The sequence below is a fragment of the Silene latifolia genome, chromosome 7, assembly GCF_048544455.1.
Source record: "Silene latifolia isolate original U9 population chromosome 7, ASM4854445v1, whole genome shotgun sequence".
NCBI classification, from domain to species: domain Eukaryota; kingdom Viridiplantae; phylum Streptophyta; class Magnoliopsida; order Caryophyllales; family Caryophyllaceae; genus Silene; species Silene latifolia.
In genome coordinates, this window is record NC_133532.1 from 97,319,869 (window position 1) to 97,391,957 (window position 72,089).

Genomic DNA, 72,089 nt, shown 5'->3' on the forward strand with positions numbered 1-72,089 from the left:
TTGTATCTTTTATATCGTCAGTTGGTTTTAAATCATTTGTAATATAACATAATAGTTCTTTTATCGACATTTGATTATTACTGTCCTCGGGCAACCGAGATGGTAATGCCCTTATATGCTAAGGAAGGCCTAGTTAAGGCTCCTCTGAATATGAGGGTGTAACACCAATCCACCGCATTGTCCGACGGGTCAATATCAGAAGCATCTTCCCACACTTGGAGATCCTCATCAGTCTCAAGCTCCAAGTCTGAAACTGTGACTCGAACTGGCGCCTTCTTGGGCTCCTCATCTGGCTCCTCATCCGTGTCATAGCTAAGACATCCTAGACCTCCTCTTTGAACGATTGGCTCCTTCACAGCGGGATCAATGAACGGCTCTTCCTTCCCCAAACCATTTCCTGCAATATCCAAAATAGAAGAATTGTCCTCCAATTTGCTCCCAATCTGGGGCGGAGGTGTCACAACAGGAATAGGCACAGGTACTAAAGTAGGCATATCAGAAAGCACAAAGTAAGATTTCTTTTCAGAAATCACATTATAAGTAACTGGCCACATAGAGTCTTTCTTCCTTGGGGACTGGGCAAACATAATAGAGTGCTTCCCTACCTTAAAGGTCAAAGTTCTTTCCCCCGCATCAATTACTGCACCAGCAGTGTGCAGAAACGGTCTTCCCAAAATAATTGGGGTGTTGACATCTTCAGGAATGTCCAAAACAACGAAATCAACGGGAAAAAAAAACTTTCCAATTTGCACGGGCACATTCTCTAAAACACCTATCGGCCGCATCTCAGACCGGTCAGCCATTTGCACAGTCATGTCAGTAATAGCAAATCTAGTCAATCCCAATTTCTTAGCCAGACTCAAAGGCATAACACTGACACTAGCCCCTAAATCACATAATGCCTTCTCAATTGAGAAGGTACCAATATTACAGGGAACAGAGAAACTACCCGGTCGAGACGGTTTACAATCAGCAGTGTGAGTTAAGTATGAACTAGACTCCTCAGTTAAATGCACAGACTCGACAGCATTCAAAGACCTTTTCTTAGCTAGCAGATGTTTCATAAACTTCATATATGCAGGTATTTGATTAACTAGCTCTAAGAAAGGTATTTGCACATTAAGACTACGCACTAAATCTTTGAATTTACCGAATGTTACCTCATCTTTGGTTGGCACTAGTCTTTCTGGATAAGGGGCTGTAAGAAGCAACATAGCCCTCTCCTCTAGGTCTCTCATACCGGCATCAGTGGACTTAGGCTGAAAATCCACTACTTTGTCCTTGTTGTAGCTCGAACCTTCTTCAGACCGTCTCAGGAATCAACCATTAACCATCGTAGGGTCATACTTTGGAATCGGAACGGACCCATCAACATCTGGATCTTGCCTCGATAATTTCGGAGCCGTCGTACCCCGAAATAAGAAATCCCTCAAGTTATCTGGCATTGGAGGACGAAACGGTTCGACATCAGCAGAATCATCAGTCGATCGACCAGTGGGGTCGATCGACTGATCTCCTCTTTTCCAGAATGAGCAGAAAGATCAGAAAGTGTCGCTGAGGAATAAGGGGTGGTCGATCGTATGGGTGTGGCGGTCGATCGACCGTGATCGCCGTTGTTCGTCTTTTTCTCGCTCTTTTTCTTCTTTCCTTTCCAGCAGCTTTTTCGGGTTTATCTCCCAGAACAGCGGGCCCATCAAGAGTAGTCCCGCTCCTCAACTTAATCACATTCAAAGTTTCTTTCTTTTGGTCGGGCTGCGACGGTACTTGCCCCGGAACTCGAGTTGCACTCTTGCTAGCCAGTTGAGCGATCTGAGACTCCAACATTTTCATCCCGGCCTCTCTAGCTTGAGACTCCTTTAGCAACAAATTTTTCAACTCTGTAAAATCGGAACCTTGGAACTGCTGTTGCTGCTGAGGGACATAAGGTGGTTTTTGGTACGGTTGTTGCTGCTTATGAGGGGGCACATAATTCTGCTGCTGCGGAGGTAGAGTCGGATTTTGGACATTCTGGCTACTCCACCTCAAATTTGGATGCACATTAGAAGGCTCAAAGTAGGTTTTGGTCTGCCTATAATGTTGAAAAGCAGCACAAACCTCATTGGGACTGATACAGAAATCCGCAACGTGTCCTTCTCCTCCACATCTCTTGCATGAAAAAGGACCGTCTGACACATCATTTACCTGATAAATACCACCCTTTGAAGCTCCTCATAACTCATACTTATCAAATCTTGCCGTAAGAGCCTCTAATGCAGCTACGGAAGGAGATTCAGCGGCTCTCCTTTGATTTCCCCTGGAGTTCCTATGCTCAGCTTTATGGGTGGCCATATCTTCAATAATTTTCCACCCCTTAGTTTCTCCAACATTCTCCTGGAATCTACCATTAGCTGCAGCATCCAGGATAGCCCTCGGATTGTCATAAATCCCATTATAGAATTTATTGCACAGGCTCCATTGCTCGAACCCATGGTGTGGAATAGTTCGCACCAGCCTCTTGAAACGGACCCAAGCTTCATGAAAATCTTCATTAGGTCCTTGCTTAAAACTCGTGATTTGAGCTCTAATCGCATTGGTCTTTGATGCAGAGAAATATCTTTTATAAAATGCTAGGGCCAGCGAGTTCCAATCAGTAATCCCATTAGTAGCTCGATCCAGATCTCGGTACCACTCCCTAGCAGCATCATGGAGTGAGAATATGAACATCATCTCTTTCACCTGGTCCTGTGTCACACCTGCTGGTGGGGGTATGGAACAACAGTAGTCAATGAATATATCCATATGTTTAGCTGCATCTTCGTTCGCAGCTCCCCCAAATTGGTTTCTCTCAACCAAGTTAATGTAAGACGGTTTCGGTTCGAATTTTCTTTCCGTCCCGGCTGGCAATGCGAATCCCTTATAGAGATTCTCAGCTTTCGGCTCGGAGTGACTGGCTATACTTGCTTCTTCAGCCATCTCTAGAAAATATGGAGAAGTAACGATATCTGTGGAAGAAATTGGAGATGGTGGTGGATTTTCTTCAAATAACTCGTTCTCGTAAAAACTAGACCGAGAACTAGGCTCTTCCTCGGACTGTGCTTCTTGAAATAGCCTTCTCTTAACTCGCAGGGTCCTCTCTAGCTCGAGATCAAGGGGAAATAATTCGCCTTTTTGAGACCTACGCATAAGAATAAACTACAACAAGAAGATGAGAAAAGTTTAAGGAACAAAAAGTTCCTTAAACTAAGAAAAAGACAAAAATAAATAAACAACTAAAACTACCGCTGCCTCCCCGGCAACGGCGCCAAAATTTGATACCTGTCGAAGTGAGTACCAAAAATAATATTTATAAATTCCAAACTACAACTAGCAAGCGGTAGTAAGGGTCGATCCGCAGGGAGGTAGGGAGTCAAGTTGTTTTTATTTCAGTCTATGAATTTCTGGGGGGGTTTGATTTGAGTTTTAACTAAATCTAAATGCGAAAATAGATAAACAAATAATAAAAACAAGAGTAATCAACTGATAAAAAGGAGCTAAGATGGTCGGTTCACTATAGCTGCGATGGCACATAATCCTAGGTAAGTCCGAAATACAGTCGTGTAGGATGGGTAAAATATGTCCTCTCGGTCCAAGTTAACTAGTAGCTCCTTTCGGCCTATGCTACTAGTCCCTAGGTCTCACTAGTACTACCTCTCGCTCTGAAAAGTGATTCCTAAAGCCTAAAATACTTATCTTTCGATCTTAGCAATTTAGTCGTCTTAATTCATTAATTAATGCCCTCCCCTATCTCTCGATCTACGGGTAGGTCAAAACTAAGCATCTAACAAGTCTCCTCTTGGTCTCATTGTTAAATATTGCACTTAACGAATCAAACGATGCTAATCAGACACGGAGTCGGTCGATCGATCAGCTACCCCAGTCGACCGACCAAGCCCTAATTCGGGATCACCTATTCTAATGTCATCTATGCTATAGATCCCCTACATCTCAGCACGGGGTATTTAGCTAGACATATTTACGCAAATAGCAAGAACTAATTTGATAATAAGCATAATGGATTGCATAATTGAAATAATTGAATGAATAAATTCGCATAAAACTATAACTAGGGCTTGGGATTCTATCTAGCAAGAACTAATACTAACGAAACGAATAAAACAATAATGAAATTGAAGGACTAGAATTACCAAAGCAAAGGAACAAGCGATGAATCCGAAAGTAAGGTACGAACTTTATTGAGAATTCTATACTACGAATGGCTAATGTATTTGATTGTATGTTAACTAAAGATATGTATCATAGGAACTAGATAATGAAAACAGAGGAGTTGAATCACGTTATAAAGAAATTATCACGTAACCTAATCCTCCTAACCTAATTATAATGGGCTTTGTCACGTCTTCTAATTTGCGTCCGACTCGTTGTTCAGTCGATCGACCACTAGGACTAGTCGATCGACTAAGTTGCGCTGTACAGAAGCTTCTGATAATCGTGCTCTGGTCGATCGACCAGATGTGTCTGTCAATCGACCGCTCCTCTTTCCTGCAGACTTCTGTTCAGCATTTTGACAGTCTATAGACCATGTAGGTCAGTCTATAGACTACTGTAGCTGGTAATCCGCTTCTGAAACTCTCGCAAATATATCTTTCAGGCCTTGAAATGCGTGCAATGCTAAGTACTTAGGGACGGATTCGGCTCGATTTCCGCTAGATTCTTCACATTTCTGCAATATTATACAAAAATACGAAAGTAGACGGAAATAGGGAAAATAGTAGCATAAACTACATAATTGAGCTCTGAAATGCGTGTTAAATAGGGTGTAAAACATCATATAAATGACACGCATCACGTCTTGTGGAGAATCCGCTCGGATTCTCATTCAGTGATTCTGCTTCATCTGGTGGGGAATGAGGACGAGCATATCGAGCTTGAGACGAGCGGCTGAGGTAGGACGAGCGTCATCATCAGAATCCGCTCGGATTCTAATCCAGTGCAAAATTTTCTTCGAGATGCCTCTCAAGATGAGCGTCCTATAGATAACACGAGCGTCTTTTCCTGGACGAGCGTCTTGTCCATTTATCCGCTCGGATTTCAAGTCAGCGCCAAACAGTACCCACAAGGAGGCTGAGGACGAGCGTCCCGTGCTGCTTTTCATACTTTTCATTCTTTTCTTTCCAAGATCATACCCTTGCACCCTTTTGTTATTCCTCCTTAACTTTTTCTGAAATTTTGCTCAATAAGAATGTAAGAAAACTCTCTCTCACTACTCTCATGCAAGAAATTGTAAATAAAAGTGCGAAAATGTACAATATTATACAAGGCAAAGGTTCGAGAAATATCTTACAAATGGTGGTTTGAGATAGGACTCCACCAAACTAGTTCAAATTGTAGAAATTCTTTGTCCATAGAGCTCAAGGCTCTTAGAAGAAGATCAAAAGCTTGTGAACAAGCTCCAAATAAGCATATGTATGGGTTGCTCCACTTGAGCATGAAATTGTGGGGTAATATCCGTATAAAACCCTTTCTTTATAGGATTATAACGCAAATTTAATACGTGATTTATAGTCATAAAACGAAAAACATAATGAAACGATAAAGATCAAGGAATAACCTTCGGTCCTAGTGCAATATGGCAATGAGAGATCAAAGTAGACCTCCTCCTAAATGATGCACCCAAGATTGTCCGAGAAATGCCCTTGTGCTAGAATGAATCCTCTAATTGCCTTGCAATATTGAGAGGATTGATTTGTGAGTTTTGGTTAGATGAGAGATCTAGAATTTTGAGAGAGACAATTCCCAAAACCCTAATTATTTTTGCAAAATGAATGATTAGGTTAAGCAAGAGAGGAGACTCTCTTTTGTTCTCCTAATCTCGGCCAAACCGAGTGGATCAAGGGGAAGTGGGCTTCCACTTCCTCTTAACTTTAACTCGTAGTCCGACATGTAATTCGCTAAGTGTATATGACGCGGTTTCATTATAAACTGTCATCGGTTATCGGATATTAAAGCGTCAACTAATAATAACACGGATCAGTTGAATCATTAATACGTGTCCGACAAAGACAATATCGTATAATTAATTTGTCCAATATACATTAATCAAATATAAATCTCTTATATTTAATTTACGAATTAATCGCTTAATTCGCCTTAGCCGTTATTATTTAATCCGTATTAAATAAAATATCTCAACATCACATTTTGACTAATTACTAGTCAAATAACTCGACTAACCGTTAGTCAATATTGGCATCTACATGTCTGTATTTTCATACCGTCACATCTCTCAAACGTATCCTATAGGTGTGACTTTTAGGGACCAGTTGATCACCGCCATCCGTATGACAATAACGTCAAACTTATCTAGCAAGCCAACCGTTATTGATAAACGTGGATCAACCGATAATAATACCAAAAGTATGCCCTTTGATCCTTTTAGAGATTTATAAGTCCTTGCACTAACTGTTAAGGACACCAACCCCAACAAGCTCCCACTTGTCCGTACAAGTGTATGTGCAATGACGTTATCCGCACTAACCGGAGGACACAAGCTCCAACAAACTCCCACTTGTCCGTACAAGTGTATGTGCGATAACCGATTCTCATATTCATTTAAAATTTCTCCCACTCAATGTAAAACAATTTGCCGATCCGGATCCGCAAAGGTCGTATTTTACAATCGATCTGTATCTAGAGTGGTTTCCCCGACTAGAGAGTAACTTAACCGATAAAACGAATCCGTATCCGAGCATGGCCATGCATTTCGATTCTGACTCCTCGAGTGGCCCTGAGAAATATCGAGTACCTGATAAATGCTGAATATTTCCTTCAACTCGAACTCCGTCCGATCTAAGCACGCATGAAATGACCTGAAAAAAATCTACTTGGCCCCCTGTTACGGATGACCGTGAGAGAGAAACCAAAGTCACCCAACATCTGCCTTAGTCTCAAGAGACAATCGATAGTCAAAAGAATCGACTCTTAGGATCACCATGGAGGTCCTATCCACGACCGGCACCGAATGTTATAAAACATTTAGGACTCCACGTCGATGTCACAATTGTGTCCTACGAAATATCCGTATAAATCGCCTCTCGTGATTGGTCACAACTGGTTGACTTATGGCTCGTTGAACCCACCATCAACAACCGTCACAAAATAATTGCCGAGTTATCACTCATGTGGGCAATTAAGGACCGAAAAAAAAAATATAATGTTCGTTCGCTTCACTTTGTGGTGTTCAAAAATTGTCGTACAATTCCACATGAAAAACAAAATATATAAATATCAAAACGATGATGTCGTATAGAGTACAAAAGGGAATGAATCTAATCCATAAAAGAGTACTACAACTTAGGAACACGTTTAATTCCCATGGAATTAACATGCCCTTCATGCTTATCTTGTCGTAATGCTTTAGTGAGAGGATCTCGCTATGTTATCATCTCAGAGCAATCTTTTCTATCACTACTTCCTTTTGCTCCACGTAATCTCGGATTAGATGAGCTTTCCGTTGTACATGTCTAGACTTGTTGCTAGACTTTGGCTCCTTAGCTTGGAAGATGGCACCACTATTGTCGCAATAGATGGTGATCGGGTCATTCGAACTAGGCACTACGGATAGCCCATGTAAGAATTGACGCATCCATATCGCTTCCTTTGTAGCTTCGTACGCGGCATAGTACTCGGACTCGATCGTAGAATCTGTAATAACTTGTTTCGAACTCTTCCACCGATCTGCAGCCATTAAGAGTAAAAACGAATCCAGACGAGATTTCGAGTCATCACGATCCGTTTGGAAGCGGCATCTGCAGAATCGGTTGCGCATAGCTTTTGATCGCCTCCATAAGTCAATGCCCAATCTTTAGTCCTCCGTAGGTACTTAAGAATGTTCTTGACAGCCAGCCAATGTGATTCACCTGGATGCTGTTGGAATCGACTTGTCATACTCAATGCATATGCCACGTCGGGACGTGTGCATATCATGGCATACATGATAGATCCTATTGCCGAAGCATAAGGAATCCGTGTCATGCGCTCTTTCTCTTCCGGTGTCTCTGGTGCCTGAGACTTGCTCAAATGCACCCCTGGAGCCATAGGAAGGAACCCCTTCTTGGAGTTAGTCATGCTGAATCTCTCTAGGACTTTGTCTATGTAAGACTCCTGACTGAGAGATAGCATCCGTCGTGATCTATCTCGATAGATACGGATGCCCAGAATTCTTTGTGCCTCTCCCAGATCTTTCATCTGAAATGGTTTTTCAACCATACTTTCACCGAAGTTAAGAGAGGTATGTCATTCCCAATCAGGAGTATGTCGTCAACATACAATATTAGGAAGACAATCTTGCTCCCACTCGACTTGATATATAGACATGGTTCCTCGACCGATCGAGTGAATCCATTTTCTTTTATCACTTGGTCGAAGCGATGATTCCAACTCCTTGATGCTTGCTTAAGTCCATAAATGGAACGCTTAAGCTTGCACACTTTCTTAGGATGTTCTGGATCGATAAAACCTTCGGGTTGTACCATGTACAACTCTTCCTCCAAAAAGCCGTTTAAGAAGGCGGTTTTCACGTCCATTTGCCAAATTTCATAGTCATGAAAAGCGGCAATTGCTAAGATAATCCGAATGGAACGCAAAGATAACTACGGGTGCAAAAATCTCATCGTAGTGCAAACCTGGCACTTGGGTGAAACCTTTAGCAACTAGTCGTGCTTTGTAGATATCTTGTTGACCTTCCACAGAATGCTTTATCTTGTAAAGCCATTTGCATTGAAGGGGACGAACCTTAGAAGGTAAGTCAACAAGATCCCACACGTTGTTCTCATACATGGAGTCCATCTCGGATCGCATGGCCTCAAGCCATAGCTTTGAGTCGGAACTAGTCATGGCACCTTTATAGGTTGTGGGTTCACTACTCGTTAAGAGTAGAACGTCATCTATGTCATGTTCCTCGACCATACCAATGTATCTGTCTGGAGGAATAGAGACTCTTCCCGACCTCCTAGGTTCCTCAGAATGTTAACCGCAAATGGGGATTGAAGGAATAGGTTCCTCCAATGGTTGCTCGGTACTTGGTTCTGGAATCTCCGACAGTTCGAAGGTTCTATCACTCTTTGCATTCTCGAGAAATTCCTTCTCTAAGAATGTCGCACTAGCCGCAACAAAAACACGTTGTTCGGTTGGCGAATAAAAGTAATGACCAAGCGTTCCTTTAGGATAACCTATAAAGTATGTCTTGACCGATCGCGGGCCGAGCTTATCCTCGTGTCTCCACTTGACATAAGCCTCGCAGCCCCAAACCCGTATAAAGGACAAGTTAGGGACCGTTCCCTTCCATAGTTCATATGGAGTCTTGTCAACAGCTTTAGACGGACTTCGGTTAAGTATTAGAGCAGCTGACAGAAGAGCATAACCCCATAATGAGTCAGGCAACACGGTGTGACTCATCATGGATCGAACCATATCAAGTGAAGTTCGATTTCTCCGTTCGGACACACCATTCAATTGAGGTGTTCCAGGTGGAGTTAACTGTAGGGCAATCCCACAGTCCTTTAGGTGTTGATCAAACTCGTGAGAAAGATACTCGCCACCACGATCTGAACGTAGTGTTTTAATCTTTCTACCTAATAGGTTCTGTACCCTATTTTGGTATTCCTTGAATTTCTCAAAGGATTCACTTTTGTGCTTCATTAAGTAGACATAGCCATATCTACTTAAATCGTCCGTGAAAGTGATGAAATACCTATAGCCTTCTCGTGCGGTGATTGACATAGGACCACATACATCCGTGTGTATGAGTCCTAATAGGTCAGCAGCGCGCATTCCAACACCTTTGAATGAAATCCGAGTCATCTTACCGATGAGACATGATTCACACGTGCCAAATGATTGAAAATCAAAGGTCGAGATAGCTCCATTTTTGATGAGCTGTTTTACGCGTTTCTCATTAATGTGTCCCATACGGCAGTGCCATAGATACGTTTGATCTTTGTCACCAACCTTTAACTTTTTATTCATTACGTGTAATATTTCGGTGGTCTGATCTAAAACATAAATTCCGTTCATGGAGACTGCCTTGCCATAAATCATATCGTGTAAAGAGAAAATGCAAGTATTATTCTCTATTACAAATGAAAAACCAAGTTTGTCAAGTGCAGAAACTGAAATAATGTTTTTGGAAAGACTAGGTACATAATAGCAGTCATATAATGACAACTCAAATCCGCTAGGAAGCTGGATCACATATGTCCCCTTTGAGATGGCAGCCACTCTTGCTCCATTCCCAACACGCAGGTCCACCTCACCCTTTACGAGGGGTTCGATGTTTCGGAGCCCCTGCACATGATTACACAGATGAGAACCACAACCAGTATCAAGTACCCAAGTTCCGTAACTTGCGTGGTTAATCTCAATCATATGAATAAAAGTAGAAGAGAGAGAAGACATACCAACAGGTTTAACACGACCTGCCTTTAAGTCCTCATGATAAACAGGACATGTACGCCTCCAATGCCCAGTCTTGTGGCAATGATGGCACTCCATGTTTTCATTCTTGCTCTTTGTCGCGCCTGATGAGGTGCTCGACTCACCAGGCCCACTCTTACCTGAACCTGACTTCTTGAACTTCGGTTTACCTACTGCTAGGTTTGCCTGAGCTTTGCCCTTACCTTTCCCCTTGTTTGACACAACGAGAACATCCTGTTTCAAGCTCCCACTGAACTTCATGTCCTTCTCGGTCTGTACGAGAAGGGAGTGCAGTTCATGTGGGGTTTTCTTCAAATCATTCATATAGTAATTCGCTCTAAATTGCGAAAAACCATCGTGGAGTGAATGAAGCATGCGGTCGATAACAATGTTCTCGCTGATGTTACAATCTCGACATTCTCAATCATGCTGAGAATGTGTGGGCTAACCGGTTGGCCCTTCTGGAGTCTCGCATCAAAGAAGCGAGTGGTATGCTCATAGGTCACGATTCTCGGTGCTTTCGAGAATTCCTTAGTGAGCGTGGTGAAAATCTTGTTTGCACCATGGGCTATGAAGCGTTTCTGCAAATTGGATTCCATTGCAAAAATGAGTACGTTTTTAATCGCACCCGCTTCCATACAGAAATCATTAAACTTGGTGATTTCAGCAGCTCTAGCCGTGGGACCTGGGTTTGCCGGGAGGGGCTCTAATAGATATTTGAGCTTCCCATCAGCAGCGGTAGCATTCCGTAATGCCGCCTCCCAATCCGTGAAGTTTGATCCATCATTCTTCATCCGAGTGGACCGATTCATCCGATTCATGAAGATCCGGCCGTGACTCACGGTCCAATGTGGCACTTGGCATTGGGTTATCAGTAGAACCAGCCATTTGTTATTAGCAGTTTTAAAAGTTCGTGATCTACACTGAAAAAGAAAGAAAAACAAAAACGAAATAAGCAACTCATCGAGGTGATTTAAGTCTATTTAAAATTCATTTTAACGTGTAGACTCTTGCACTTGCATAATTGATCTCCCTCAAGAATGATACAAGTGATCCCAAGACTCAATTTCTGTAAATTGATAAGCCAACTGTTTAGCTAATTCTTCCGTAAGAACTCTTGGTCGATAGATTTCTGTAAATCCTATCTATAGTCCACCATGATCACAGGATCGTACGAGTGACCATAGTTTTGAGATAAAATAGGTCAATCGGTTCCAACTTACCCGACGTAGAAGGGGTCATATTATGCCTACCGACGAAGAAGGGACTCATTGGAGTTTGACCTATAAAGACCGTTCTCAATTTTTGTTTATACGAGGAAGATCCCATCAACTAAATTATAATTCATATTAAGTGAACGAATAACTAGCGTTTGCGTGAATGAATTAATTTGGGTGATGGCTTAAAAATCGTGTGACATGAGAATGTCAAAGAAAACTAACTCGTGACCTCTATATGTGTCAGTTTTCATGCAATAATTAGGTGGTTTGGATTTTTAGGCGGAATATGATGCATATTATCGTTGCGAAAAATAAATAAAAGAATGCAATACGTAAATAAAAATTCCTAGTGTGGCCTATCCTAATAAAAGGAACATAAAACAACTTTGGAATCCACCGTTGGACCCGAGAAGCTTGTCTTGATGTTCCATCTTGATCCATGTAGCGGGAGTGAGCATCCGGTCTCCATCTTTGGTCTTCTCAAAAATTGCAATCTAAAATTTACAAATATAAACCTATTTACATTCTAAATAAAAACTGTAATTAAAAGAAATAAAAATGGAGATACGAGATCTCAAAATACAACCAAGACCGTGTTCCATCATTACGGTAACACGTTCTACTAAGGCCACACTAAGTTACAACCGTTTGCAAAATAAATAAATACGTAATTAAAAGCATTCAAAACAATTAACAATAACGATAAATAAAATGCATCAACTAAATTAAAATTATTCGTGACATAATTCCGTAATTATGTTAAAATTTTATCCAAACCACCAAAGATAATTAAAATTACATGACAAAACCGCTTTAGTCAAGTTAATTTTAATCCGAGATAATCCTTTACAATAAATCGTTTTAAAGTAACTTAATTTTGCGTGGGTGAACCGTTTCACTAACTAGCGAGAGCATAAAAAACGTTTTATGCAACAAAGGCCGAAAAGAAAAAAAACAAAACAAATTTTTTTTTTTTTTTTTCTACTGTTGGGCGTGAACAGTACCCGTAAAAAATTTTTTTTTTAAAATTGTTGCTAAAACCGTGAGCAACAATAGAAAGGAAAAAAAACGGCTCAATCATTTCGAGATCAACAAAAGATCAAACAACAAAACGATTTGTAAAAACCCAATTGCAATTTAATCTAATCCGGATTTGAAACAAAATTACAATTGACATGATCTTCACATATTGTTGTAATTATCGTTTAAAACAACAATTCGCGAAGAACAAATCGAAAACAAAACAAAAGAACAAAACAACCGTGTAAACTAGACACGGTTCACAAAGCAAAACAGGCCGTGGCACATAAAAATATGCCGAGACCAAAAGCCACACGGTCTATCAAAATTTTTATACAAAAATTATCGATTTGACAAAAACCAATTGCGATATCACCTAATCCGTATAGAAATGAAATAGCAATTGATAGATCTTAACACTTTACAATGAATATCGATTACAAAATAATATGCAAAGATCAAATCGACAACAAAAACAAAAACACGGCACGGAATTCAAAAAGAAGCAGCCGTGCAAAAAAAAAAATATAACCGAAAAAAATTTTTCAGCCGTGTGGAATTTTTTCCAACAAAAATTAATCGATCCATTTCGTTTGATGAAAATCACATAGAAAAAATTACGTGGCCTCGCTCTGATACCACTTGTGGGGTAATATCCGTATAAAACCCTTTCTTTATAGGATTATAACGCAAATTTAATACGTGATTTATAGTCATAAAACGAAAAACATAATGAAACGATAAAGATCAAGGAATAACCTTCGGTCCTAGTGCAATATGGCAATGAGAGATCAAAGTAGACCTCCTCCTAAATGATGCACCCAAGATTGTCCGAGAAATGCCCTTGTGCTAGAATGAATCCTCTAATTGCCTTGCAATATTGAGAGGATTGATTTGTGAGTTTTGGTTAGATGAGAGATCTAGAATTTTGAGAGAGACAATTCCCAAAACCCTAATTATTTTTGCAAAATGAATGATTAGGTTAAGCAAGAGAGGAGACTCTCTTTTGTTCTCCTAATCTCGGCCAAACCGAGTGGATCAAGGGGAAGTGGGCTTCCACTTCCTCTTAACTTTAACTCGTAGTCCGACATGTAATTCGCTAAGTGTATATGACGCGTTTCATTATAAATCATTATCGGTTATCGGATATTAAAGCGTCAACTAATAATAACACGGATCAGTTGAATCATTAATACGTGTCCGACAAAGACAATATCGTATAATTAATTTGTCCAATATACATTAATCAAATATAAATCGCTTATATTTAATTTTACGAATTAACTGCTTAATTCGCCTTAGCCGTTATTATTTAATCCGTATTAAATAAAATATCTCAACATCACATTTTGACTAATTACTAGTCAAATAACTCGGACTAACTGGTTAGTCAATATTGGCATCTACATGACTGTATTTTCATACCGTCACATCTCTCAAACGTATCCTATAGGTGTGACTTTTAGGGACCAGTTGATCACCGCCATCTGTATGACAATAACGTCAAACTTATCTAGCAAGCCAACCGTTATTGATAAACGTGGATCAACTGATAATAATACCAAAAGTATGCCCTTTGATCCTTTTAGAGATTTATAAGTCCTTGCACTAACTGTTAAGGACACCAACCCCAACAAGCTCCCACTTGTCCGTACAAGTGTATGTGCAATGACGTTATCCGCACTAACTGGAGGACACAAGCTCCAACAGAAATTTGGCCAAGGAAGCTTGTCGTAAATTCTTTCTTTCATCTTGTCCTTGGCACTAGAGCTTTCCCAATGCTTCAAACCAATAAGCCCATGATTCTTGTCAACACTAGGTATGAAGTATGGTTCATAGTCGTCCGAAGACTTCCACTCACCAACTTCTCCTTCAATTTCGGTGATGATGATAGCGTTTGAATTTGTCAATCCTTCAAGAGTAGAAGGAGAATTCTCATTGCATTGATGACCGAATACCTTAGGGGTTGATGTTGTGGGTGCCAAATTTCCACAAGCAAGTTCATTTGGAAGTTTGTTCTTGAGCTTTTCCACCAAGTACCCTTTGTATGATGCTTTGACTTTTTGAAGAAGGTCCACCATATCATCTCGAATAATCATTGGCTCCACGGTGGGTGCTAAAAGGTATTCATGGTCAATAGGAAAGAGACATTCATCTTCCTCACGGAAGCATACCTCAAACTTCTCAAGGATAGGCTCCTCAAGCAAGGTGATATCACAAGTCCATTCTTCTCCCCTATTCCAAACGTCCTTGTAAGACACGTATTCTTCATAAGCCTCTTTTATGGTCTTGTCATCATTACTATATTCAGATGAATCATAAATGGGGGCTTCACTCCTCAACAATTCTTCCTCCACCATCTCAATGTTCACATCAAAAGTCACACCCTCATACTCACAAAGGCGAAGAGTATTTGGCTTACTCAACCTCTTGTCTTCTTCGTTGAATACAACGCTTTCATATTCACAAGAGCTCAAAGGAATTGGCTCTTCCCACTTCTCTTCTTCCATATCAAAGGTTACTACTTCAAATTCACATTCATGATCAATTTTTAAGGAATGGCAAGAAGTGGTTTCTTGGGATTCTTTCATTTGGGCAATTTGAATCTCCAATTCCTAACTTTGGGTAACAATGTCTTGAAGAACATTGTCCCTCTTTTGGCTCTCCTCTATCATTTGTTTGAAGAAGTTTTGTTGATCTCCCATCATTTAGAGAATCACATTTTGAATGGGTTCATTTTTTTGTTGTGGGTGGGTGTGAAAGTGATTGTATTGTGGCAATTGAAATTCATTATAAAGTGGGTATTGAGTGGGTGGTTGTTGGTGGGAAAAATTGGGGTAGTAGTTAGTATTTTCATTGTATGAGTAGTAAGGTAGGTTTGTGTTGACTTGCTTCTCAAACTCCCCATACCCATAGTCATACTCAAAAGATCCAACATATACTCCATATGTCAAGTCTTGAGTCATCATAGCTAAGACAAGGAAATAACTACACGCATGGAAACTACACAAAAACGGTAAGAACGAACCTTGAGGAACAAGTTCCTCAAGGTTAAAGCACAACTAAAATAGACAAACAAACAAGAACTTAATCACATAACACCGTCCCCGGCAATGGCGCCATTTTGGTGAGAGTGTCGTTGGGGCTCTCAATCAAACACATTTATATTCTCAACAAAACAACTAGTTAGTGGTTAAGTCGAGGTCGATCTATGGGACGATGTGCTTTGGGTTCTAAGTCTATCTATCTCAATTTATGCTTGTATCATAATTGATTTGGGTTTGTAGTTGTGATCCAGACTAATGAAAGCAATAAAGTAAATAAAGGTGTAAACAAATAATAAAGAGTACTAGGATATCATGGGGTCATAGGGGATTCATGGTGTTGATCATACAAACAAGTTTAAATAGTTGCAAGCAGTTAATGTTGTAGAGGAACCGAGTTGGTTTATGTCTCACGGTTCTTAGGAAGAGTTGGGTCCCGGAGCCGAATCGATTAGATTGTACAACACCTACAAGTCGACTTACTTTCCTCCTATTCACTTCTATGCATGGTCTAACATGACTCGAGTTGGTTTATGTCTTACAAGTATTGCTGAATAGATAAGAGATGGGTAAAAATGCAAGGATTCATAGGCTTAGCATTTCATCAAACATAACATGTGCATAGGTTGACATTACAACAAGCAAGCAAATTAATTATGAAAACATATTAGATTAAGCATGATTAATCCCCGTGTTTATTTCCACTAATTACCCACTAATCCTAGTTTAGTAACTACTCACTCATTATCATAGAGAACATGTCATTAATTATGTCAATCATTACAACAAGTGTAGACATGATAAGAGAATGAGGAAATAAACGATAAAGAGTAAAGGGTAAAAGAATTATACCAAACTTGAGATGATTCCAAATAATAAAGCAAAGAATAAAAGAAGAGAACTTGATTGATTGATGAAGAGTTGTCAATTCTCCAATAATAATCCAATAATCTTCAATTACCTAATAATAATAAACTTGAACAATAATTAAGGAAAGATTAATATGTAATTTGTGGAAAGATTAAAGGATCCTATATTCTAATCTACTCTAATCTAATCTAAGAGAATTTCCTCCTAAGAGAGCCCCCCTCCTTTGATTATCATCAAATGGGGTATATATAGTAGTGCATCATTAGGTTAAATAAGGCTAAATTAGTAATTAACAATTCTAAGTTCTAAGTAGGGAAATGCAAGTATTTCGTAGAGATGAGCATATTTGCTGAAAACGTCACGGTCCGCTCGTACAAAGGGGGAAGACGCTCGGATCGTGGGCAGGGGAGACGAGCGGCTTGGCAGTCGGGACGCTCGGATTGCTTGAGGTGGCGACGAGCGTCTTGAAACTAGGACGCTCGGATTGTTCCTCAGGGTGCTTTGCTTCTTCCTTTCGCATACTTCTTATACTTGCATTGTTGACCTTAGTTCTTGCCTCTCCTTCCATACTCGTTCAACCAATATCGTCAATAATCTTCCAAATATGTACGGGAGACGGGAATTTCCGCCTAATTGTCTTCTTTCCTACAAAACAAACATAATGCAATAGGAAAACGAAATAGGAAGGAATTGACGGGTAAAACGGTCATGAAATGTTATAATAGTACGCAAAATAGGCTCAATTAGGAGACTAAATGTGCGCAAATAATATTCACATCAGGTGGACTGAGAGGAGCTAAGTAGGTGGTTATAGTAGTCAATGAAACCAGCAGCTACATTGTCCACCCCAATTTGCTCATTACCATCTTTGTCAAAAATTCTCCCAATAATTTGCTGCTGTTTCCTATCCTGAATACGAGCAAAGAAGTACTTGGAAGATGAGTCACTATAGGATATGTGATCAATCTTAGCTTTTTTATTGATGATGGAGCTTTCAAGTTGCTTAAGACTAGTATAATTAGCAAGAAGAGTCCTTTCCTGATCATAAAGTTCAGAATTTGAAAGATTAGCTTGTATTTGCTCTTGAGAGTGATGAAGAGCCTCCTTGCTGTCCTTAATTTGCTGAGCCATATGAGTGAAGTTCTCTTTATGTAGCTTTTTAAGTTTTCCCTTAACATTTTTAAGCTTCTTAAAAAGCTTAAACATAGTGGAGCCTGCAACAGGCTCTTGCCAAGCCTCAGAGACCAAATTATGATAATCAGGATGTTCCACCCAACTATTGAGAAAGCTAAATCTGTACCCAACATGTTTATCTTCAAACACAGTGACCAACACAGGAGAGTGATCAGATATACCTGCAGGCAGAAAACAGGCAGAGGTACCAGGGAAAGTGTTCAGCCAAGAGGAGTTTGCAAGAGCCCTATCAAGCTTAGACTAGACAATGGAAGAGACATCCTGCTTATTTGTCCAGGTTATCTCACACCCAGTGCTGTAAATATCATCAACCCCACAACGAAGGATGCAAGAATTAAAATCCAAGATGTCTCCAAGATTAGGAGGAGTACTACTAACCCTTTCACTGACATCCTTAACCACATTAAAATCACCCAATATAAGCCAATGCTGCACTTGAGTACTGATCTGCTGGAGATTAACCCAGAGATCATCACGAGTCCTAGCCTTGTTGCTAGCATAAACCATAGTCAGATGAAAGACATGCCTAGTGGCATGATGAGTAGCCTCACAATGAATGAATTGGGAATGAATCTTGAGGATAGTGACAGTTACATGTGCTGGCCTCCAAATGAGCCAAATTTGACCATTGTAGTGAGCAGCATAGTTGCACACCACATTATAATTCCTATAATGTTGCTTGATAAGAGTTTTTGCAGCTTTTTCTTTAATTCTAGCTTCCAGAATTCCAAAAATGTCAACCTGAGTATTTCTAATAAAATCCAACACTTCTTGTTGTTTGAGGGGATCATTTCCCCCTCTAATGTTCCAAGAAGAGATCTTCATGGAAGTTTATCAGGAGGGTCCTTTTCCCCTATTGTATGCTCCATTCTGGTAAGTTCAGATTTAACAATCAGAATATCCAGAGTTTCCTGAGTCACTGGTGTGAGAACCATAAGTGGAACATCCACTAGGACAGATGATGTGGCTCTCTTCAAGGCTATTTGAGTCTCAGTCATCTCATCTCCATGTCTACATTCTAGATGCATTTCAGTAGCTTGAGCAATAGTAGTTTTCAACTGAGGAGAGATCTGAGCCTCCTGCAGAGAGGTAACTACTGACCCAATACTAGCTGAGGTACCACCTAGCAGAGAGGAGGCAGTCATCAAGGCTTCGGAGTTAATAGTATCTGGCAAAATTTCCTCAACTTCAGATTCTACAAGGGGAGAGATCCCAGTGTCAATGGTCTGAACTGGATGAGTCTCAACCAACTCATCATCATGCCTGCATTCTTGATGCATTTCAGTAGTTTGGGCAACAGGAGCTGTCAACTGAAAGGAGGTCTGATTCTCCGGTGGAGAAGTAGCTGCTGGCCCAATACTAGCTGAGGTACCACCTAGCAGGGGGGAGGCAGTCGGTACAGAGTTAGAAGTGTCTGGTAAAATGTCCTCAACTTCAGAATCCACTAGAGGAGAGAAATTATTATGAGTGGGTAAAGGGGAAGCATATGAGGTAGATGGCAAGGCTCTCTTCAAGGCTATTTGAGCCTTGCTCACCTCCCCCTTCCTGCTGCATTTTTTATGCATTCCAGTGGAAATGGTCTGAACTGGATGACCAAGAGGGTCATGTTGGTCAGTCCTAGCTACTGGGGTACCACCTAGAAGACAGGGTGTAGTAGCCACAGAAGAATCCTTCTGGATTGGCCTATAAACCTTTGTTGGAGCTCTTTTTGGGATAGTCTTTGGTTTTCCATTTTTTACAAGTTCGAGCTTGATGCCCCATTTTAGCACATTCTGCACAGTAATAGGGTAGCCATTCATAGTCAACTCTTTGCTTGGAGGGACCAAAAGGGGTGTTAATGGTTATCAGCTCAGGAAGAGAAGAGGAGATATCAGCTTCAACCATAACCCTAACAAAAGACAACTTTTCTTTGCAAGTGGTGGGCATATCAGCAAACATTGGCCTCCCAATTTTACCGGCCATTTTGCTAAGGACAACAGAGGACCGAAGATAGGGGTCTAAATCAGGAAATAAGACCCATATAGGGATAAGTGAGACCCTATCCATAGCAGTAGAGAAAGATGGAGACCATTGCTTTAAGATGAAAGAGTAGGATCCCATTTTCCAAGGGCCACCCTTCAGAACATTAGTCATGTCAGTCTCAGTTTGAAACCTAAAACTAAACCACCCCTTTTTGAAGTATTGGACAATTGGTTTAGCAATATGTCCCCAATTCTTATCAACATAGGTAGTAACCTGAGCCAAAGTTGGCTTTGACCCAAGAACATTTCCCATTAGGGTGAATTTACATAGCTTCAATTCCTCTTGGAAATCTTCCAAATCAATGGCAATTTCAGAAAATCCCTTGCTTTGCTCATGAAAGAATAAGCTCATGCGTATGGGGTTCTTTGGTTTTGCAACATCAGCCCAGTTCTTACTAGGTTTGTCCTGAAAAGTTGCAGGGTATATGATTGGAACATAAGATGCAGGTAAACCAAAAGAACAAATGGTGCTAGAGGGAATGATCACATCAGCAGAAACATCAGTAATCCTAGCTGCCTTAGGGTTAGAGGGTTCAACACCAGGCTTAGCAACAGTACTAGGATTAAGCACGTTACTCAAAGAATGAGGTTCAGCAGTTGTTAATTCAGTAACAATCCCTAAATTGTTTCCATCAATGGCGATTGTCGTAGCATTAGATGGAGCAATAGGACGTTTAGGAGAACTAATGCGAATTGTGGGAGTATTACGCACAAGATTATTATTATTATTATCTTTATTATTATTATTATTATTATTATTATTATTATTATTATTATTATTATTATTATTATTATTATTATTATTATTATTATTATTATTATTATTATTATTACTATTATTATTATTATTATGATTATTATTATGATGATTATTATGATTATTATGATTATTATTATTATTATTATTATTATTATTATTATTATTATTATTATTATTATTATTATTATTATTATTATTATTATTATTATTATTATTATTATTATTATTATTATTATTATTATTATTATTATTATTATTATAGAAGGATGCGCAGCTTTCATTAAAAGGAAAATAAAAGTTTACATGAAATTGGTGGGGAGCCGAGAGACAATCTGGGCTCCCACACCCTTAGCAACAGCAAAGCTAAGTCTAGTAAAAATGTAAGCGACCACCCGAGCCCCCGCATCTTGAGATACCGAGAATTTCTGGATCCGCTTGAGCAAGGCAACAGCATCCGAACCCAGCTCCCCAAGTGAAGAGAAAGAGAAAGGAAGGAAACCATAACCCGCTGCCGCGCACAAATCCCCGTACTTAGCACACTTACGCTGAGCAGCATCGGCGACAACCCGGCCAGGCACAAAATCCGTCATCCAAGTCTGAGTCAAAGGAGAAGACCCTGTCAAGTCAACGCACACATCACGCCCTCTATCCCAAGAATAAAGTAACAAATCCGCAGGACGAAGAGAGCCACCATGCCCATCAACCAAACCGATATCAACCTCCTTTCCCGCAGTAATACCAGATCTATAACAGATGTCGAAAAGAGTGTCTCGGACGAGGTTATGCCGATGTTTAACGCCCACAAAGATTTCAAAGACAAGAAACAACGTGGTCCCCAAAAACATCCTCAAAAAAAAACCCGAGAGCAAGCAGGACAGGGCCTAGATACCGTGAATAACGGAACACCCAGACGATACCCAAGCACACTACGGTAAGTCCTCCCATTCATAGTCTGACCCAACCCCGAGATAGAAACCGCACGTAACCAATCAGAGGACTGAGAACCTTGCTGAGACTGCCATAAAGCAAGCTGGCGTGGTGTCAAAGAGAAAACAGACTCTGAGGTAGCAGCAACTGTCGCGAAATAAATGTCTGCCAATTTCTTCATAAGTTTGGGGGCAGCAATTTCACTAGGGTTACCTAAGATACCTGAGCCTGTAGTCGCTGTAAACACCCGCGCGACATCATCAAAAGCAGGGCCAGCAGCTACAATACCAGAAGGGCCAAGGAGCTTAGCCTGCAAACCAGCAGACTGCAAACGGGACGCAATAAAAGCATAAAATAAAACATCTCCCGCCGCATAGCCACCAAGATGAAAAGGGAATATAGCAAGGCGCCACTGCCAATCCCCAAAACCCGGCCCAGACGCGGTGACAATACGTTCCAAGCTAGAACGATGAGCGACATCAAAAGGAAGATGGATTGACCCAAAAACACTAGGGGAGCAAGTACGGAGTGAGAAATAGAGCTTAGAAATACCAGTACAAGCTCGAAGTAGAAGCAACTCACATTGCGGGTCCTCAATCCTCGCAACCAAGTCCATTAGCTCAATGGTCTTAGTTATTCTCTTCGCCACAATCTCACTGCCAAAACTAGAACAAGTACTGACAGGTCCACCCAAAACTGTAACACCACGCAATGGCCGAGAAATACAAGGGGGGAAAACCCCAGGAAGCCGACTCCGAGGATCCTCCACAGGCCAAAAGACCTCCGTCTTGGAGACACTAAGATGCAGTCCAAAACGAGGGCCATCCACCATAACCAAATCCAAGACCTTCCCCACCTCCAAAGTATCACCCACGATGGTGGCATCATCTAAGTATCACGCCTGTATAGTAAGGTCAAAAGTGTCCCGGATCTTGCATACTAAGGGATGCAAAACCAAAGCAAAAAGCAACGGGCCCAACGGATCACCCTGCTGAACACCCTGACAAGACCACAAGCAGTGCTCCCCATAAAAAAGACGGGCAGGGCTGGAATAACAAAACTCCACCCAACGAGAAAGAACCGGGCGATGACGGCGGACCTCCTAAAGCATGGTCGCACGATGAACAAGGTTGAACGCATTCTGGAAATCAACCAACAACATAGAAAGCCCCACCTAAGCACCCCGAGCCTCAATGAGCCGGTTCAAGGCATGCAAGATAGCCTCTCCTCCACCGGACACACCCACCCCAAACTGAAGCCCATCAAAATAAGAAGATAAAGAAGGACCAACCATAACAGTACCAACCTTAGAGACAAGCCGTCTCCAGACCGTGCCAACAGCAATAGGACGAACCCCACCACCCGGTTTAACGAGTGGCGTGAGAGGGGCGCTGGCAATATACTCACCCAGAGGAAGAGGACACCGGCCCTCAAGAAAAAGATTAACCACCCTTGTAATAGAAGTGATCAAATCATCAAAGATAGCCACAACAGCGCCACTCAAACAGTCCATAAGATGCTGGGCACGAAAACCATCCCGCCCACAAGAAGTACCGCGTGGGAAGCTCTGAATCATATCTAAAACTACAGTCGAAGAGGCAACTAGAGGATGATGATCCCCAAACAAAGGAGGCAAAGAAGGAGGCAGGGCGACAGGATGCTTCTCACGCAAGGCCACAAGAGTGGCATCGGAGTAGGGGGCGACCCCAGAGGAATAAAGCACCCGGACAGCAGCAGTATAGTGGCCATCACAAATCTTCCGCTCACTCAAATCCAGATCCTCGTCCACAGTAAATGAAGAAGGACCCTCATCGAAGCACTCCTGTAACAACTGCAACCCCCCCCCCCCTTCCCCCCCAGGTACCCCCCAAGCAAGGATAGCCCTGGCAATACTCTCCTCCTGATGCTGACGCCGAATAGTAGTCCGACACTCATGATTACTCTGAGGAGCGAAAGTCTTAAGCAAACAAAGTGGCAGAACAAGCAAACGAACCCAGCGGGAGAGATCACTAGGGAAATCAGCCACATCATCCATGGCCCCTTTCAAAGCCCGAGCAAACCCAAGACGGCACTTAGGAGGAATAGATCTCACGGTACGAAGGCTTAACGACAATAAACGATCAAGGGAAGATATAGACCACTGAATCAGCTCAACACTATCACCAGAAGAAACCGAAGTAGAAGGAGCCAAAGGTCTCGAAATACCATAAATATGAAAGGTGTAGAGGCCATCTACACAATCCGGATGCATCACAATATCACCCCGACTATGCCGACATCTAGCTAGAATAGTACGGGTTTTAAAACACACCCCACACAACCAGAGCCCCATCCGTCTCAAAGAACTCTCGGCATTGGAATAAACAGTCAAACTATCAGTAAGAGTCTGACGCGTAAGGTCCAACGCACCATCATGACAATGTCGGTCCTATAAATGTTTCTGCCATGCAGCCTTAGTAAGGTCCTTACCAAAACCATCCCGACACCCACGACGGCCCGAAAAAGGACAATGGTACCGCACAAGCTCAGGCATTAAGGACAACAAAAAACCTAACACCCTACCTGCAAAAGAAAATAAAATACCGATATAGCCACCAAGCAACCACCCGAACGCAAACCACCACACAGGCAACCGTACAAGCAGCTAGAGGCTCTAAGAAGACAAGGCAGCCGGTAAAAAGGCTAAACAATGGCCTAGAAGACAGCCCCACTGACCACCAACAGACCACCCACTCCGGTGGTGGTCGACGAACAATGCAGCACACGAACCCCACGACCACAATAATCTGCAACACCCACCACAACCACAACCTACACGAATACGGGCAGGAGCAAACGGCAATGGCCAGACAGCGGTGGCAGGAGACACTAGACCACGGTTGCCAAAAAACCAGCAGCAAAAGGACGATGAAGTAAAGAAAAAGTTAACAAAAGAAAACCCTACTGCGAAAACAAAGAGAAACTCACCGTAGACACAAGAGCAGCGCCGTCAGCCACCACAACAATGACCGGCGACTGGAGGTCTGATAGCCATTGGGTGGTGGCGCTGAAGAAAACCAACCGCAGGTAGGCGGCTAGAATCCCAGAACCGACAGCCGCACTCGTAAACACCAAACTCCCTCAAACACGACAACCGTAGAAAACCACCAACACAAACCACCCCTGACCAGCGACGTGAGGTCTAAAGGTCGTTGTGAAGTGTTGGTTGGCAGTCGTCAACAACAGGGGCGACGGAAATGCTAGCGAAGTCTGATGAAAAACTGCCCTAACTCCACGATTCCAACACCGCACAAACACTTAACAACACATCACCGGCAACCCCACTACCGACGGCGTGACTAGCGTGAGGGTGGAGAGGTTGATGGCAGTAGGCGCCTAACGGTGGTGGCAGAAGTGACGGCTAGGGCAGCAGCATCGATCAGAAAAACGCACGTTTTCAAAAATCGCTTATTATCTTTATTATTATTATTATCATTATTATTATCTTTATTATTATTATTATTATTATTATTATTATCTTTATTATCATTTTTTTTTGCAAGAAGATATACCTCATTTTATTAGAAAGAGGATAAAAACTTACAAAGGCTAACCACTAATAGGCTAAGAGCCTTAAGCGAGATGAGCAACCAGACAACTAGGAAGAGAATTACAACCTAACAAACGATGTTTAACAGTAAACTGAATCTGACTGAGAAGAGCTGTAGAAGAGCTCTCATGCCCAGTGAAAATTCTTTGGTTTCTCTCCTGCCATAAGTAGTAGATAACAGCAGCAAGACAAGCTTTTCTCCACATATTCTTCCAATGTCTCTGACCATTGGTTTGAGCCATCCATCGAAGCTCAGTCCAGAGACTAACAGAACGACTGCTAAGATGCATCCACTGAAGCAAAGCATTCCAGACATCCTAAGAGAATGTACAGCTGAAAAAGAGATGTTCATGACTTTCAGCAGCAGCTTGACAAAGGACACATCTGTTAATCGGAATCAGCCCCCTACTTATAAGAAGATCAACCGTGGGCAAATGTTTAAAAGCAGCTAAGATGGCACAGGTTCTGTGCTTAGGAACAATGGCATTCCCCTGTAGAGCTTTAAACCAGTAGACAGTCTCCCCCTTTTCTCTAAACCAATGGTAAGCCGTGCTAACCTGAAATTTACCATGCCTGACCCAGCTGTTCAGTATCTGAGTAGCAACCACAATAGAGCCAGTTCTAGCAACAATCTCTTCTTTAACAGCCAGAATACTACAAAGACTCTCATAATAACGATCTTTGACACTAAGAGTCCAAATATACCCAGTGGAAAGAATATAGGCTCTATTCCATTGTGCCCAGATTCCAGAAGTGTCATTCTCCAGAAGCCAGAGCCATTTAGCAAGTAGTGCTTTATTCCAGGATAGAATTTCCTTGACACCAAGACCACCCTCCTGAGCTGGTCTACAAACAGCCGCCCAAGAGTGGAAGACTTGCTTCCTGCAGCCCTTATCAACATGCCAGAAAAAGTCTTTACAGATCTTAATAATACGTTTCAAAATGGCCTTGGGAAGTAGAGCACTAGCACACCAAAAATTAGTAATGCAAATATTACAGAATTAATGATCCGAACCCTCCCATCATAGGAAAGAAAACTATTAGACCAGTGGAGGAAGGAATTCTGAATTTTAGTGAGAAGGGTACCATAAACCTCAGCAGAATTTCTACAAGAGTTGAGGGGGATACCTAAGTATTGAAAGGGAAGCTTACTTCAGTAAACCCAATATGCTGAAGAATAAGGGCTTTGACTGCAGGAGAAACCCCACCAAAGTAAATCTCAGTTTTACTAATATTAGCTCTTAATCCTGACCATTTAGCAAAAAGGTTCAACAGATGAACAGCTCCTTGAACATAAGGTATATCACCTCTTACGAAAAGCATAAGATCATTTGCAAAAATCAGGTAAGTAAGTTTAAGTTTAGAGCATTTAGGATGCAGGGAGACCTGAGTTTAGAGAGTTAATTTCCTGAGATAACGTGATAAAATCTCCATACTTAGGACAAAAATATAGGGAAGAGTGGGTCCCCTTGCCTGACACCACTCTTCCCTTTGAAGAAGCCATGAACTGCTCCATTGACTTTGATGGAAAACCAGGAGCTTGAGATACAACCCATGATCCAGTTAATGAAGATAGGAGGGAACTTCAAAGCTTCAAGCATACTCCTAACAAAATCCCATTGAAGAGAATCAAAGGCTTTCTGAATATCAACCTTGATCAAACTCCTAGGGGTAATATATTTCCTTGTATAGTTTCTTACTAAAGATTGAGAGAGCATAATGTTTTCAAATATACTTCTACCCTGAATAAAAGTAGCCTGCTCAGGGCCAATGAGACAAGGGAGAGTATCTTTGAGTCTGTTGGCAATGACCTTACTCACAGTTTTGTATATGGTAGTACAACATGAGATAAGTCTAAAATCAAGGACAGACTGACTAACTTTCTTTTTAGGGATAAGGGTAATGAGAGTGGAGTTAGCTTGCTTACACATCTTGCCAGTCCTGAAAAATTCCTAAGCAGCAGTGCAAAAATCATTCCCAATGATCCTAAAAGTCCTTAAAGAAAGCAGAAGAGAACCCATCAGGCCCAGGACTTCTACCAGACCCAATACTAAATAAGGCATCCTTAATCTCAGAAGTAGTAACAGGCTTGGTCAGGGCAGCATAATCAGTATTAGGAACACAAGGACCTTGTTGGATAAACTCAACATCTAAGGGATTGACAGCAGTACTGGCACCCAGAAGATTAGTGTAGTAATCCACAAAGCCATCAGCAACATCAGCCAAGCCAATCCTTTCCTTACCATCTTTGTCAAGAATCCTACCAATAATCTGCTGCTGCTTCCTTTCATGAATTTTGGCAAAGAAGAATTTAGAAGAGCAATCCCCATGCTTAATGTTTTCTATCTTAACTTTTTGCTTGAGCATACGCATTTCAGCAGCTTTAAAGCTACTATACTCAGCCAAAAGCCTCCTTTCCAGATCAATCAGAGTCTGAGATAAAGGAGAAGCTTGGAGCTCCTGCTGACAGTCTATGAGAGAAGATCTTGCAAGAGAGACTCTATCAGGGAGGGAACTGAAGTGGTCCTTATGAAGCTTGAGCAGACCATGCTTAACATTCTTGAGCTTGCTAAATACTCTAAACATTACAGAGCCATTTACATAAGTCTGTCAGGCCTGAGATATAATGCCCTTGTACAAAGAATGACCAATCCAGCAGTTCAGAAAACTAAACCTGGATCTAACATGGGGATCATCAAAAACACTGACCATAACAGGAGAGTGGTCTGAGACACCAGCAGGAAGAAAGGTAACATGAGTGGTAGGAAAATTAGAGAGCCAGGAAGAATTAGCAACAGCCCTATCTAACATAGACCAAACCCTACTAGTACTATCATCCTGCTTGTTAGTCCAGGTAAATTCACAACCTGAACCATTAATATCATCCAGCTGGCCGTTCAGGATGCATTCATTGAAGTCCAACATATCAGCTAAATCAGGGGGAGATGAGCTAACCCTTTCAGAGACATCCCTTACCACATTGAAATAACCCAGAACTAGCCAGTCAGTAACAGTGTTCTTTATAGAAGAAAGAGCAGACCAAAGATCCAGTCTGATTTGGGGATCATTATTCCCATAGACTAGAGTCAAATGGAATTGGTGAGAGGTGGCATGGTGAACTATACTACAATGAATTAATTGATCATGCACAATAAAGGTAGTAACAGCAATAGTGACAGGATTCCAAATAAGCCAAATCATGCCATTATAGTGACTAGAGTAGTTACAAACCACATGGTAGTTACTGAACCTATTCTTGATAATTTTGTTAGCTTTATTCTCATTTATTCTAGTCTCAAGAACCCCAAGAATATCAAGTTTATTAGCCCACAGGAAGTCACTAAGTTCCTGCTTCTTGAGAGGGTCATTACACCCTCTAATGTTCTAAGAGCAGATCCTCATGACATGTTTTATCAGGGGGAGCTTTATCCACTGGTGCAGGAGTAATAAGATCACTAGATTGAAGAAGGTCAAACTTATTAGGAGTAACCCAGGTTTGAGTATCAGAAGTAGGGGATGTAGGAGCCTCTGAATAGTCTCTCCTCTTGGCAATTTGAGACTCACTACTAATCACTCTAGCATCATCAGAAGGAGGGGTACTGTGGCCTAGCTCAAGGCATTCTGAGTGCATTTCAGCAGCCAAGGGAGAAGCTACCACCAACTGAATAGTGAGAGGAGCCTCCAACTCCTCAGCACTACCAGAGGCAGTAGGTTCATCAAGGCCAGCTGAGGTACCACCTAGCTCAAGGCATTCTGAGCCATGTCCCTCCTCTTGCTGAGATACACTAGGTGCAGAAGTAGGCATATGCTTAGAAATAGGCTTGTAGACTTTCTTGGGGACAGCTGGGGCCTTAGGCTGGTGCCATTTGCAACTACCAAGCTGATGACCCAACTTCCCACAGCCAGAACAATGGAAGGGTAACCATTCATAAATGACCCTCTGAGAAGATTGCCCCTGATAAGGAGTATTCAGAACAATATGGTCAAGCAGAGTGGTTGAAACATCAGCTTCAACCATAATCCTAGCAAAGGAAAGTTTAGCCTTACAGGTGGTATCGAGATCAGCAAACAAAGGCTTCCCAATCTTACTAGCCATCTTACTAAGAACATTTTCAGACCATAGAAAAGGTTCCAAGTCAGGGAACATAACCCAAATACGAACAGTGGATACTCTATCCATTTCCATGGAAAAATTAGGGTACCATTGCTTAAGGATGAGGGAACTATTACCTAATTTCCAAGGACCTTCCTTTAATACGTTATTCATGTCCTCCAAACTAGTGAATCTGAAGCTAAACCACCCTTTCTTATAGTATTGGACAACAGGAGAAGCTATATGATGCCAACATTTCTGAGCAAACTCCTGAACTTGTTTCAATGTAGGCTTGGAACCTAAGAAGTTACTCAGCAAAGTAAACTGCCAGAACTCAAGTTCACTCTTGAAATCATCAAGCTCAACATCAATTTCCATGGAAAGCTTACTATGTTCATAAAAAAACAATGACATACCCAGTTGATTCCCTCCTTTTACAACATCATTCCATTGACTATTATCAGTCCCACTAATACCCTTAGTTACAGCAGATTTAACACCAGGATTGTCAAGGATAGCATCAGAGTTCTCAGAATTACCAGAAGTCACAGATTCAACAATGGGATTAGGCTCAGTAACCGAACGTTCAGACGCAATAACGCTACTAGTCTCATGGATCACAGTAGCAGTGACAGTAGGCACAACAGTCTCAGGATTAATGGAAGAATTATCAATAACAATGGCGGTATCAACAGAATTACAACTAGCAGAAGCAATTGGAACCACAACAACAGATTTACGAGCAGAAGATTGAACAACAGTAATTATGTAATCACTAAGGAGAATGGGGGAACGAGGATTGTTACCCTGGGCAGATGAATTATCAGAGGACAGAGAAGAATTCTCCAAGTTTTCGGTAGCAGAATGATCAGAAGAAGACGGGTGTTCCAATGGTGGTCTCCCCTTAGGAGGGCGACCCCTACCCCGAGCCATGGCAACTTATTATTATTATCATTATCATTATTATTATTATTATTATCATCATTATCTTTATTATCATTATTATTAGCATTATTATTATTATTATTATTATTATTATTATTATTATTATTATTATTATTATTATTATTATTATTATTTTCATTATTATTATTATTATTATTATCATTATCTTTATTATTATTATTATTATTATTATTTATTTTTTTTATTTTTTTTATTTTTTTTCCAGAAAATGCAAGGGATCTTTCATTAATAAATAGAAAAATGAGTACAGACCCACAAAACCAACAGCCTACAAAGACGACTTCCAAACAGCCACCTTAAAAGTAATAACCACAAAGCCTACTTAGCTAGATAATACATTCGAGTAGAGACAACATAACAAATTTTTTGACTTAAGGCCTGGGGATCAGTCCTCTTATCCTGGAAAATACGGTCATTGCGTTCCCTCCATATCAGGTAGATTGTGCAAGCTAACAGACAACGCCTCATAGCCTTCCCTATAGCAGCACCACGATTATACAGAGCAAACCATCGCAAAACCTGAGGCAAAGTATTAGGGGGATCAAAATGACCCATCCTTCTATAAGCAGCAACCCATACCCAAGAGGAGAAGGAACAAGCAAAGAACAAGTGAGCTGTAGTCTCCTCCTCTTTCTCACAGAGCACACACCTATTTGCAAAGCAGAAACCCCGATGTTGGAGGTTATCAATCGCATAGAGCTTATTCTGACAGGCCAAAATCACAATGACAGCATGCTTTGGCAACACTGCTCGGTCATGAATAGCCCTATACCAGCCAACATCATCCCCTTTAGGTCTGATCCTCTGATAAAGCAGACTCACCTGGAATTTTCCATGTCTAGTACACTCAGCCAGCACCTCCTCAGCAGTTTTGTTCACCCCAGCGAGTTGGACAAGCATATCTTTAATAGTGATGACAGACTTCCAAAACCAAGAATGAGATATGGTACTAGTTGCCTGCCATATAGTCTCCCCTTTGAGCACATAATGCTTGAACCAAGCTGACCAAAGACAGTCAAGTTTGTAAATAAGCTTCCAGACCCATCTTGTCATTTGGCACTTGTTCCAACTCATAATTTCCTTGATATCCATTCCCCCTTCCCTTCTAGGAAGACAAAAATCAATCCACTTCTTAAAAACCAATCTTCTTTTGCCCTCTTCAATGCCCCAGAAAAAATCTTTGCAGATCCTCTAAAGCTTCTTGACTATACCCTTAGGCAAAAGAATGCTAGCTCCCAAAAATTTTGGATTCCAAAAACCACAGAATTAATAAGAGTGACTTTCCCAGCATAGCTTAAAGTGTGATTAGCCCAATGCATTATTATTATTATTATTATTATTATTATTATTATTATTATTATTATTATTATTATTATTATTATTATTATTATTATTATTATTATTATTATTATTATTATTATTATTATTATTATTATTATTATTATCTTTTTTATTATTTTATTATTATTATTATTATTATTATTATTTTTTTTTTTATTGTTGTTTATGATTATTATTAAAGATAGAATTACTAGTATTATTATTACCATATTACACGCCTATTACTCGACCCAACTCGTCTTCCCGACTTATCCATTATTTTATAATTATTTTCCGTCTCATGACATATTCATTAATCGTAAATATTATTTATAAAATATAATATATAAAATGCCCAATTATTATTTATGACACACATTTTCACCTTGATTAGCTACTAACCATGCCATTAAATTATCGAGTATTACAAGGGTAGTTTGAGAAAGAATCTTAATTGATTGGATCTATGTATAAATTTATAGCAAGAGTACTAAGTACCATAATCCATACACTTATAAAAGTTTGAAGTTGTATCACTGTAGCTATGAATAGTTGCCTCAAAATCTCAGCCTTTCATTCCTAACACATCTTATCCCTCAATTCTTCCCTACCTTTCTTCTACACCACTAACCTTCCTTTCTTCTACTAACACCACTAGAGGTGGCAATCAGGTCAGTCGGGTCGGGTTTGGGTCGGGTCACGTCGGGTCGGGTCATATCGGGTCAGCATACCCTTTCGGGTCGAGTCGGGTCGGGTTCGGGTCATTATCGGGTCGGGTCATTTTGGGTCAAATGATGTATCGGGTCGGGTCGGGTCATTATCGGGTCCGGTAACTTAATCGCATTATTATAATTTTTTACCATTAAATTTAGTTTTTAACCTATTATTTAGTTTAATTAATCCATTACTAAGTCAAACCACTCAAACATATCAATTTAAACACAAAATCACTTTCATTTTGATCAAAATTAAGCTTAATAATTGTCGGGTCATCAATTTAATCGGGTCAGTATCGGGTCGGGTCAATATCGGGTCGGGTCTGGGTCGGGTTCGGGTCACTGATAATCGGGTCGTGTCGGGTTACGGGTCGTCATCGGGTCGGGTCGGGTCGGTTTCGGGTCACAATATTTTCGGGTTCGGGTCGGGTCGGGTTTGCTCGGGTTCGGGTCGGGTCAGACTTGCCAGCTCTATACACCACTCACTCATCGTCTCACTCACTTTCTTTGAATAATTCACTCACCTTTCTTCTACACTACTCATTACACTGCTCACTCATTTTCTCTCCATAACTCACTCACCTTTCTTCTACACTACTCACTCATTTTCTCTTGATAACTCACTCACCTTTCTTTTACACTACTAACTCATCCTCTCACTGATCATCATCTAACTCATTATGTTTTACACCACTCACTCATCAGCTAACTCCTTGTCTTTCCCACCGTCTGGATCATCCGAGTTATATACTTTTAGTTGACCCTTAACTTAGAAATTATGATATTGATTATGATTGAACTGTATCTACGGTTTGATTTAAGTGGACCTATGATGGTGCTACAGAACTACATGGGAGACATGGATAAAACCACACAAGGAGCCTTCTCAATTTTACAAATACCAAAGCAGTCACGTATTACCACTTTCCCCATCAGATGCATCTTCAAGTCTAGCAATAGCGTCAATTAGTGCCTGTTTGTGCTCCTGCACAATACCAAGTTCAATCAGATGCATTCTCTGTATGATTTTGAAAAATATACGTGATGTGCAGGTTGTGTTTCATGTCTTTCTTCTAACATAATCTATTTAATTTGAAGACGCCGCATCTAAAACCCCATAGCACTCGGCTATTGTAAGGTAATTCAGTTTGTTTTACTCAATTTTAGGGGTTTTAGTTCGTTTAGTGCACGAGGTTATCTTCTAACCCTATCTATTTTAATATTAATTAAATTAATTAATTAATGGCATTGAGTTTTGACATGGTGTTTAAGGATTAGGTGTTGCCGTGTTGGAGACGCTGGATGCTGTGGTGGATGTTGGTGGAGTTTTTGAGCCGAGTCGAGACCTGTATGATCATCATCCGAAGGGGTTTAATGAGGTTTTTGTTCATGGATTTGATACTAAACTTAGCAGTGTTGTTCTTGTATATAAGGTGCTCGACGAAATGTCTCATTGAAATCGCTTTCTTTTTTCGCATGATTTTATATTTGCGCTTAGTGTAACTTAATTTATCCGCTCACTTGAATTCACTTCATTTGCTTTTGGACCAATGTTTTAAGTGAACAAATAATTTAGAGAAGAGTATTGCCCGCACTCGCATTGGAGTGCTTTGTGGGTTAAATTGCCGAAAGTGAACTGTAGTGAATTAATTTGAACGCACAGGCAAATGGAGTGAATCCAAATGAATGGAGGAAGTGGTTATCTTTTATAGCCAGTGGGGTAGACACTTGTTTTATGGAAATGTTGAGCATGTGTACAATTTGTACTCCCTCCATCACAATCATTTGTTTACCTATTATATTATTTGTGAGAGGTATTTAATCAAAGGTAAACAAATGATTGGGACAGAGGGAGTAAGTCTTATTGGTTTGAGTTCGATTTTGGTTTAATGGGATTTTATATGTTTTCGGAATGTTTTATTTTAGTTGAATGTGTCTGATGATACTTATCTTTGGATTTGTAGCATTATGGAAAAGAGATAATAGCGAAACAGCTTGAAGTTGATCAGGAACACCCAGATGTGCATCACTTGTTTCTAGCTGTCTACAAGAACTTTGTTGAGGTATTTGAACCTCGAATATGGGGAAGGAGGGGTTGACTTGTGCCTGTGAGTGGTGAGATGCTGAGTGGATAACTTTATACTGCTAAATTCGTATTCACAATTTGGCCATTGTGGCAGCAGGCAGTTGATGCTGCAGACAACGGAATCAACCAATACAATTCAGATGCTTTCTAAAGTTGATGTTGATTGGGTTGTGTTATAAGTTTGTTACAATAGATTGATTGGCGAGCCCATCAGTTGCGTTCAAGGCACAGATGCTGATTCCATTGGATTAATTACTGCTGACTTAGTTGGCGAATTTGATTGGGTGTGTTATTACTATTGCCTGTCTTTAGTACTCTGCGGTTTTTATACCATAGTGCCCTTCCGTTCTCTGCAGACTATGATTTATACGTTGCATATTTTACGCCCTTGCAGAGAATGACATTACCTTCTAATCAGTAGTTTTGGGATTGGCAGATCCATCGTTACCCCCAAAGCCCAGTTATAAGTCACCTTAGCCTAATCTACAGAGCATTTTGATGCATCTTTGTATAATCTTGAAGTTAGGCAGTAGCCTCCCACCAGCTTTGTTCTTGCCGGTCGGACGGTCTAAACTGGAGTTTCCGACTCAACAAAAGATGCGACAATTTGATTTTTTTCGTGTCTCTTACCTTGGCATTCTTAGTGGTTCAGTTTCTGATTCAACGGCCCTGGGTATGTCGCCTATTTTCTCTGTTTTCCTATTACTAATTACCCTTTCTGTGTTTTCAGGTGACTGGCCCTGTGCCTCCTCTCGCCAAAACATCAATGTTTTCCTTCATCATAATTCTAGCCGCTACTCCCTTTTAGACTTGCACTCATTTGTATAAGATTGATCCTCTTATATCTATATTTGCCAATCAAATTCAGCACGCAAGGACCATGGCATTCAGTGCTCGCCTACGACACTTGTGTTCGTCTATGTAAATGCCTGGGCAAGGGTTGTGTTCGCATTTGGGTAAGTCTAGCCTTTATTCAGTAACTCTTTTATATCAGTTGAAGGACTACAATTGATCATATGTTGCTTTAAACTTGTGTGCTGTCTCTTTTATCAATTCAGTCAGTCGTGATTCCAGTGTTTTGTTTTCCATGATCGCTTTAAAGGTCATAATGATGATCAAAATCTCTGCATCTCTTATAAGTCCCTTCATCTCAACCATTAATTTCTTGATTGAAATGACTGAAGTTATGTGTTTTGTCAGGGGAATGTCTCTTTGTTCATGATATAGCTTAATGAACTTTTATTGTAGTTCAGCTTACAGCAGATTCTACTACAGTCAGAAGAGGAATTAATGTCCAAACGTGGTTCAGAAGTTGCAGTTGAGAAAGCACCTCAAAAACCGAAAAAAATCATTGGAAAGATGGAGGTCCAAGGTAATATGCAATGTTATCATTGAGATCTGTACTGGTAGATTTCTTGTGATGTGTGCAATCTAACCCTTATTTACGGTTAACCCATCATGAAAATCGTGTCGAGAATTGCACCAAGTGACTACTGCACAATAAAATGAGGTGTTGCCAATTTAATAATTGAGTTGCTCTTTTTAATCATAATATTATCTTCTGCAGTTCGCAAAGTGAGAATGGGACTGGATCCACCAACTGGTTGGAGTTTTACATCCTTAAATCTCAAGGGTCCTTTGCCAAGGGTGTTCATTTCTGAGCTCATTGTAGACCAGATGAGTTCAGAAGCTCAGGTGAATTTTTGGCTTTGTTAAGAATATTCGTAATTTTATTGTAATTGTCTTGTTGGACTACTGAGAAACAAGTTGTAGGGATACCTCATCGCTGAGATATCTAATCTGTCAATTTTTTTGTTGCGACAAACCACTACCTGCTACTTTTAAATATGTTTTTCTTACAGTTTTCCGTATGTAAACACATGACATAATCTGGAAGCACCTCTGAAATGTCGAGTCAAGGAAACAAATATGGAGCTCTTGCCAGTACACCCGAGCAATTAACATGGGAGAAACCCTTGCATTCAGAATTTCAGTGACAGGCCAGGTAATAACAACAGTATTATTGCAGAATGTTGTGTGTCTTGATCTTAGCATGTAGTAAGAGCATTACCTGGTCGCTTTTCTCATATATTATGATAAGAATGCAGGGAAAACGAGTACGCTGCATGGACACTTGTCAATGGTTATGGTTTGAATCATGTCACGATTCCTACTCATCAACTGAAGTCTAACTTGAGAACCATATATAGCCTCAATCAGCTCATTGAGGATAATGGATTCAAGGTAAATTCTGAGGGAGGGGTCCTCAAAGGTTGGTGTTTCCTTCATACTTCTCAGTTACACCAAATTTAGAATAAATCCGGAAAATGAAATAATCGATGGCCTTAAGTATGTTTTATGGAAACCACTCGGCATGTTCAATTGTTATTGCATCAGCTGGCTTGTGGGTCAAGACCTTCAACGACGAATCGAAGTTGGACGTTAGGTTGCAAATTTTGGTATAGGTAGCACCTTTAACTATTAGATATGTCGTCTAGGTTCAGTGATTGGTGTGATCTATTTAGATATTCTCCCATCTATCCCGACATGCATGCTTGAGAGTTGAGAGTTGGAGACCATAATGTTAACGTACCTCATAGGCTAATCTATTCATAGAACTATTCATAGAACTTACTGCTTGAGAGTTGAGAGTTAGATACTCTCCCATCGACCCTAATTGAACGCCATACTTGAAAGTTACTCTCAAGAGTACTAATCTATTCATGGAAATCCACCAACCAAATCAACAAAATTCTCTAAAGGATATTATAGAATAAAAGGCAATCTTGTTAGTTATCTATTCGTGTTATCTCAAGTTCAGTCTGTTCTTTCATTTTTTGAATGCAAACTGATGTTTTCATACAAATTTTGGCAAGGTTAATGATCTAAGTTAAAACTTGTGTTGAAAAGAGACGACTGTTCCTTTCTTTGTAGGCCACCGGCCAGCATTTAGTACCAAAAAATCTATACCATCCGAAAACAAAAGGTTAGGGTTGTTTCCTTATCTTGTAGCGGATATTAATACGGTTTTGAGTGTATTTGTTGTTTCATTATGGATATTTATTGAGACATTGCTGCTGGAGTTATTGATAGAATTTATAAATTGGGTCACTTGAAAAAAACCTATTAATGTAGCTAAACACAAGAGCATGATTGCTTAATCCATTCCTCTTTTGAAAAGTAACTTGAATTTGGGCTAAATATCAAAGAAACTATATTTTGAAGCTTTTATTGAGTTTTCTTTTTTATTTTATTTTTTAGTTTGAACCTGTGCTCCTCTGGATGTGGATGAGGCTGGATGTGGATGAGGCTGAAGCCTGTTAAACCACTTAGAGGTGGTTAGGACAAGATTGCTTTAATCTGTTCCACTTTTGAAAAGCAACTTGAATTTGGCCAAAATATCAAAGAAACTATAGTTCGAAGAGGCTGTTATTGAATTTTCTTTATTTATTATTTACGTTTGAACATATGCTCTCATAATCTAGATACGGCTAATGCCTTTTAAACTACTAAGAGGTGGTTATGGAAGGTACTTTACCCGAGCTGGCACCGATGACAGGCAATCAGTGGTAGATTTGTTGTTAGTGGTGGTGGTGGTGACATGAGAGAGCATGGGTGTGGTGAGTGAGATGGTAGTGCGGGGAAGGTTGGTGAGAGGTAAATAGATGTTTAATGTTACGTTTAGGGTTAATAAAGATAATAAGCTCATTTATGAAATATAAGTTGGGTTAAGAGGACGACACAATTTCCCGATAAGGAAGGTGAGAACAACAATGTGAAATGGAGGGAGACAGGTCTCTCATCTATGCAGATTCGGTACACACAAGATGAGAGAATAGAAATTTAGTCTGAATCATGAGAGAAATAATGAAGTCATTTAGAGATGATGTATATTGGTTGCAATTGAGCTTGACTACTTTAATTTGAATTCTTCGTGCCCATCTCCCTTTGCTTTGAAATATTGGTGGCATTAGTTTTTAGCGATTACGAAATTGAGTGTTCTTCAATCGTAGAAATAAAGCTAACTTAACTGAAATTAGAGTTGATAATGCCTATTTACTTTTTCTTTGAAATTGTACTTGTGGTTTAAGATCAGGATGATTATGAACCGATTTTTTAAGATTGTCGAGATGAAGCTCATGTTAGTTTCCTTTTGTTCAAATTTCTCAATTTTATTCTTTGTAATATAGAATAAGAACATGAATAAAATTGTGTGGACAGCGGGCCGCCCACGGGGGCGCTTGGTGAAGGTCGGAAAACAAGCGTTTGCATTTTGTAAGGAGTCGCCACCAATTTTTATGGGAAATTGGAACCGTTCGAATACCTCGTGTCATGTCAAGACACAAAGTAGTGACATGAACACTAAGCAATCGTTACCCTTAGCATTCTATGTCTAGAATGACTCTCGTGGATGCCAATGAACACGGGTGCTCACGGAGATCTGGAGTAAGGGGTGAGGGTACGTATTAGGAAGCTCTTTTGATCGAACACCTAATCCCGCCCGCCTCGATAGCGGCCTCTACTAATGATTAGGGAAGTTGTTTATACTCGATATATCGTCGGCTATATGCATGCGATGCAACATCCAAGGATTAATCCTAACATGTGAGAATTAATACTAAGTCGGTTGACACGTAATTAGCATACAATTGGGTCGAAGTTGGAATTTAATGTTGATTTACATGTGAAAGCATACAAATGATAAAAGCAATACAATAAAAGAAATACAATAATAAAAATTACAATAATAACATTGGATTAGGCGATTTATGTCGAAAATACCTTTAAAACGGATAATTTGAGGAAAAGAATAAAAGAATAAATCAAAGAAATTAACGAACAGGAATTAGCGTGATATTACGATTAATAGTTAGTTAATACGTAAACTAATTAAACCAGGTCAAGGCAGAAAGGGAGTTCAGGGACAGAACTCATCTCGAACAGCGCAGAGATCGCGCCTCGAAGAGGCGCGCGCGGCGATTCTTTGCGCGCTGTTCCAAGGGTGAGTTCTGGCTGTGAAGCCGGAACTGCAAATCGTTAATGTGAATTGATGAATTTAAGGATTGATTGAATTATTTACTCGGATGAAAGTGATTAATACTTTTATTACATGTCAATGATGGTCATGAAAGCGATAAACATGGATGAGACGGATGCAAACGGATTAATTACATGAAATTATGATGGAAACATTAATGAGTCCTCTGTTGAAATAAGTCTAAACATGACGAATATACAACGAATATGCGAATAAGCAGATGAAAATTATATCAATGACGAATTCCAGAAACTCAATATGAACAAATTGAATCTCTAAAACCCGGGTTTGAATTTAATGACGAAAACCCGCAAACATTGGATTAATTGGGATTTAAGTCGGATTTATGACAATTAAAACATATTAAAGACGATGAATAATATACACATGTGATTTATATGTTATCATGATGAAGAATAAACAAATGAATAAGCAAAAGAAGGATTTTGAACACGGATTACAGAGGACGAAGAAGAAGAAAAGAAGCAGGGAACTACGGCAGCCTCACGAAGAGGCGCAGCAGAAACTGCGCTCCTTCGAAGAGGCGCAGCAGTTGCTGCGTCTTTTCTCGACGTCTGTCTACTGGAAATCCGCAAAAACAGAGTTTTAAAGCACGGTTTTAGAAATCGGTTTTAATGGTGTATTCGACATAAATCTTACAATGGTGATACGAAAAATAAAATACAATAAATAAATAAGGATTATACACCCTCAGACTTACATGTTGACGAAAGGAGATGAACTAAGATATCGATTAGTGAATGCTCGACGCGAATGCAAAGAGAATGCCCTCGTAAGAGGAAAACGATTAAGTTGATTGATTAGATTGATTATTGTGTAGTTGGTCAAATTGGTCGGTCATGCAACGGAGAGGCTGGTACCCGGAAAGATCCGAGCTTACGTGGTCGGAAGTCCAAGCACGTAGGCGCCAATTAGTAAGAACGAAGTCTAGAATGCAAAGGGAGAAGAGAAGGGCGGACACTCGCGTGAGAAATATGAGGAACGAAGGCTTCTATTTATACTAATCACGTGAAAGAGTAGGGTTTCGGAGACTCTTTGGAAGTGAATCTCGGAAAGATATGAAAAAGATACGTGAAACATGCAAAGAAGGGCCTGGGAAAAGGCGCAGCGATCATCATCGTCTCTTGGAAGAGGCGCAAAGACTGGCCGCGTCTATTCCCGGAGGTTTCCTCCTGTCGAAGAAAGATTTCCGCGTTTGAGTTATGGTAGGACGGAAATAATTCGATTATCTTATGAATATTACGGGATATTATTTGCCAAAAGATAGAATTTATGAAATATGGAATAGAAATATCCGGAACATTCCAGAACATTCCGACTCGGGATTTAACAAATATCGAGAAAATGGAGACGGTTTTTGACCCGACTCAATGTACTCTAATTACTGCCAAAACGACCGTATCAGGACGTAGATGACAACTATGAGGTTGATATTAATATTTGAGCAATCACTTGACGATAATCTTACGAACTGTCACAAATCGTTCCGCGAATCAAACATGCGGCCCAATCATCACCGGGTGGTTTGCGGGAGGTGCAGAAATGAGGTATCTACAGAGCCACCACTTTGACTGAGGCTTGGACAAGGCGAAAGTCAAAGTATAGCCATCAGTCAATCGAAGATTACAACTCGACGACTATGGCGACGCGAGGCGCTCAAGGGGTCCAACCAAGGATCTATCGTCGGGAACATTTTAGAGTCTCGTCGACTATCGGGAGGGTCGTTTAAAGTCCATTGGACTACGTAAGGAAACTCGCCACCATAAGAAGAGACCATACCGAGATACCCCGAGTGAAACGGATCAAGACGCTTCGGCAAAACTCTTTGGTCTCGAAGATAACTTGGTGTCCAAGGCATTAGGGGTCACAGGAACTTTGGTCGAGCTCCGCGGGAAACAAGAAATATTGAAAGCGAGCAGACGTCGGTAGAAAACTGCTGGGGGAATCCGCTTGCGTCGGTCTCAAGCGAACTCTGGCAAAACTTGAGGTTGAATCTGCTTGCGTCGGTCTCAAACAAACTCTTGCTGGGGAATATTTTTGACGACTAGGAACATCTAGATCGTCGTGGGAGAAATCTTGAGTGAGCAAAGATCTTGTAAAATATTATCATGGCACACGGGACATTTACTAGGAACATCTTGATCGTCGTGGGAGAAATCTTGAGTGAGCAGTACTGCAAAATACTACTGCGCTGGATATAATGACCTTGAGCAATACTGCAAAATATGGCTGCGCTGGATAAAATGCGAGCCGGAACGAAAGAAAATCATCGAAACGGACCAAAAGAATATGATAGCGTTAAAGAAAAGGCGCACCAAAGATGGGCCCACAAATAACGAACTCATAACGAATTTTTGAAAATCCGTATGGAGGGAACATAAGGAAGAGGCGCAGCAAGAGCTGCGTCTCTTGGAAGAGGCACAGCGCCTGCTGCGTCTTTTCCCCAATTTGGCTATTTCCGCGTAAAAACGCGAACTCAGAAGGATTGTATTTCATTATTTCGAAACACAATTCTCGCAATTTCTCTCTCAAATCTTCACCATTTCCGTCGAGGTTTGATCCAAAAGCTTGCACTAAACATGACTAATCGAGGTATGTGTCTTAATCTTGCATTAATCTTCTACATTTGTTGAATTTTGAGCCGCGAAAATTAGGGTTTTCGACCCTTTTGATCGAAAATTTGGGGCTTTTCCCCCAAACGGATTTGCTATGCCAAATTGATGTTAGAAACGGATAGTAGGCAATGTTAGGAACATAACCATGTATTTGCTTCGAATTTTCATCGAGTTTTGAGCCCTTGAGCGAATTTTGAGACGGTTTTATAGCTGAACCGTAAATTGCTTCAAAAATAGCCTTAGGATTACCCATTGGCGATGAAATTTGATATTTGGGATCCTTGGATGATGGGTAAACTTTCTACCATCTCGGAATTTTGGTTCGTGACAACTTTTTCAGGACACCTTTCTAGGGCATAATCGCCGTTATAGCGAAATGCTGCCGAATTTCCGACTTGAACCTGGAACTAGGCTCTGACTTGGACTTGACTTGACCCAATTTATCACATGAGTGATTGGGTTGGCGGGAATATGGCCAAAGATGGCATGGAAAGGGCGGTTTTCAGGGCTCCGAAGGCTCGAAAACTCCTTAACAAGGGCTTGTCGTCATGTGATGCGGCCTGAATTTACTTTAACATTGCAGGTGATGAGGCTTCTACTTCTGGGAGGACTCCCATGGAGATAGACGCCAGTACTATTGAGGAGGCTTTAGAGCGAGCCTTCACCGCCGCGGTGATGGCCACCGGAGACGAGGCTCACGAGGAGGAGGCCGTCGAGGAGGAGGAGGCCCCGAGACGGGCCAACGTCGGCGAGGAGGTCGTCGGTGAGGGGAGCTCTGCGTGCGTGGGCCGAGATCTGGGAGAGTAGGCACCTCGTGTGGGCTGCAGAGGGTCACCTGTCCTACAGGACGGTGAAGAGCTTGGTAAATAAGAATTCACTACTCATTACCTATTCTCTTTAATTCTTTTTGTCCAAACTTCTTGCAAATTTCATTCAAAACTAAAGATAGCTTTGTTTCAAATCATTATAGGAGGCCGGGAACATCAGGTCATTCTCGGGTTACACGACAAACGATGGAGCACTACGAGCAGCGGTCGGCGGAGGAGAGGGCCATGATCGAGCGTGGAGCGTTTGGTCCTCTAGTTCAGGTCTGGAGGGATATCGTGAAGAGGAAGTTGCGGGCTAACCTTAGCCTGGTCCGTGCTTTCTTGGACCGATTCTGGGATACGACTTCCACGTTTCACCTTCCTTTCGGTGAGGTGGGAGTCACTTTGGAGGATTACGGCATGATTTTTGGTCTGCTGTGTGGGACCGAGGAGATGGTATGGCCGGAGACTGCCATGAGGGCGGACTCGGCCGAGGCGAGGAGATTGATCGGCTGGAACTTATCGCCGAAGGCTGTTGCAGTGTCGGGTTTGGTACCCAGTACCTACGTTCGAGACTACTTTGCGGGGAAGACCCCGGCGCTGGTGACGATCGATGGGAGGGAGACTGCTCCTCCTCCTTGTACCGCTGAGCAAAGGGCTCGTCTGTGGCTTTGGTGGTTCCTGTCTTCGATTTACCTCGGAGATAAGGGCGAGAGGCTATCGACGAAGCTCCTTCCCTTTCTTTCTGACCTGAGTTCCCTAGGACGCTGGGACTGGGTCACTGCTGGTTTCGCGGTCCTCATCCGCTTCATGAGGGCCATGGTTCGTCCGGAGTTGATGGAGAAGGGGACTTCTCCTGCGCGCGTCGGACCGGACTATCGTTGGAGGTATGAACCTTCCTTTAGACCAAAGTAAATTCCTTTCTTTATCGAATCACGAAAGATTGTCATTGATTATTCTGTTTTACAGGCATGGGTGTACTCTTACTTCCCGAGTCTCGTGTGGGGTAATATCCGTATACGACCCTCTAAATATAGGACTATAACGTAAAATTTACATGTGATTATAGTCATAAAACGAAAAACATAATGAAACGATAAAGATATAGAAATAACCTTCGGTCCTAGTGCAAAAGGCAATGAGAGATCAAGTTAGATCTCCTCCTAATCGTTGCACCCAAGATGTCCGAGTAATGCCCTTGTGCTAGAGTGAATCCCCTAATTGCCTTGCAATATCGAGGGGATTGTTTTGTGAGTTTGTGTTGGATGAGAGATCCGAGTTCTGAGAGGCACAATTCCCAAAACCCTAGTTTTGTTTCAAATGAATCAACTAGGTTAGACAAGAGGAGAGAACTCCCCTTTTGTCTATGCATGTCTCGGCCAAACCGAGTGAGAGGAGGGAAATGGGCTTTTCATTTCCTCTTCACTTAAACTCGTGGTCCGGTCCATAGCTTGCTAAGTGTATACGACGCGGTTTCATTATAAACTGTTATCGGTTATCGGAAATTAAGGCATCAACTAATAATACGGGTTAGTTGAATTATTAATACATGTCCGACAAAACAAAAGATTGTATAATTATATTCAATATACATTTAATTAAATATAAAACGCTTATATTTAATTTTACGAATTAATTGGTTAATTCGCTTTTAGCCCATGATATTTAATCCGTATTAAATATAATATCTCAACATCACATTTTGACTAATTATTAGTCAAATAACTCGACTAACCGGTTAGTCAAATTTGGCATCTACATGATCAGTATTTTCATACCGTCACGTCACTCAAGACGTATCCTATAGGTGTGACTTTTAGGGACCATTGATCACCGCTTCCGTATGACAATAACGCCAAACTTATCTAGCAAGCCAACCGTTATTGATAAACGTGGATCAACTGATAATAATACCAAAGTATGCCCTTTGATCCTTTTAGAGGTTTATAAGTCCTTGCACTAATCATTAAGGACACCAACCCCAACAAGCTCCCACTTGTCCGTACAAGTGTATGTGCAATGACGTTATCCGCACTAACCGGAGGACACAAGCTCCAACAAACTCCCACTTGTCCGTACAAGTGTATGTGCGATAACCGATTCTCATATTCATTTAAAATCTCTCCCACTCAATGTAAAACAATTTGCAGATCCGGATCCGCAAAGGTCGTATTTTACAATCGATCCGTATCAAGAGTGGTTTCCCCACTAGAGAGTAACTTAACTGATAAAACGAATCCGTATTCGAGCATGGCCATGCATTTCGATTCTGACTCCTCGAGTGGCCCCGAGAAATATCGAGTACACGATAGAGGCTGAATATTTCCTTCAACTCGAACTCCTTCCGATCTAAGCACAAAGATGAAATGACCTAAAAAAAATCTACTTGGCCCCCTGTTACGGATGACCGTGAGAAAGAAACCAAAGTCACCCAAAATCTGCCTTAGTCTCAAGAGACAGTCGATAGTCAAAAGAATCGACTCTTAGGATCACCATGGAAGTCCTATCCACGACCGGGCAACGAATGTTATAAAACATTTAGGACTCCACGTCGATGTCACAATAGTGTCCTACGAAATATCCGTATAAATCGCCTTTGTGATTGGTCAGTCAACCGGTTGACTTATGGCTCGTTGAACCCACCATCAACCAACGTCACAAAATAATTGCCAGAGTTATCAGCTCATGTGGGCAATTAAGGACTGAAAAAATATAATGTTCGTTCAGTTCACTTTGTGGTGTTCAAAATTGTCGTACAATTCCACATGAAAAACAAAATATATATATATAAAATATCAAAACGATGATGTCGTATAGAGTACAAAAGAGAATGAATCTAATCCATAAAAGAGTACTACAACTTAGGAACACGTTTAATTCCCATGGAATTAACATGCCCTTCATGCTTATCTTGTCGTAATGGTTTAGTGAGAGGATCTGCTATGTTATCATCAGTAGCAATCTTTTCTATCACTACTTCCTTTTGCTCCACGTAATCTCGGATTAGATGAGCTTTCCGTTGTACATGTCTAGACTTGTTGCTAGACTTTGGCTCCTTAGCTTGGAAGATGGCACCACTATTGTCGCAATAGATGGTGATCGGGTCATTCGAACTAGGCACTACAGATAGCCCATGTAAGAATTGACGCATCCATATCGCTTCCTTTGTAGCTTCGACGCGGCATAGTACTCGGACTCGGTCGTAGAATCTCTTTATGATTTTTTCGAACTCTTCCACCGATCGCAGCGCCATTAAGAGTAAAAACGAATCCAGATTGGGATTTCGAGTCATCTCGATCCGTTTGGAAGCTAGCATCTCACAGAATGGCGGTTGCGCATATAGCGTTTGAGAGCCTCCATAAGTCAATGCCCAATCTTTAGTCCTCCGTAGGTACTTAAGAATGTTCTTGACAGCCAGCCAATGTGGTTCACCTGGATGCTGTTGGAATCGACTTGTCATACTCAATGCATATGCCACGTCCGGACGTGTGCATATCATGGCATACATGATTGATCCTATAGCCGAAGCATAAGGAATCCGTGTCATGCGCTCTTTCTCTTCCGGTGTCTCGGTGCCCGAGACGCTCAAATGCACCCCTGGAGCCATAGGAAGGAACCCTTCTTGGAGTTAGTCATACTCAATCTCTCTAGGACTTTGTCTATGTAAGACTCCCCGATCGAGAGATAACATCCGTAGTGATCTATCTCGATAGATACGGATGCCCAGAATTCTTTGTGCCTCTCCCAGATCTTTCATCTGGAAATGGTTTTTCAACCATACTTTCACCGAAGTTAAGAGAGGTATGTCATTCCCAATCAGGAGTATGTCGTCAACATACAATATTAAGAACACAATCTTGCTCCCACTCGACTTGATATATAGACATGGTTCCTCGACCGATCGAGTAAATCCATTGTCTTTTATCACTTGGTCGAAGCGATGATTCCAACTCCTTGATGCTTGCTTAAGTCCATAAATAGAACGCTTAAGTTTGCATACTTTCTTAGGATGTACTGGATCGATGAAACCTTCGGGTTGTACCATGTACAACTCTTCCTCCAAAAACCCGTTTAAGAAGGCGGTTTTCACGTCCATTTGCCAAATTTCATAGTCATGAAACGCGGCAATCGCTAAGATAATCCGAATGGAACGCAGCATGACTACGGGTGCAAAAATCTCATCGTAGTGCAAACCTGGCACTTGGGTGAAACCTTTAGCAACTAGTCGTGCTTTGTAGATATCTTGTTGACCTTCCACAGAATGCTTTATCTTGTAAAGCCATTTGCATTGAAGGGGACGAACCTTAGCAGGTAAGTCAACAAGATCCCACACGTTGTTCTCATACATGGAGTCCATCTCGGATTGCATGGCCTCAAGCCATAGCTTTGAGTCAGAACTAGTCATGGCACCTTTATAGGTTGCGGGTTCACTACTCGTTAAGAGTAAAACGTCATCTATGTCATGTTCCTCGACCATACCAATGTATCTGTCCGGAGGAATAGAGACTCTTCCCGACCTCCTAGGTTCCTCAGGAATATTCACCGCAGCCGGGATTGAAGGAACAGGTTCCTCCAATGGTTGCTCGGTGTTTGGTTCTGGAATCTCCGACAGGTCGAAGGTTCTATCACTCTTTGCATTCTCGAGAAATTCCTTCTCTAAGAATGTCGCACTAGCCGCAACAAAAACGCGTTGTTCGGTTGGCGAATAGAAGTAATGACCAAGTGTTCCTTTAGGATAACCTATAAAGTATGTCTTGACCGATCGCGGGCCGAGCTTATCCTCGTGTCTCCACTTGACATAAGCCTCGCAGCCCCAAACCCGTATAAAGGACAAGTTGGGGACCGTTCCCTTCCATAGTTCATATGGAGTCTTGTCAACACTTTAGACGGACTTGATTAAGTATTAGAGCGGCCGACAAAAGAGCATAACCCCATAACGAATCAGGTAAAACCGTGTGACTCATCATGGATCGAACCATATCAAGTAGTGTTCGATTTCTCCGTTCGGACACACCATTCAATTGAGGTGTTCCAGTGGAGTTAATCGTAAGGCAATCCCACAGCCTTTGAGGTGTTGATCAAACTCGTGAGAAAGATACTCGCCACCACGATCTGAACGTAGTGTTTTAATCTTTCTACCTAATAGGTTCTGTACCCTATTTTGGTATTCCTTGAATTTCTCAAAGGATTCACTTTTGTGCTTCATTAAGTAGACATAGCCATATCTACTCAAATCGTCCGTGAAAGTGATGAAATATCTATAGCCTTCTCGTGCGGTGATTGACATAGGGCCACATACATCCGTGTGTATGAGTCCTAATAGGTCCGCAGCGCGCATTCCAACACCTTTGAAGGAAATACGAGTCATCTTACCGATGAGACATGATTCACACGTGCCAAATGATTGAAAATCAAAGGCCGAGATAGCTCCATGTTTGATGAGCTGTTTAACGCGTTTCTCATTAATGTGTCCCATACGGCGATTACCATAGATACGTTTGATCTTTGTCACCAACCTTTAACTTTTTATTCATTACGTGTAATATTTCCGTGTCCGATCTAAAACATAAATTCCGTTCATGGAGACTCGCCTTGCATAGTAAATCATATCGTGTAATGAGAAAATGCAAGTATTATTTTCTATTACAAATGAAAAACCAAGTTTATCAAGTGCAGAAACTGAAATAATGTTTTTTGAAAGACTATGAACATAATAGCAATCATATAATGACAACTCAAACTCCATTTGGAAGCCGGATCACATATGTCCCCTTTGAGATGGCAAATACTCTTGCTCTATTCCCAACACGCAGTCCACCTCACCCTTTACGAGGGGTTCGATGTTTCGGAGCCCCCGCACATGATTACACAGATGAGAACCACAACCAGGATCAAGTACCCAAGTTCCGTAACTTGCGTGGTTAATCTCAATCATATGAATAAAAGTAGAAGAAGAGGAAGACATACCAACAGGTTTAACACGACCTGCCTTTAAGTCCTCACGATAAACAGGACATGTGCGTCTCCAATGCCCGTCTTGTGGCGGTGATGGCATTCCATGTTTTCATTCTTGCTCTTTGTCGCGCCTGATGAGGTGCTCGACTCACCAGGCCCACTCTTACCCGAACCCGACTTCTTGAACTTCGCCTTACCTCTCGCTAGGTTTGCCCGAGCTTTGCCCTTACCCTTTCCTTTATTTGACACAACGAGAACATCCTGTTTCATGCTCCCACTGAACTTCATGTCCTTCTCGGTCTGTACGAGGAGGGAGTGCAGTTCATGCGGAGTTTTCTTCAAATCATTCATATAGTAATTCGCTCTAAATTGCGAATAACCATCGTGGAGTGAATGAAGAATGCGGTCGATAACAATGTTCTCGCTGATGTTACGATTAAAGGTCTCCGCTTTCTCGACATTCTCAATCATGCTGAGAATGTGTGGGCTAACCGGTTGGCCCTTCAGGAGTCTCGCATCAAAGAAGCGAGTGGTATGCTCATAGGTCACGATTCTCGGTGCTTTCGAGAATTCCTTGGTGAGCGTGGTGAAAATCTTGTTTGCACCATGGGCTATGAAGCGTTTCTGCAAATTGGGTTCCATTGCAAAAATGAGTACGTTTTTAATCGCACCCGCTTCCATACAGAAATCATTAAACTTGGTGATTTCAGCAGCTCTAGCCGTGGGACCTGGGTTTGCCGGGATGGGCTCCAAGAGATATTTGAGCTTCCCGTCCAGCCAGCAGCAGATTCCGTAATGCCGCTTCCCGTCCGCGAAGTTGGATCCATCATTCTTCGATCGAGTAGACCGATTCATGAAGATCCGAGGCCAGGACTCACGGTCCAATGTGGCACTTGGCATTGGGTTTTCGTAGAACCACCATTTGTTGTTTAGCGATTTAAAATACGTGATCTACACTGAAAAAGAAAGAAAAACAAAAACGAAATAAGCAACTCATCGAGGTGATTTAAGTCTATTTTAAAATTCATTTTAAACATGTAGACTCTCGCACTTGCATAATTGATCTCCCTCAAGAATGATACAAGTGATCCCAAGACTCAATTTCCGTAAATTGATAAGCCAACTGTTTAGCTAATTCTTCCGTAAGAACTCTCGGTCGATAGATTTCTGTAAATCCTATCTATAGTCCACCATGATCACAGGATCGCATTTAGTGACCATAGTGTTGAGATAAAATAGGTCAATCGGTTCCAACTTACCCGACGTAGAAGGGGTCATATTATGCCTACCGACGAAGAAGGGACTCATTGGAGTTTGACCTATAAAGACCGTTCTCAATTTTAGTTTATACGAGGAAGATCCCATCAACAAAATTATAATTCATTTTAAGTGAACGAATAACTAGCGTCTGTCGTGAATGAATTTATTTGGATGATGGCTTTAAAACGTGTGACATGAGAATGTCAATGAAAACTAACTCGTGACCTCTATATGTGTCAGTTTTCATGCAATAATTAGGTGGTTTGGTTTTTAGGCGGAATATGATGCATATTATCGTTGCGGAAAAATGAATAAAAGAATGCAATACGTAAATAAAAATTTCCTAGTGTGGCCTATCCTAGTATAAGAACATAATACAACTTTGGAATCCACCGTTGGACCCGAAAAGCTTGTCTTGATGTTCCATCTTGATCCAAGTAGCGGGAGTGAGCATCTGGTCTCCATCTTTGGTCTTCTCAAAAATTACAATTAAAATTACAAAATATAAACCTATTTACATTCTAATTAAAAACTGTAATTACAAGTGAAAAATCCAAAACGGAGATACGAGATCTCAAAATACAACCAAGACCGTGTTCCATCATTACGGTAACACGTTCTACTAAGGCCACACTAAGTTACAACCGATTGTAAAAATTAAATACGTAATAAAAGGCATTCACAAGCATTCAAAAATAACGATAAATAAAAATGCATCAACTAAAAACAAATTCATTCGTGACATAATTCCGTAATTATGTTAAATTTATCCAAACCACCTTTTAATGATTAAAATTCATGTGATAAAACCGCTTCTATCAATTTAATTTTAATCTAATACAATCCGTTACTTTAAATACATGTTAAAATAACTTAATGGTACGTGTGTGAACCGTTTCACAATCATAGCGAGTGTACAATATCCGTATAATGTACATTTTGTAGCCAAAAGAAAATTTAAAGCAAAAAGAATAAATTTTCAAAGTCATTTTAAACAAAATCCCTCGATCCAGGGACACAAAAGCTCGATCGAGGAACAAAGGGCTCGATCGATCAATCGCAAGTCGATCGAGAGGTGTGCTAATCAGGAAGTACTCGATCGACAAAACTGGTAGTCGATCGAGGACTTATATCAAGACAATCTTGCTCGATCGAGTACGAGGACTTCTCGATCGAGCAAAGGGGTTTTAAAGCGTGTCGATCGAGTGCGGCAAGGACTCGATCGAGCAAAAACATGTCAGAAAAACCATTCGATCGACTAAAAACATGCTCGATCGAGGGAAAAGTTTCAAAACACAAAACCCTCGTGAAAAACAGTTTGACAAAACAAAATCAATTGCAATTTTGATCAAAACGCATCAAAAACAATTTAACAATTGACAAACTTGACATGTTGCTGTAATCTCCGTATAAAACAACAATATGCATAAAAACAAAACGAAAACAAGATGATAAAACCGTGTAAAACATGTCACGGTTTCAACAAGAACAAAAACCGAATCAGCCGTGTATACATGGCACGGAATTCGAGACAAAACCATCGTTTCAAAATTGGTTTTATGAAAAACACATGGAAAAATTTACGTGGCCTCGCTCTGATACCACTTGTGGGGTAATATCCGTATACGACCCTCTAAATATAGGACTATAACGTAAAATTTACATGTGATTATAGTCATAAAACGAAAAACATAATGAAACGATAAAGATATAGAAATAACCTTCGGTCCTAGTGCAAAAGGCAATGAGAGATCAAGTTAGATCTCCTCCTAATCGTTGCACCCAAGATGTCCGAGTAATGCCCTTGTGCTAGAGTGAATCCCCTAATTGCCTTGCAATATCGAGGGGATTGTTTTGTGAGTTTGTGTTGGATGAGAGATCCGAGTTCTGAGAGGCACAATTCCCAAAACCCTAGTTTTGTTTCAAATGAATCAACTAGGTTAGACAAGAGGAGAGAACTCCCCTTTTGTCTATGCATATCTCGGCCAAACCGAGTGAGAGGAGGGAAATGGGCTTTTCATTTCCTCTTCACTTAAACTCGTGGTCCGGTCCATAGCTTGCTAAGTGTATACGACGCGGTTTCATTATAAATTGTTATCGGTTATCGGAAATTAAGGCATCAACTAATAATACGGGTTAGTTGAATTATTAATACATGTCCGACAAAACAGTATTGTATAATTATATTCAATATACATTTAATCAAATATAAAACGCTTATATTTAATTTTACGAATTAACTGGTTAATTTGCCTTTAGCCCATGATATTTAATCCGTATTAAATATAATATCTCAACATCACATTTTGACTAATTATTAGTCAAATAACTCAGACTAACTGGTTAGTCAAATTTGGCATCTACATGACTGTATTTTCATACCGTCACGTCACTCAAGACGTATCCTATAGGTGTGACTTTTAGGGACCAGTTGATCACCGCCATCTGTATGACAATAACGTCAAACTTATCTAGCAAGCCAACCGTTATTGATAAACGTGGATCAACTGATAATAATACCAAAGTATGCCCTTTGATCCTTTTAGAGGTTTATAAGTCCTTGCACTAACTGTTAAGGACACCAACCCCAACATCTCGCGCCCAGGAGGACGGAGCCGTTGGAGAGGGCCTATCCCGTGGTGAGGGATTGGGTGATGTGCCGGACGAAGAGCAAGCGCTCTTCTCACAATGTCTACCGGCGGGATGTGAACGCCCTTCAGCTGAGCAGCGTGAGTATCCCACTCGTAATCATTTATATTTCTTATCCTTTGCCTTCACTTGATCATAGGAATGATCTTTGCCTTATCTTGTCGCAGTGGGTGCCCAGACCTTGGGCGGAGTACGCTGGAGCGCCTCCTTTTGTCGCTGAGGTCCTTCGACCTAGGAGCCCGAGCCGGCTGCTGTTGTGGACGTCGATGGGTCCTGTGTGGTATCTGGGCGAGCGTTTGGCTCGTCAGTGCTCTCGGGACGCGTTGACGGTTCCCGTCGATCCTCCCAGGGACGATGTTTAGGGAGCCTTCGAGGCCGAGAGGAGGCGGACTGGCTGGTGCCCGATGGGCAACGACCTTCTTCTGCCTGGCGAGGACTACTCGGCGTTCCTTTACGGGAGGTTGGCGTACTGGCCGGTAGTGGTGAGTATCTTTTACTTTTTCTTGATTTTGATTTTGAGGATTGTGACGAAAGATCATCGATTAACGAGAGCTACTTGTCTTTGCAGGAGGTCGAGGCGGCGGGCATCGAGCCCCCAGAGTACCCCGAGACCCTCGAGTACACTGACGCGACTGGGAGGACGACGATCTCCGAGTTGCGTGACTTTGACGTGGCTGTGACGGATGCTGGCCTAGACGACTGGCAGCATCTGATTCGGAGGGTGAGCCTCCTGCTTATATACCTTTCGTGTAAGAACACATTTGATTGAACTTGTTCACTTTACTGGGAATTTCTTTTGAAATGCAGGTCGCGCCATCTCGGTTCGTGGCACTATGGAGGGTGGCCAACCGGCTACGAGCTACCGCCATCGAGGCGCTCGTCGGTGGTTGAGGTCGTCAGGTATGAACCTCATTTGATTTCTTTTGATTTTTGATTTTCAGTTTTGTTTGAATTGATTGACATGAGCCAATTTACTTCTGTTTATAGGCTGGTCGTGAGCTGGAGCGAGAGTTGACCCAGTCTCGGGAGGAGACAACTCGCTTGTTGAGGGAGCTCGAGTTTCGGGATGCCGAGATTGCTGCTCTTACGACGAGGGTTGCTGAGTTGGAGGGTGCCCAGCAGTAGTTTTGTGTAGTTTTGTACATTTGTACATTTTGGACATCTGATTTTGAACATTTTTGGACTTTGTTTGGGGCGCAAGCCCCCAGTTTGCTTGGACTTTTGGACTTTGTTCGGGGCGCAAGCCCCCAGTTTGCTTGTACATTTGTATATACGATGGTCTGAGTGCCTTTGCTGCTGGGTTGTGTTGCTTGTACCTGCAGGTTAGTTCTTGAACAGGTTTGGTAGATAACGGTTTACGCCGTCATGCTGCCGAAATTTACATAGAAATCACGCAAAACATACATTTTATACATATGGCCTTTGACCAGCGCAAAATGAGACTCGAAAGAGCACGAAAAAAAAAATGCAAAAAATGTAAAAATTTCGTCGGAAATGACCGGACGGTAGGGAGGGTTACCCCCTAAAAAAAAAAGAAAAAAGAGAAATCTGTAAGTGTAGAAATGAAATGTTGAAATGAAAACAAAAGAAAATTATTTCCTAAAACGAAATTTACTTCCTAAAAAGAATGAAATTCATTTCTTAATAAAAAAAAAAGAATTTAAGTGTCATGAAATGGCGAAGGTGTCGACGTCGCCTCGAAATGCGTGCCCGTGAAAATAGGAAACTTGAAACATGGTAAACTGCTCGTATTTACCAAAATAAAATCCCGTAGGAATAGGAAATTATTCGTTATAGAATTAGGAAAGATCCAAACGTGGAAATCACAGAAGTGAGACTGGGGAAGAGGCGCAGCATCAGCTGCGTCCCTTTGAAGAGGCGCGGCAGGTGCTGCGCCTGTTCCCAAGCCCGTCCGTTCTGGCGGATTTTTGGAAACAGCAATTAGTATAAATAGAAGCGTCGACGGGGCGTTAATTCACACAATTCTTCCGTCTCTTCCTCGTCTATTCACATAAAATTCTCAAAATAAATCTTCAAGAGAGAATTGTCATCATGAATACTTTGGAGATCCGCTTGAAGGAATGGACCAACGAGTTTTCGAATGTGGAGAAGCACGACATGGGTGCTTATAACCTTGGGTCTTTGTTGAGCTTGAAACTCATCAAGATTGTAAAACCGTTCTTGGATGCTTGCCTTGACTATTGGGATCCTAATTACCATGTTTTCGCGTTCCCAGGAGGTGACATTTGCCCATTTCCTGAAGAAATAGCTGCTATTGGTGGATGGGATCCTGAACATTTACCTGCCATTCCTTCCACTTCACAAGGGTATAAGAGCAAATTCAGAGACTTGCTTGGGCTGACCAGACTTGAGGTGGATCGCCTAGTTACCCCGAAAGGCGTGAGAATGTTGGATTTTATTGATCGATTCATCAACAGGGCTGACCCTACTGTCTCTCATGTTGCTAGGAGGAGAGCATTTGGCTTTTGTTTGTTGCATATGCATGTCTTTCAAGGGCATGTTGATGAAGACTTGAGAGGTGACCCTCGTCTTTTGTGCCTTATCGAGCAAATGGAGCTGCGCAGGAGCCCAGCTTGTTTATGCTTAGGAGAGATTATTTTGGGCTTGGATAATAGGAAATCCAACCGTGATCTGCCATTTTCGGGGAGTCCCGTCATCCTACAGGTAAAGACACCTTTCTTTCTTTTTTTTTTTCGTTTTTCTACTTTTTTTTTCTTTTGTTGTTTGGTGTCTAATACCTGCTTTTGGTAGGTTTGGCTTATGGAACGGCTCCGACTGCTCGAGCCCCCAGTTCATGCACTTTCCTATCATTCCCGTATGATTGCGATGAGGACGCGGTTGTACATGGTGGATTTCACCCGGTCCGTGACTATTGGAAGAACAAGTCAAGAATGATGATGGCCCGTTGATTAGGTGGGTTGTACCGTGGTGGCACCTCAAGTCCGTCACTAGAGTGTCTTCTTTGGATCCCACTAGGTCCGTGCGCATTCCGGGACTGGAGTTCATGGTATGCATCTTTCCGGAAAGATTGATGAGGCAAGTTGGGCTGAAGCAGACGATCCCGAGGCTTGACACCGTCCCACAGACTGCTATGGCGCTTACTACAGAGAGCCGAAGAGAGTGGGCTATCAAATGGGCCCAAAGGAACATGTGGTTCTTGAGTTTCTCCGCCAATGCTTTGTGGGTGTCGGATTCCTATTTGAGGTGGAGAAAGGCTGCGACTTCAGAAGAGCGCGAGAGACTAAGGAAACGCGAACCTGTTGACTACAAGGTGCGCGAGGGAGAGAAAGAGAAGGAGAAGCATCTGACAAAGGGAGAAGAAGAAGCCGGTTTTCAGGTCATTCACCCTTCAAAGAAATCAAAGACTACTCCTGTTGCGGAAATGGTGGTTAGCAAGAATGGCAGAGTCAGGCCTCGAGAAAGACCGTTGGTGATTAGGGCTGAAGTGGTGCAAGAGCGCCCGGCTCGAGGTCGTGACAAGAAGTATGACAAGAGTGACAAGGGCAAGGGGAAGATGGAGGAATAGCCCGAGTCTTTATTTATTATTTGATTATTATTATTATTGTTGTCATAAAAAAGAAGGGATTTTTAGAATCCTAGCCTATTCTATTTTTATTATGTAACGTACTATTATTATTAGAAAGCGAATGGAATAAAAAAGGTTGAATGGTTATGAAACCGTTGTGATTTTCTTTTTTTATTCTTGTCGAATTTCAAATGCAACGCAAATGTCCTTCTATTTACATTTTAGGTATAACGGGTTGAATCCTGTGAAGGATTGCCTACGTATTCACTTAAAAAAGCGAAATCAAACCCTTGCGCGTAGTTCGAGTAAATGTAAAAGAATAATTGTCCGAAGCAAGAGCTTGTAATGAACATAGAAACTAAGCATGAGCTTTTGCTTGTTCTCAAGGTGCGAATTTAGTTTATTTGATGATATGAGGATGACAAATTTGTCAAAATGCAAGAGCATGGTGACACTTAGCTTATTTCAGCTGGGCCAGGGGCCGTTTATTTAGTGCCACAAGAGCGACACATGGGTTTACGCGAGGCGCGTGTGTGATCCTATTCTAGGCATAGTATCGTTTCAGTTGGTCAAGGTTTGTGGGGTTTGAAAACTCATTCCCATCTAGGTCTATGATTCTAACCGCACCCCCGGGAGTATGGATTTGACTAGATATGGTCCGGCCCAATTAGGTTTGAATTTTCCCCGTGGATCGACGGGTAAGAGAGCTCTAACCGATTTGAGTACTAAGTCTCCTTCTTTGATGTTTCTTGGCCTAACCCTTTTGTTGAAAGCTCGTTTAATACGTGCTTGGTAGGTTTGAACATTATGTAAGGCGTGTAGCCTACGTTCATCCAGGAGGATGAGTTCTTCATATCTATCCCTCTTCCAATCGGCTTCAGGGATTTGGCTTTCGAGTAGAATACGCAAGGATGGTATTTCTAGTTCGACTGGTTGTACGGCTTCCATGCCGTAGGTCAAATAGAAAGGAGTAGCCCCAGTGGGCGTCCTAACTGATGTACGATACCCCCATAAAGCAAAGGGTATCTTACTTGGCCAATCTCTGTAGTTGTCAGCCATTTTCTTGAGAATTGTGACAACATTCTTGTTTGCCGCCTCTACCGCGCCGTTAGTCTGTGGTCTATAGGGCGAAGAGTGGTGATGCTTAATCTTGTATTTGGCTAGCAATTGCTCTGTTTCAGCTTGGAAATGTGACCCATTATCGCTAATGATCTCATGTGGGCAACCATATCGACAGACGATGTTGTTTTGTATGAATTTTGCCACATTTTTAGCCGTAAGACCAGTGTAGGAAGCTGCTTCTACCCATTTGGTGAAGTAGTCAATTGCTACTAGAATGAAACAGTGACCTCCTGTTCCGGCTGGGGTTATCTTTCCGATTATGTCAATTCCCCATGCGGAAAATGGCCAAGGAGATGTCATTGTGTATAGCAACGAAGGAGGGACATGTTGTACATTCCCGAAGATTTGGCAATTGTGGCAATGTCTCACGTATTTGATGCAATCGGATTCCATTGTGGTCCAATAATACCCTAAACGTGTGATTTTCTTTGCCATCATAGGCCCGCTCATGTGGGGACCGCATTCTCCGTCGTGGACTTCTTCTATCACCTTTCGTGCCTGTGAATGATCAAGGCAACGTAGGACTACACCAAGAGATGTTCTTTTGTATAATTCTACTTGCATCAGAATGTATTGGGAAGCTAATAGGCGTATAGCACGTTGTCCCCTCTTGTCCATATCCGGTGGATAGGTACCATTAAGCTTGAAATTTAGGATTGCTTGGAACCAGGGTTCCTGTGCGATTTCCTCTTCATCGGTGATTTGATGGACGTAAAGCGGCTCGGCCGACTGTCGTTCAATACACAAGGGCATTTCCACCATGTGATCTGGCATATTTATCAAAGATGCAAGTTTCGCAAGAGCGTCTGCAAATTGATTTTCCTCTCGAGGTAGGTGTAAGTAGGTTACGTGATCAAAGAATTGAGCCACTTGGTCTATCCTAGCCTGATAGGGTGCGAGGCTTTCGCTTCGGATTTTCCAGGATCCTGTAACTTGGTTGATGATCAGCGATGAGTCCCCATGTACTCGGAGGTTTTTGATGCCTAAGCATACTGCCGCTTGTAGTCCAATGAGACAAGCTTCATACTCTGCAGCGTTGTTTGTCACCTCGAAGTCGAGTTTGACAGCAATCGGTGTATGCTCACCTTCAGGAGAAATGAGCAACACTCATATTCCGAATCCTCTTAAATTGGATGCTCCGTCAAAGTATAGGTCCCAGGAGTCTACATCTGTTTGAAGTATATCCTCGTCGGGAAATGACCAAGTATCTATGGTTTGTGCGTCGTTGATAGGGTTTTCTGCGAAGAATTCGGCGACGGCGCGACCTTTTATGACTTTTAGTGGCACATATTTGAGGTCGAATTCTGAGAGCATCAGAGTCCACCTTGCAAGACGTCCGTTGAGGACGGATTTCTCGAAGAGATATTTGACTGGATCCATTTTGGAATATATTTTGACGGAGTAGCTAAGCATGTAGTGACGTAGCTTCTTCGTTGCCCACACAAGAGCGAGGCATGTCTTTTCGAGTTGCGAGTATTTGCACTCATATTCCAAGAACTTCTTACTTAGATAGTAAATAGCTCTTTCTTCACTTCCTACAGTTTGAGCCAACATGGCACCCATGGCGGTTTCAGTTACTGTGAGATATAAACCAAGAGGTTGATCTCGTTGTGGCGGCATGAGCACTGGTGGTTTAGCCAATATCTCTTTGATTCGGTCGAACGCCTTTTGACAATCATCATCCCACATGGTGTGGTCTGTTTTCTTGAGTTTCTTGAAGATAGGCTCACAAATCATTGTAAGTTTCGATATGAATCGACTTATATATTGTACCTTTCCCAGGAATCCTCTGACTTCTTTTTCTGTTTGAGGTTGTGGCATTTCGATCAGAGCTTTGATTTTAGAAGGATCTATTTCTATTCCTCTTTGACTAACGACGTATCCCGAGAGTTTGCGGATGTTACCCCAAATGTGCATTTCTGGGGGTTGAGTCTCATGTTGTACTTTCGTAGCCTTGCGAAGAATTTGCGAAGGTTCGCAATATGTCCCTCTCTTTCCTTGGACTTGACGATCATGTCATCTACATATACCTCAACTTCTTTGTGCATCATGTCATGTAGGAGTATAGTTGTGGTGCGTTGGTATGTAGCTCCGGCGTTGATCAATCCGAATGGCATTACTGTATAGCAATATGTTCCCCATTGGGTGACGAATGCGGTCTTGTGCATATCTTCCATGGCCATCTTGATTTGGTTATAACCCGCATATCCATCCATGAAGGATAGTAATGCGTGGTCTGCAGTGTTGTCTACCAATATGTCAATGTGAGGTAGAGGAAAGTCATCTTTTGGACTCGCTTTGTTTAAGTCCCTGAAGTCAACACAAACACGGATTCTCCCATCCTTTTTGGGTACGGGTACTATGTTAGCTACCCAGTCAGAATACTCGGAAACTTTGATGAACCCGGCTTTGAATTGTTTATCAACTTCTTCCTTAATCTTTAGAGCCCATTCTGTTCTCATTCGTCGAAGCTTCTGTTTCACAGGTTTGAAACCTGGCTTAATCGGAATCCTATGTTCGGCGATGTCCCTGTCGATCCCTGGCATGTCCTTGTAAGACCAAGCGAAAACGTCTTTGAATTCGTTTAGGAGGTCTATGAAATCGGCCCTTTCGGTAGAGCTCAAGGTAGTCCCTATCCTAAGTTCTTTGGGTTCTAGTTCGGTTCCTACGTTGATGGGTTCGGTATCTTCTATTACTGGTCCCCCTTCCCCTTCTTGTAATATTTCTTTGGCTACGTAGGGAGGTATTTCAGTCAAGTCTGGTCTTGGTCATCCTCGATATCATCAAAAGAATTGCACTCGAAAGAACACAGAGAGTAAGCGAAACCCGATTTATTCATATTAAGATTTGAGTAAAGTTGAAACAAAGAAGCCAACCGATCCATGGTCGGTGGTGGCAAAGGAACGATGTTGGGGCATTCCCCGAACTACCGTGACTACTCGAGGCTAAGCTAGGAGAAACGAAGGGAGTGGGGATGACAACAGGAGTAGACTCTCTAATGACTTCTCTAGACTCCGACTCTGACTCCGACTCCGATTCGAACTCATCGTCTTCTGGTTCTCCTTTGAACATCTCTCCTTCTCCAGTAGTGAGCTTGAAGAGTCTTCCTTGGTTGTTGGTCCATTTGATAGATTTTCTCCATCCTTTCTGCTGCTTTGTGTCGATTTCTGTGATCAACGCGGTGGGGTTGAAGCGATCGTCCTGAAGTATCATAGTAATGATCTCATCCTGCGCGGCCCTAATGAATCGATCTTCTCCAAACAATAGGCTCACAGCTTGTTCGTCGAAGCAAGGTGCTTGACGGGTTTTGACGGTAGGAACCGTTGCGGGAGGAATGAAGTAGCAATCGTGAAAGATCTCGATTCCGGCTAACTTCCTCTCAATATAATGCCAAGGTTCGGGAAATCCGTGGAAGAGTTCTGAACTCCCTTCTTGAACGAAGTACCCATTTAGAGTGGGGAGATATGGTCTCATTTGGACTCCCACGTGCTTGCGATTTTGGACTTGAGCGAGCATTTCGAGAACTTCTTCTTTTGTGGGTTTGTACCCTAGTCCAAGTGGTATCCTTGTCGAGTTGCCTTCCTTGTATGGTGCGAAGGTGTTCTTCCGAATTGGGTTTAAAGGCATTCCGGGAAGTATCCCGAGATTTGAGTATGTGGTTGACCACCAAGTTGGAGTAGGGATTATAGTATAAGGGTGCCAACTCACTTTCTATGACATTCACACTTTGGAAGCCCCCAAGTTCGTATATGGGATCCGCAAGGACTTGATTGTTTGATTGCTTCTCGATTATTGCTTTGATGGGTGACGAAGTGATCGTCACAACTTTGCCATTTAGTGGAATCTTGATCTTTTGATGAAGGGTGGATGTTACCGCTTTGGAAGCATGAATCCAAGGCCTTCCTAGAAGTATGTTGAATGAAGCTTCGATGTCCACTATTTGGAAGTCAACTTTTCGTTCGATTGGTCCCGTGGCTATGGTTAGGCTAGCAAGTCCAACCACTTTTCGTCGTGTACCGTCATATGCACGTACACCTTGATTGGTGGGAGTCCAATCCGACTCTTTCATGCCTAGTTTGTACGCCGTTTTGAGGGGTATGACGTTGACCGCGGAGCCATCGTCTACCAAAGTCATTGGCACATTCTTCTTTAGACAAATGACAGTGATGTATAGAGCAAGGTTGTGACTAGCGCCAAAAGGTGGCAAGTCTTCATCTGAGAAAGTAATAGGATTACTTAGCTTTGGTGATTCTTGGAAGACCAAGTTGACTACATCTTCAGGAGTGGAGTTATGTGCTACATTCAATTTGGCCAAAGCTTGCAGTAAAGCTTGGCGATGCGGAAATGAGCTTGCCACTAGTTGCCAGACTGAAAGATCAGCCTTGGTCTTCTGTAATTGCTTGAGCAAATGGTCAGTGGGGTCATCTTCGTTGTCATTTGGTGTGATGACGTTGGTTGGACCGTTTTGAGTAGTGTTTTGATATGGGCGACCCGAACGAGTTAGGTGATCCACATCTTGGTCTTCACCATTTTGGACTATTTCCTTGACTAAGGAGTTTTCAATGAGATATTCGTCTTCATCATCATCGGCCCAAACCCCATTGACTGCAGCTAGTTCCTTCATTCTCATGATGTCACTTTCTAGTCGTATGATTTGATCGACTAGTTTATCGACCACGGTGACTACTTCTTGCATAGTGGTATTTTGAGAGAAGATCAATGGTACGCGTTCTTTAGGTATTGCGTTGGGATTGCGCAAGGCCGTTACCATGTTTTCTAGTTCCCACACTTGTCTATCTACACTCCTTGCCCATGTGATGAAATCGGAAATGGTAGGGGAGATAGTAAAGTAGAGCCTTTCTTTCTCAATTGCATGAATTTCATTTTCGGTGGGAGAAATGAGGTGTGAGCAATCTAAGGTAGATTCGTCACCTGTAATCACTAGAACTCCAAGAGGATTCTGAGTGTTGTTGGGCTTACCCCCTGGCGGAATTGGAAGTCGACCATCTTCAATCATATCTTGAAGCACGTGTTTCAACTTGTAGCATTTTTCTGTGTCGTGCCCTTTGCCCCTATGGTATTCACAGTAGGAATTTTCATCCCAGAATTTGGACTTCCTTTCGGGTTCGGGAGTAGGTCCAATGGGTTGGAGTTTACCTTGCTTCATTAGCCTTTTTAGAGCGTTGGAGTATGTATCCCCAAGGTTTGTGAACTTCCTTAGTGGCGTAGTTTTCTTGGATGGCTCGAGAAGGTTAACCTCATCGGTCTTGCTAGTAGAGCCGTATGAACGACTTGTGGACCCTTGATATCCTCTACCTACCGTTTTGGACAAGAGTCCTTTACGGATGTCATCTTCAATTCGCGTCCCTAGTACAGTTAAGTCTTTGAAAGTCTTGATGTTTTGATATCTCAAATGGTTGGCATATATGGGCTTGAGATTATCCACAAACTTTTCCACAAGAGTGGCCTCATCCGGGCGTTCAACCAGTTGAGTACTAGTCTTCCTCCACCTACTTAGGAAGTCGGTGAATCCCTCTTTGTCATTTTGGGTAAGGACCTCTAGAGTACGCATGTTGACTTGGATCTCGGCATTATCCGCGTATTGTTTCGAGAACTCGATTGCGGCGTCTTCCCAAGTAGCGACCTTTTTGTGATCTAAAGTGTAGAACCATTGCTTCGGAATGGTGTCAAGAGATGAAGGAAAGATCCTTAAGAACATCTCGGGTTTGATGCCTTTGATAGACATGTAATCCTTGAAGGCGCGGATGTGGTTCAAAGGGTTCTCATGTCCTTTAAACTTAGGGATATCCGTCATGCTAAAGTTAGTTGGCAATTTGGAATTGACGGCTTCATATTTGCGATTGTTTTCCCTATAAATGTCATCCCCCTTAAGGTACATCAATTGCTCCTATAGGTATTGGAGTCTCTTCTCACTGCAGCTTGTTCCTATGATAGGATTCTCATCTTTAGACTCGTCATCGGAGAAACGTAGTACTTCACCTTTAAGGGGAGGCAACCTTCCCTCTACATCAAAGATACGACCTTCGATAAGTTCAAGGCGGTCATTTTGTTCTTGAGTGATTTGCATTTGGGCTAGCGCGGCTAGGATTCGATCATTACTCTCTTGAATTTGCTGGAGGTTTGTTTCATCACTTGATCCGGGCATCTTGGAAACTGGATAAGAGATCGGCGACGAATCAAAACACGATCGACCATTCTATTACACTTGCTAGAAAGTTTTGACTCGTGAAGTGGGTGTGTGCCACTTGTGTTGAGTGGATTTTGAAGAAAGACAAGGTCTTTGAAAATGTGTGTCCTAGTCAACTGTAGTGTAGTTGTAGGAGTGGACTCGAAGTGAGGTTTTGAAATGGGCTTGTGGCCCGAAATTTGACGCGACAAACGGACGGAGTTTTGACCGGATTTTGCGCTAATTAAAGGCCTATTTCGAAATTCTTGTTTGAAAATAAGGATTTTGATTTTTTGAAAATTCGTCATGGTTTTGTTTAGAAGTGGTGATCACGTAGGGTTTACACATTTATACAGGCATTATAACGGGATGCTGAGTGCATTTAGAAGGGTTTTGGTTTAAAGGGTAGGTTGCCATACCGAACCATCAAACCCGAAGTCTGTGGAGAGGCTCGTGCCAAACAAGAGTAAGGCCGATTCCTAGTCCATTTCCTCAAGTAGTGAAGGCCCTTGACACAAACAAGAGTAAGCATCATGGTATGGATGACGTCAATCGTTATCCATCCTTAGGCCCAAATAAGAATTAGGACCGTTTAGACGGGACGATTGGTCGAATGGGTTGGGTTGGGCCTAGGAAGGCCGAATTAAACGGTCTAGGAAGACCGAGTTATGAAAACCGACAATTGTCTTGTACAAATTATTCCCTAACCTTGTTCGAGTTTCACCCTAGCTACACGTAAGTGTATTATCCCCAGCGGAAACGCCAAACTGTGGACAGCGGGCCGCCCACGGGGGCGCTTGGTGAAGGTCGGAAAACAAGCGTTTGCATTTTGTAAGGAGTCGCCACCAATTTTTATGGGAAATTGGAACCGTTCGAATACCTCGTGTCATGTCAAGACACAAAGTAGTGACATGAACACTAAGCAATCGTTACCCTTAGCATTCTATGTCTAGAATGACTCTCGTGGATGTCAATGAACACGGGTGCTCACGGAGATCTGGAGTAAGGGGTGAGGGTACGTATTAGGAAGCTCTTTTGATCGAACACCTAATCCCGCCCGCCTCGATAGCGGCCTCTACTAATGATTAGGGAAGTTGTTTATACTCGATATATCGTCGGCTATATGCATGCGATGCAACATCCAAGGATTAATCCTAACATGTGAGAATTAATACTAAGTCGGTTGACACGTAATTAGCATACAATTGGGTCGAAGTTGGAATTTAATGTTGATTTACATGTGAAAGCATACAAATGATAAAAGCAATACAATAAAAGAAATATAATAATAAAAATTACAATAATTACATTGGATTAGGCGATTTATGTCGAAAATACCTTTAAAACGGATAATTTGAGGAAAAGAATAAAAGAATAAATCAAAGAAATTAACGAACAGGAATTAGCGTGATATTACGATTAATAGTTAGTTAATACGTAAACTAATTAAACCAGGTCAAGGCGAAAAGGAGTTGTGAGACGAACTCACCGAACAAAGCAGCAGAGATCGCCCTGGAAGAGGCGCAGGCGATTCTTTGCGTCTGTTTCCAAGGGTGAGTTCTGGCAGTAAGCTTAATCGCAAATCGTTAATGTGAATTGATGAATTTAAGGATTGATTGAATTATTTACTCGGATGAAAGTGATTAATACTTTTATTACATGTCAATGATGGTCATGAAAGCGATAAACATGGATGAGACGGATGCAAACGGATTAATTACATGAAATTATGATGGAAACATTAATGAGTCCTCTGTTGAAATAAGTCTAAACATGACGAATATACAACGAATATGCGAATAAGCAGATGAAAATTATATCAATGACGAATTCCAGAAACTCAATATGAACAAATTGAATCTCTAAAACCCGGGTTTGAATTTAATGACGAAAACCCGCAAACATTGGATTAATTGGGATTTAAGTCGGATTTATGACAATTAAAACATATTAAAGACGATGAATAATATACACATGTGATTTATATGTTATCATGATGAAGAATAAACAAATGAATAAGCAAAAGAAGGATTTTGAACACGGATTACAGAGGACGAAGAAGAAGAAAAGAAGCAGGAACTACGGCAGCCTCACGAAGAGGCGCAGCAGAAACTGCGCTCCTTCGAAGAGGCGCAGCAGTTGCTGCGTCTTTTCTCGATGTCTGTCTACTGGAAATCCGCAAAAACAGAGTTTTAAAGCACGGTTTTAGAAATCGGTTTTAATGGTGTATTCGACATAAATCTTACAATGGTGATACGAAAAATAAAATACAATAAATAAATAAGGATTATACACCCTCAGACTTACATGTTGACGAAACGAGATGAACTAAGATATCAATTAGTGAATGCTCGACGCGAATGCAAAGAGAATGCCCTCATAAGAGGAAAACGATTAAGTTGATTGATTAGATTGATTATTGTGTAGTTGGTCAAATTGGTCGGTCATGCAACGGAGAGGCTGGTACCCGGAAAGATCCGAGCTTACGTGGTCGGAAGTCCAAGCACGTAGGCGCCAATTAGTAAGAACGAAGTCTAGAATGCAAAGGGAGAAGAGAAGGGCGGACACTCGCGTGAGAAATATGAGGAACGAAGGCTCCTATTTATACTAATCACGTGAAGGAGTAGGGTTTCGGAGACTCTTTGGAAGTGAATCTCGGAAAGATATGAAAAAGATACGTGAAACATGCAAAGAAGGGCCTGGGAAAAGGCGCAGCAGTCACTGCGTCTCTTGGAAGAGGCGCAGCACCTGCTGCGTCTATTCCCAGGAGGTTTCCTCCTGCTGAAGAAAGATTTCCGCGTTTGAGTTATGGTAGGACGGAAATAATTCGATTATCTTATGAATATTACGGGATATTATTTGCCAAAAGATAGAATTTATGAAATATGGAATAGAAATATCCGGAACATTCCGAACATTCCGACTGGATTTAACAATTATCGAAAAATGGAGACGGTTTTTGACCGGACTCCAAATGTACTCTAATTACTGCCAAAACGACCATATCAGGACGTAGATGACAACTATGAGGTCGATATTAATATTTGAGCAATCACTTGACGATAATCTTACGAACTGTCACAAATCGTTCCGCGAATCAAACATGCGGCCCAATCATCACCGGGTGGTTTGCGGGAGGTGCAGAAATGAGGTATCTACAAATTGATAATTTTAATTTAGGATGATTTGACAATTTAGAGCACCTACGAACCTTTCCTCAGTTAACATAAACTTTTATCGGGCCAGAGTAAAGCTCACAATATATTTATCCTTCATCACTAAGGGCCTGTTCTCTACACATTAGCTTTCCTGGACTTTCTTTTTATGAACATGAATTAAGGTGTTTCTTAGTTTCGGTTATCTGAACAATACGCACCTTCTCAATATATGCAACAATAAATTTAAAAGAATAAGTCCATAGTCCTGAAGTATTGCACTTGATGTCAGCAAAAAGGAATAGACATCTAGCATTGTGGCATTCTCATGTCCTCTGAAATTAAACATAGTCAACTCATATATGTAACGTGCGGGTTATGTAAATAATATACACAAACAACAAATTATTTACAGTTATTCTATCTTTCTGGTATATTTGGGTAAGGTGAGTGCTATTACTGATTCAAACTATTGGAAGTAAAACTAATCATATTTGGTTAATTTACAGGCAGTTACTGCCTGTCGGAATAGCTTATAAAAATGGAAAAAGGGTGGTGGATAAAAAAACTCAGTATAGTAAAAAAAAGCCAAAGCAGCATCCTTAGGGAAACCTCAAGTCAACTAGAGACCATAATCTCAAACTAACATTTGATACTCTAACTTTAAGGTCATTACTGCTTTAGAAGAAAATTCATGTTTTCTTTTTACCCTTTATGATTATGATATAACTTAGTTATGCTGGAAATTGTGATTATATCCTTGATTATTTACATCACACAAACTCATTTGCAGAGAGTGGGGATACATTGTCACCTTGCAAGTAGATGCATATCGAGTAAGTAACTTCTTGCTCTTGTTTTGTATGTTTATTTATTGTCGGGGTGCTGGTTATTGTTAGGGATAGTTAGGGATAGCTTGTTGTAGGCTAATGATAATCCTCATTGATGATTCTGATTTTAGCTTGAGATGAGTGCGATTAAGAGTGCAAAGTTTACAAGTTTGATAATCAAGTGCAAATTATTACAAGACTGCTCTTACAATCGTACTCTTGGTTGAGTGCTCTTACAATTGTACTCATGGTTTATTCTTTATTTGAGGAACTTCTTATGCTCCTGAACTAATTATAGGTAGATTTAATTTAGAGATCCAGGAGGCTCTTTATCTGATTTATGTAGTTTTAAAGCTAATAAGAGGCTCATAGTGGGATTTATTGAAGATGTTGGACTAATTATATTTATATAGTAGTATTTTTCAAATGATGCATTTTATCACTTCTGTGCCATTTATGCCTTAAGATGCCTTATATAAATTACTCCCTTAATTCCAAGATTGTTGTCTCATTTTCTGCTTTATTAGGAAAGCTTAAAGGAATAGTGGTAAAATAACAACCCCGCCCCTTGAGTTAAAGAGAATGAGGATAATGTTATTTTGGACAAGGAAGTTGATGTCGGAGGAGAAAGAGGTTTGGGGTTGGAATTGGGAGTGGGAGTGGAGGAGGAGGCAGATGAGGAGGGGCAAGTTGAGGTTGTAAAGGATGAGGCTGAAGGAGGAGGAGGAGACGGAGGTTGAGCTTTGAGGTTAAGGTTGAGGTTGGAGGAGGTTGAAATCATTGGTGATGGTGTTTCAGTTACATAATAAAGAGATTTTTATGTAGTTAGATTTAGGAGACCGACTGTCATCATTTTATGTTAGCATCAAACAAAATTGTTGGTAATCTGTGTTCAGATGTGCAACTTTATACTATTTACTTCTATTGCTGTAGAGATTAAACATAGGGGTTGTTTGGTTGATTAAGGAACTTAATTTTCCTAGGAAAATACAATTCATGGGAATTAAGTTCCATCATCCAATTCGGGTGAATTTCGGAAAAGTGTTTGGTTGCTCATGTAGAAATTAAATTCCACAGGAACTTCCAATGACCAAGGGGGGAGTAGGTAAGCAACTTCCCACATCATGCAAGCATTGGAAGTTCCTGGAAAGTGCTAATTCCTACATTTTCCAAAATTTATGGCAACCAAACAACCCATGTTTTTCAAAATCATGAGATTTTCCAATGCCTATATTTTCTAAGTGGCAACCACACGACCCCATAGATTATTTGTTTTGATGAATTGAATTATTTTGTATTTCAGCTCATCAAGGAGATAATATCTCGGAATCACTCATGTTATAGTTGGCAGATCTAGCTTTTATACAACAGGTATGTTATGGCTTTCATGTGCTTGAGCAAGTTTTATGCATTACTTCTGAGAAAACCGAGATAGATTCACCTATACCGTTCTCCCTTTTTTTGTTTACAACTTTCTAGAATGTGACAGTTGTCGCTTGGTGGGTGTAGATTGTAGAATAAATAAGGAAATCTCAAATAAATTCCTTAGACGTTCTTTTACAAGCTTGTTGGCTTCTACCTTATCATTCCCATGTCACATTCAGGCTCTCCTCATTCCTTTTTCTGCTTGACGATGTCTTAGGAAATGAGGATGACGTACATTCAGGAAATTGTTCAGGTAAGGATAGGAGTTGTCTTGTGCAGCAAATAAAATTTACAAACATTCAAGCTTTTGGTCATTATGAGCGTAATTAGGATTTTCCCTTCTAGACATAGATCATTGGCAAGAATACTAGCATGAAGAACAACGGGAGAACAGTTACAGGGTTATAGCTATGACTGTTTTAGAGTTGTGGATCCTGTGGCAGCTAACAGAAATAATCTTGTCGCAGCTAACAGAGATGTGGATATTGTTGCAGCCGGTAGTTACAGTTTTTTGTTTCTTTGATTCTGTTTTAGGTTTTTGATTATTTTTAAATCAAGGAAAATTGAAGGTATGGAAATAGAAGATCTACATATCATTTTCTTAAATTAATGTTTTGGAATTTAATGCTGCATAACTTTTTGACATTTCTTTCCGTGATAAGTAGTAATAATCCTACAACATACTCCGTACTTAATACTATAATATTTTATGCAGTGATTAATTTAAGTGTTTAACCCACTTGGAATAGAACATAAGTACAACCCGGGCGGATATATTGAACTTCCGAACTACTGAGGCTGGTTCACTTGGTTGCTTGATGCAGATAGCTGTGTTTTGAAGGTCGGGGTGTCCCTGCTATATGATTGCGGCTAAGCCAACTTACTGTTAATTTTGAACAATAGTCAACTGATTCGTTTTGGGTTGAAGTTTGTGTGTATGATGCGTTTTTGTTCCTAGACTTAACTCCATGTTATTTTCAATTCATGTCATAATTCTACCATTCCTTCTCTTTGTGTCTGTCGTCTTTGCAAATCGATATTAGTAACCCTGTTGGTGTTCTAGCTTAATTGTATCTTGTCTTCAGCGTGTGTTTGTGGTGGTGTGAGTGTGATGTTGATATCACATGGAATGTAAGATCAATTTTGTATTCCCTTACAATAATGTTCCATACTATTAGGAGGTTATAAAGTATATTGGTTTGCATGTGTTTTTTCCCGTGAAGGTATAAAGAAAGCAGTACTTGTTTTACTTAATATGCTTGTTTATTTGTTTCCTTGACAATAATACTCCGAAATAATTTATGTTTACAGAGTTCGAATAATGTTTTTGTTTTAAACGGAATAGTTGCGGAATGGTGATGGGGTGAAGAAGTAATGATAAAATAGAGTGGGATGATATGCTACATGACAAATACAATAAATGATGTTTGCAATATACCTTCTTAGAGGATAATGGTCAGGTGAACAAAAAAAGAACTATAGGGATTGTTACTTGGAGTTTGGTAGCTTTTAGGGTGGTCGTTTGCGTGTCGATAGTTACTCAAGGAGTCAAGGTGATGGTTGTAAAATTTATCAATTTTCATTGTATGAACCAGACGCTAAAAGAATTCAGTGCTCATGCCGCACTTTACTAAGAATGTTTTGCGTTACTAACTTGATCTTACTCCAAATAAACATGCTACATTGTATAGTTGTTATATCATGGGGCTTATGAATTAGATACCTCTTATAATATCATACAAGTTGCTAATACTTACGTGGCTTTGAATACTAAGTTACTTCAGTTGGGTGATTCAGATATAGGGGCGTAGTGGTTATTGAATTTAGCACCACCAATAATCCTTGCACTTCCGCATTATTCAAGCTTGGACGAATGTTTGAAATCAGAAACCATAACTATACTGACTAGCTAGCGATCAACCATCCTCAAACGGGTACTTGCCCGTGGACTGCAACAAAAGATGATGCAGTTTACTTCCTTGGGATTTAAAAAGCATCCAAGTTCCAAATACAATAAGGGTTCATCTCAAACATTGGTTGACCAACAAATAACTAATGCATAAGATTCAATTGTAAGTGTGTTCCAAGCCATGAACTCGTGAATTGTAAGTAGAGAGTGATTGAGCTATAGAGACAAATTTAACCCTGCTTCCTCTATGTGTGGAACATTGCTCCTTCTTCAGTAAGAGGATTATACATCTGATGTACTACCTCCAATTCTATAGTTTCTGAGCATTATAATAAAGTTTTTGAGTTTTGTTTTAAAGTTTCTGAGTTTCAATATGAAGTTTCTGAGATTATTCACTTAAACATTAAGCTCTAAAAAATTACAATAAAACTCAAAAACATTACATATAAGTTTAGTTAAATTTGAGTTTTGACGGAAAAAATATTAAAATCTAACTTGTAAACTTTATTATGCTCAAAAAAATACACATGTTCAAAAATAAATAAAGTTTGAGGTAATAAGCTAAAAAAAAATACATATATGCTCAAAAAACAAAAAAGTTGGATGTAGTACATCCGATGTATGTTTCTTTTTCTCCTTCTTAGGCAGCAGTGGAATAAAATTGTATGGCTACTAAATACTAAACCATTTCTTACGGTACAAAGTTACATATGTTTGTATAGTATGAAAATTTTATTTCCATTTTGATGCTTTCATATACGATCGTTCAAACGTTTTCCAATTTGCGGTCCCGCGCCCGGTGCCCTACCAACTAGTACAATACAAAAGTTGTTGTTGTATCAAAAGTAAGTGCATATATTTATAGAATATGACAGGCTTTATTATTTGTGATATAACTGAAATTCAAATAAACATCAGTGCAATTCATATGAACCTCACATTGGAATTTCTATATTAAGCGAATAAAAAACACTTAATTAAGATATATAACAACATCCCATCATTCTTATTTTACTCCCCATGCTTTTATGCCAGCCCTAAAAAAAATTAGCAAAATAATCATAAAAAAAAAACAACTCGATTTTGTGCTCACGTCTAAATCAAAAACAAATTAGATCTCTAAGGAAACGTTACCTTTATTCATAGCAACAAACATTTAAAGAGGAAAAATGTCAGGTGACGATGGATTGAATAGTTCAGAAAAGAGGAAAAGAAGGATAGCTGTTATAGGGATTTCATCTTTGATGTTAGTGGCAATGGTTGCAGCTGTCGCAGTTGGGTTGAAGGATATAGGC

General features: G+C 41.0%; 3 protein-coding genes and 1 long non-coding RNA gene across 4 annotated transcripts in view; 2 read left to right on the forward strand and 2 right to left on the reverse strand.

Annotated features, from left to right (window-relative positions):
* Positions 1–17,380: 17,380 nt before the first annotated feature.
* Positions 17,381–18,622, reverse strand: LOC141590397 (uncharacterized). The gene is made up of 2 exons (XM_074410993.1): positions 18,085–18,622; positions 17,381–17,958 (listed from the first exon to the last, which is right to left on the reverse strand). Exons 1-2 carry the CDS (start codon positions 18,620–18,622, stop codon positions 17,381–17,383), a joined length of 1,116 nt encoding a protein of 371 aa, XP_074267094.1.
* An 11,849-nt stretch (positions 18,623–30,471) lies between these two features.
* On the reverse strand, positions 30,472–33,204 carry LOC141590398 (uncharacterized). The gene is made up of 2 exons (XM_074410994.1): positions 33,111–33,204; positions 30,472–31,154 (listed from the first exon to the last, which is right to left on the reverse strand). The coding sequence occupies exons 1-2, from the start codon at positions 33,202–33,204 to the stop codon at positions 30,472–30,474; spliced, it is 777 nt and encodes a 258-aa protein (XP_074267095.1).
* A 662-nt stretch (positions 33,205–33,866) lies between these two features.
* On the forward strand, positions 33,867–35,965 carry LOC141591187 (uncharacterized). The gene is made up of 4 exons (XR_012520719.1): positions 33,867–34,252; positions 34,373–35,231; positions 35,529–35,647; positions 35,843–35,965. It is a non-coding gene; the product is annotated as an uncharacterized LOC141591187 (long non-coding RNA).
* Positions 35,966–71,810: 35,845 nt separating this feature from the next.
* The window catches only part of LOC141592387 (putative pectinesterase/pectinesterase inhibitor 28), a 2,295-nt gene continuing 2,016 nt past the window's right edge, over positions 71,811–72,089 (forward strand). The window contains exon 1 of the mRNA XM_074413019.1: positions 71,811–72,089. This exon is cut by the window's right edge and continues 964 nt beyond it. Coding sequence (XP_074269120.1) covers positions 71,964–72,089 — 126 coding nt within the window. The 5' untranslated portion in view covers positions 71,811–71,963.

What these genes read in the sequence shown, in the direction of transcription:
- LOC141590397 (XM_074410993.1), bottom strand. Translation starts at nt 18,622, where the DNA reads ATGAAGATCTCTTCTTGGAACATTAGAGGGGGAAATGATCCCCTCAAA. An exon ending in TGATATTTACAGCACTGGGT is followed by an intron (nt 17,959 to 18,084) that starts GTGAGATAACCT and finishes TTCTGCCTGCAG; the next exon opens with GTATATCTGATCACTCTCCT.
- LOC141590398 (XM_074410994.1), bottom strand. Translation starts at nt 33,204, where the DNA reads ATGCATCTGATTGAACTTGGTATTGTGCAGGAGCACAAACAGGCACTA. An exon ending in TGCATCTGATGGGGAAAGTG is followed by an intron (nt 31,155 to 33,110) that starts GTAATACGTGAC and finishes GTCTTTGGTCAG; the next exon opens with CTTGGTTCAAGCATTATGTG.